The sequence below is a fragment of the Helianthus annuus genome, chromosome 10 (genome assembly GCF_002127325.2).
Source record: "Helianthus annuus cultivar XRQ/B chromosome 10, HanXRQr2.0-SUNRISE, whole genome shotgun sequence".
Lineage (NCBI taxonomy): Eukaryota > Viridiplantae > Streptophyta > Magnoliopsida > Asterales > Asteraceae > Helianthus > Helianthus annuus.
Window position 1 is genome coordinate 106,223,339 of NC_035442.2, and position 58,313 is coordinate 106,281,651.

The 58,313-nt window shown below is 37.7% G+C and overlaps 2 protein-coding genes, 1 long non-coding RNA gene and 1 pseudogene across 20 annotated transcripts; 2 read left to right on the forward strand and 2 right to left on the reverse strand.

The window, feature by feature from the left end:
• Positions 1 to 27,795: 27,795 nt before the first annotated feature.
• Positions 27,796 to 33,214, reverse strand: LOC110882212 (annotated as a pseudogene).
• A 4,602-nt stretch (positions 33,215 to 37,816) lies between these two features.
• LOC110885452 lies at positions 37,817 to 41,086 on the forward strand. Its single transcript, XM_035978259.1, has 8 exons — positions 37,817 to 37,936; positions 38,753 to 38,909; positions 39,003 to 39,080; positions 39,285 to 39,429; positions 39,514 to 39,685; positions 39,938 to 40,028; positions 40,627 to 40,807; positions 40,954 to 41,086. Exons 1-6 carry the CDS (start codon positions 37,817 to 37,819, stop codon positions 40,022 to 40,024), a joined length of 759 nt encoding a protein of 252 aa, XP_035834152.1. The 3' UTR covers positions 40,025 to 40,028; positions 40,627 to 40,807; positions 40,954 to 41,086.
• LOC118482670 (probable LRR receptor-like serine/threonine-protein kinase At1g63430) lies at positions 40,718 to 41,415 on the forward strand. The gene is made up of 3 exons (XM_035978260.1): positions 40,718 to 40,807; positions 40,954 to 41,086; positions 41,282 to 41,415. Exons 1-3 carry the CDS (start codon positions 40,718 to 40,720, stop codon positions 41,413 to 41,415), a joined length of 357 nt encoding a protein of 118 aa, XP_035834153.1.
• Positions 41,416 to 48,304: 6,889 nt separating this feature from the next.
• LOC110885454 lies at positions 48,305 to 53,647 on the reverse strand. Of its 18 annotated transcripts, XR_004868935.1 has the most exons (13): positions 53,455 to 53,647; positions 52,907 to 53,359; positions 52,749 to 52,823; positions 52,224 to 52,664; positions 52,026 to 52,150; positions 51,718 to 51,804; positions 51,382 to 51,590; positions 51,233 to 51,293; positions 50,949 to 51,065; positions 50,279 to 50,327; positions 50,098 to 50,187; positions 49,814 to 50,011; positions 48,815 to 49,261 (listed from the first exon to the last, which is right to left on the reverse strand). It is a non-coding gene; the product is annotated as an uncharacterized LOC110885454 (long non-coding RNA). The 18 variants fall into 18 exon arrangements; XR_004868938.1 differs by lacking the exons at positions 48,815 to 49,261; positions 50,949 to 51,065 and adding an exon at positions 48,305 to 48,392; XR_004868939.1 differs by lacking the exon at positions 50,949 to 51,065 and having other exon boundaries at positions 48,816 to 49,261; positions 49,814 to 49,970.
• Positions 53,648 to 58,313: the final 4,666 nt, after the last annotated feature.

Below are 58,313 nucleotides of genomic sequence, written 5' to 3' on the forward strand. Positions count from 1 at the left end.
TGATTAGCATGGTTAATCGTGATTAGTGATCTTAATTGTGATTAACAACCTTAATCGTGATTAGACAAACCCTAATGACAAGGGTTAAGACTTAACCATTCAAGAGTTATTTAAAACACTAAAGGTTGTTTTATTAAATAAAATGGGTAAAACTAAAAGCATAAAAATCAATATAATTTTTGGAGAAAAATTATATATATTTCCAATACCTTATTTGATGTATAATACATGTATAAGTATGTGTATGTACTAGTACTAGGAAAATGTACTAAAATAACACATAAAATTTTTACAATAAATATATACTTACAAATAACCGAAACTTCCCAAACATTCGCAAGCATGACAATGGTCGCGAACCTTCGCAAACACTTGAAACACACTTGTGTAATACCGTAACTTCGGACACGAACTTCGGACGACGAATCTCGAATGACGGACATCGGGCGACACTTTATGCCACGTCGTCAAAACGAACGACTTCGGCAACAAAAGTTCTATAAACCGAGCATTATGACAAGTCTAAAAATAAAGTATGTTAGACACTTAACATATATTTTACAGACAACGAAAAACCGGAAAGCTTAATGCGAAAATAACACTAAGTATAGTTATAAAAGTTACTAGTATAATTAGTAAAACTTTACCAAAAGTGCATAAACATAAATATTGGGCTTAAGATAACATAAATTTTGGGCTAGGCCCAAATTCTTAAATACACGGGCCAAGGCCCATTCCATAAACACTAAATAAGCCCACTCTAACAAATAAAATGGGCTAAGCCCAAATACAATATTAAAATGGGCTAAGCCCACTAACTTAAAGTCATGGACTAAGGCCCAATGGCAAAAGGTATAAACCAAGTCCAAAACACTAAATGGTGGGCTAAGCCCAAAGTAAAATACATGTATATTTTTATAAAAATATATTGTTCAAATACGTTATAAATACAGTATACCTACACGTATAATACGGTATACCTACATGTATAAATACGGTATACCTACACGTATAAAACGGTATACCTACGCGTATAAATACGGCATACCTACCCATATAAATACGGTATACGTACACAATTAAAGCACACAAATACAATATACATATGGTATATGTATATGTATAAAAGACTCTAGTACATGATGATATACACACATATACTTGTTGAAGTGTACTCTCTCATTAATGTTGTATACATACGACAACGTATTTCGACATTGAAAATAAATATTTTCAACACTTTTTTTACACTTATATTTGAGTAGCAAATATAAAGTCTCGAATCAAAGTACACCTGAAACAAATGCCAACATATTACTAAAAATACACAAGCGTTCCAAAAATGAAATGAAAATAGTAAACGTTCAAGATGAGCAACGAGTACAAGGTCTAGGAAGGACCGATGTGTCTAATGAGTTAGAACCCTTGTAGGTTGACTCGCGTTACGGAAAAATTTGGTTGAATATCTCTCTCTCTCTCTCAGGAACGCAAAGCAGTGAGTTCATGTCCCCATTTTCTCTTAAATGTTTTCGGATTTATAACTCTCGGGGTGGAATACATGTCTCAATGGTATGGTTTAGCTAGGGAATGAACTGTTAGATCATGTGAGCGAATAGTAATCTCTCTTAAGTGCCATTAATCTTGAAAAAGACCGAGGGCAAAAGTGGTAGATCTATCGGGTGTAGCGAGCCCCACTCTTGGGTCCTTGTGTGGCCCATGTAGTGCTTTTGTTGTTCTGACCGGGTGGACCGGAGGAAATTCGCTAGGGTTGAGTGCTTCCTATGTCGCCACACATATTAATGTCCTTGCAAAACATTAATGATCTGTTCATAGACGCTATACATACCTGTTTGTATAAAAGATCTCTCATATGTTTAAAGGTTTCATTAGAGCTCACTCAAAACACATGAACTCGCTCAACTTTTGTTGATGTTTTCAAACTCACATGTATTTCAGGAAACTAATGGAACTTGGGTGCTGGTGTTTACTATGAAGCTTTTGGATTACAAGTCATCGATGTCATCCCTTTTGGAGGGTTTGGTCGATATATCTCATCTTCAATGAGATATAGGATGCAAAGCCTTATGTTTTAAACTTATGTTGAACTCATCTTTTGTAAAACTTATAACTTATATCGTTTTCATATTTAAAACAACTTATGATGTGTAATATTTTTATTATGTCAATGGATGAACATCGTATGTTTTTAATCATGTAGTTGTTTACTTATATCGTACGCAATGAAAACTAATCAAGTTCACACCGCGCGCTTTCGCTAATGAACGGGTGTGACAGATTGGTATTAGAGCTTCGATTGTAGTGAACTAGGATTCCTTCTCAAGTCTAGTCTACAATCACTAGGATCCTCTCACGAAAACATTTTGTTTTTGTAAAATGTTTTTCATTGCATATACAAAGGCACCAAGGTCCGATAATAAAACTCTTTTCAAGGAAACAATGCGAGGAAAATAATTAGGGCATAGTCTATATGGGATAGACTTGCCGAACTAGAACTGAAACGCACAAGGACAATGTGATTACATGTGATATGCTACATTTACTTTCCCCATACATATATAATAAGTAATGTTATTATTTATTGATATATATATATATATGCATGTTGTACGGAATATTTTGCCGAAAATGAAATACCTTCGACTTCAAATTCTATTGTTGTTCTTGACTCGCGCGGTGAGAATATCGACCTCGCATCTATTGCGGAGCTTATGGTGGATGTTTTTACTAAGTGAGACCTTAAGCTTGATGCCGTAGAAGATGGTTGTTCTTCCCTTGAATGTGGAAGATGCCTGACTTCGGTAGTGACAACGACGAGGCGGAGGAGGCAACCTCGGACAACAACTCTATTTGTGGGGCGAGGTCCCTGTGGCTTTTACGAACCATGATTGACGACACTCTTGTCCAGACCAGGAAGATGAAGTACTCATCTTGAAGGTGCCCCTCCAGCTACTATTGCTACAAATTCTCTTTATTTCTACTTCGTCTAACGTTGTGCCATTTCACGAGTAATGACAACGGATGTTAGCACGTGGACCATCATGAAGGTCCCTTCTATGTTGAAGGTATGAAGACAGTAGTGTCCCCGCCTCGAACTGATCATCTGCTCTGAACGAGAGAACATTAGGGTGACCGTGCAAGGCAATTTATTATTTCGGGGGCCCACGGAATAACAACTCATAGTGCATGGAAATCCTGATGGGCTCTGTAGGTCAAGCTAATGATCACTATCTATTCAAAAATCTTAAGTTCTATCTGGTAGAACACTAGCCAGGGTGGTACTATAACACCCTACGACACCGGAAGATCACACGTATTTGTTCACACCTAGCATTTGATTTATATTACGAGTCGGTTGAGACTAGCCAACTAAACATACAAAATTTGTTAGCCACCACCACCAGCCTACCCTCCACCACCATACCATACTGCACCTGTCGACCGTGACATTTCTGTTCGAGCGCTCGACTTAGTGCCCCAACAGTAAGTCAGTGCCCTCTCTCGCAGTGTCTACGAGCAGGAGGATGAGTGTGCCCATCTTCTCAGCTTGATCCATCCTTCACCACACCCCACCCCTCTTACTCCTTAGGTGATTATTGCAGATACTTTTGTTTGGGAGTTGCAGACTCACTTTCAGTGTATATATGAAGACCTAGTATGAGCTGAAGACACTTGAAGATTTTGAAGACCAATGTGGAAGAAACAGACTTTACTATTTTTGTGTATTGTGAACTTGAACGACCGGGGGGATGTAGCTTCGAGTCCTTTTGTTTTCTTCTACGAAACAATGTATCAAGTTGTCTAATTCATGAAAGCGAAGTAGTTTAATTTCTTACTACACATTGTTGTTGATATGTATGCCTGTGTTGCTTTTGTGATTGCATGTTTGGATGACGTGATGATTACCTATACATTATATATATATATATATATATATATATATATATACACCTTCGTAGACAATATTTATTATTAAATATGTGTCTAACCTCCTTTGATGTCTTTTATTAGAAGACAATGCCACCAAGGCGAAGGACCAACACAAACCCACTACCGAGAATAGAAGCCGAACTGGATGAGCGCATTTCTCAGGCGATTGCGCAGTACGAAGCTAACGCACCGAGCTGAGCGGTGGTACTGGAGGTACATCTAGGAAACAATCCCCCTACCTAGGGGTGTGCATGGGTCGGTTTGGGTCGGTTTTGGGTCATAACCATAACCATAACCGAGATGTCGGTTATGGAAAAGTCATAACCATAACCGCTCGGTTATGGCGGTTTCGGTTATGGCGGTTTTGATGGTTATGGTGGTCGGTTATGGGTCGGTTAACCATGAACTTTGGTCTAGCTAAATTTAGCTCAAAACAATATTATCTATAAATATTAATACTTTTAATCCCCGAATAAAACGATATATAATAAATTCAAACAAATGTTCAACCAAAATTAAACTACTTTTTTAAAACTTTACTATATTGTAATTGACAAAAAAGGTTAAATAATGAATGATAAACAACAACCAGTTCCAGTTAATACAAACAAAAACAGAAAAATACATAACAGCAGTCTATGGTAATCATAACAGAAAAATACATAACAGCAGATAAACAATAAACACATAACCGGAAGAACCAAGTTCGTAATCAGTAAAGTTCGTAAACATCAGTTTATTATGCAGCCGATAAACACAGAAACGCTAATCGTAATAGTAATCAGTAAAGATCGTAATCAGTAAAGTTCATAAAGATCAGTTTATTATGCAACCGATAAACCAAGTTCGTAAAGATCAGTAATCACCATCAAACGTAAAACTGAACGTGCAACTGGAAGAAGAAACAATACCTGGAGCTGGAAGCTGGAACTCTAAACTGGAAGAAGAACTTTGAACTCTCGTTTCTTAAGTTCAAATCCTAATAGTAATAAGAACTTTGAACTCTGAACTGGAAGAAGAAGAAACGACCATACACTTTGCCACTTTGGAACCCTAATAATAATAAAGTAACCGTAGGCGGGGGTTTTGAAACAAGCGATCTTTTTTATTGGGTTTAATTCGATGGACCTTTGGTATTCCCAGGCTCCAGTAATTTGATTAATTCATTAATATATAATTATATATTATACAATAGCGGATCGGTTATGCTATGGGTCGGTTATATGGGTCGGTTAACCATCACTTTACTAACTAGCGGGTCGGTTCGGTTATGGCGGTTATGGAAACGTAGAAAATCATAACCGACCCATAATTTTCGGTTTTCAAAAAATTAAAAACCGACCCATCGGTTTTCAATTCGGTTCGGTTTTTTCGGTTATTTCGGTTATGGGTCGGTTAATTCGGTTTTATGCACACCCCTACCCCTACCGGTAAGGCTAAGTCGTCTATGACACATTACAATACTCCCGTATATTCTATTCGTACTATGACAATGCTCATTCATGGTTTGTGGTTGTAAATGTTTCAGGTTGCAGGTACAAGCAGTTTTTGGACTGCAAACCCCTGAACTTCGATGACACAGGCGGTGCCGTAGCGTTTGTGCGCTGGACCGAGAAGACAGACTCAGTCCTAAGAATGAGCAAATGCCTTCCTGAACAAAGGGTCACCTATATCTCCGGGCTATTCTTGGATGGGGCGCTTTCATGGTGGAACCTACAGGTTCAGACTAAAGGAGAAACAGCTGCGTATGCTATGAGCTGGGATGAGCTCAAGGAACTAATGAGAAAGAAGGATTGTTCTAGGGCGGAGATTCAGAAACTTGAGAACGAGTTTTGGAACTTAAAGATGATCGGATTTGATATCGCTGGATACATACAACGCTTCCACGATTTGTCTAGGGTCGTTCCCTACTTGGTGGATCCTAAGTTTAAGTGGATTGAGAGGTTTATCTGGGGACTTGCTCCTGAAATTCTAAGCATGGTTACTTCCTCCAAGCCCCCTACAATCAGTGAGGCGATCGACTTGGCTGTCGCCCTCACTGAGGAGGCTCTTCGTTTAAATAAGTTTTCAAAGTTGGACTCTAACAAAAAGGAGACTCATGTGGAGTCTACAAGTGATAACAAGCGGAAATTTTCGAATTTCAAGAAAGGCACCCGGGCTAACAACAACAATTCTAACAAACGAAGGGAAGTTAACCCGCCGGCCGAGCCCAAGACTGGCACAACAACCAATGCAACCGGTGGTAAAGGTTATGCGGGCTTTTTGCCCAAATGTGATAAGTGTAGATATCACCATGCGGGTCCGTGCAAAACAAATAGGTGCGAAAATTGTGGCAGGATCGGGTATAACAAGGAGGCATGTTGGTCTGGTACGGGGCGTGGGAATAGAACCAGGGAGGTAAAGGAAACCAGTGAGGTAACGGAAATCAGGGTGGCAATGGAAATCAAGGTGGTAATAATAATAATAGTCGAGGTGGAAATGGAAATGGCAGGGGCCAAGGTTGTTATGGATGTGGCGACAAGGGGCACTATCGGAAGGACTGTCCGAAGGAAAATCAAGCTCGTGGGAGAGTTTTTACAATAGGAGCACGCGAGGCACGCCAGGACCCGAACATAGTTACGGGTAAGTTCCCTATAAACCAACACTTTGCATCCATTCTATTTGATACTGGCGCCGACTTTAGTTTTATATCTATAGAATTTAAGAACCTACTTGGTCTAGAGTCGAGTAAATTAGACGTCTCGTATTCTATAGAATTGGCGAACGGAAAGTTAGTCGAAGCGAATGAAGTTATCAAGGGTTGTACACTTGAGCTTGGGGAGCGAAAATTTTCTATCGACCTCTTACCCGTTGATCTAGGCAGCTTTGACGCGGTTGTTGGAATGGATTGGTTATCTGACAACCGGGCAGAAGTGGTTTGTCATGAGAAGACCATCCGCATCCCACTGTCGAATGAAGAAACGCTTATAATTCATGGGGAGAAACGCGAGACGCCCCTACGGATCATAAATTGCATGAAGGCGCAAAAGTGTCTTCGAAAAGGCTGTATAGCCTTCCTCGCCCACGTAGTCGACAAGGAACCAAAGAGCCGAAGCTAGAAGACATCCCTGTCGTGAAAGAATTTCCAGAAGTCTTTCCAGAAGACTTGCTTGGATTACCTCCACAACGTCAAGTGGAGTTTCGAATTGATTTGGTGCCAGGAGCGGCACCAGTGGCGAAATCACCATATCGGTTAGCTCCGTCTGAAATGCAGGAGTTATCTACTGAGCCGCAGGAGCTGTTAGATAAAGGATTTATTAGACCGAGTTTCTCACCTTGGGGAGCTCCGGTATTATTTGTTAAAAAGAAAGACGGCAGCTTTCGCATGTGCATTGACTATAGGGAGTTAAACAAGCTGACCATCAAGAACCGATATCCCTTACCGAGAATCGATGACTTGTTCGATCAACTACAAGGTTCCAGCTACTACTCCAAGATCGATCTGAGGTCGGGTTACCATCAGTTGAGAATACATGAGGAAAGTATCCCCAAAACGGCTTTTAGGACTCGTTATGGACATTACGAGTTTCTTGTTATGCCGTACGGCTTAACCAACGCACCGGCGGTATTCATGGACCTCAAGAACCGCGTGTGTAAGCCGTATTTGGACAAGTTCGTGATTGTGTTTATTGATGATATTCTAATATACTCGCGAACTAAAGAGGAACACGAGCAACATTTGCGAGCTATTTTGGAATTCTTGAGAAAGGAACAACTGTATGCCAAGTTTTCAAAGTGTGAATTTTGGATTCGCGAGGTACAATTCTTAGGTCATGTGGTAAATGAGAAGGGAATTCATGTTGACCCAGCAAAGATTGAGGCAATTAAGAATTGGGAAGCGCCTAGAACCCCTACTGAGATACGACAGTTTCTGGGATTAGCGGGCTATTATAGACGATTCATAGAGAACTTTTCGAAAATTGCCCAACCGCTAACGTCCCTAACACAGAAGGACAAGAAATTTGATTGGGGAGAGAAACAAGAGGCGGCCTTTCAACTGCTGAAGGATAAGCTTTGTGACGCGCCTATTTTATCCTTACCCGACGGTACCGATGACTTCATGGTTTATTGTGATGCATCGCATCAAGGTCTTGGTTGTGTGTTGATGCAACAGGACAAAGTCATTGCGTACGCGTCTCGTCAGTTAAAGGTGCATGAGAAAAACTATACCACGCACGATCTGTAGCTAGGTGCGGTGGTATTCGCTTAAAGATCTGGCGTCACTACTTATATGGTACTCGTTGCACAATCTTTACAGATCACAAGAGTTTGCAACATATATTCGATCAGAAGGATTTAAATATGCGGCAACGACGATGGGTCGAGTTATTGAAAGATTATGATTGTGAGATAAAGTATCATCCAGGCAAGGCGAACGTTGTGGCGGACGCCTTGAGCCGCAAAGAACGTGTAAAACCCCTAAGGGTGCGAGCATTAGAATTGACTATACAAAACGATCTCACTTCTCGGATTCACGATGCTCAACAAGAGGCGCTTAAACCAGATAATATACAAGCTGAATCCTTACGAGGAATGGAGGCACAATTAGTGCCAAAGGAGGATGGAACACTGTACTTTATGGGACGAATTTGGGTCCTGTTCTTTGGCGAACTGTGAACAATTATCTTGGACGAAGCACACAAGTCAAGGTACTCTATACATCCGGGTTCGGATACGATGTACCAAGATTTAAAAGAATTTATTGGTGGCCTAAGCTTAAAATCGACATTGCTGCTTATGTTGGGAAATGCCTTACATGCGCCAAGGTTAAGGCGGAATATCAAAAGCCTTCAGGTTTGCTACAACAACCTGAAATTCCCGTATGGAAATGGGAACAAATCTCGATGGACTTCATTACTAAGTTACCCCGAACCTCAAGAGGCCATGATATGATTTGGGTAATTGTAGATAGACTTACAAAGTCCGCACGTTTTCTACCGATCAGTGAGAAGGATAGCACCAAGAAACTGGCCGAAATGTATCTCAAGGAGATTGTGGCACGACATGGAGTGCCTGTTTCTATTATATCAGACTGAGATGGTCGATTTGTGTCTAGGATATAGCAATCATTCCAAAAGGCCTTTGGATCCCAACTGAATCTTAGTACGGCCTTTCACCCGCAAACGGACGGCCAAAGTGAGCGAACGATACAAACCTTGGAGGATGTGTTACGTGCTTGTGTGATGGATTTGGGTGGAAACTGGGATACTCACTTGCCCTTAGTGGAGTTCTCGTACAAAAATAGTTATCACACTAGCATCCAGGCCGCCCCGTTTGAAGCATTATATGGACGAAAGTGTCGGTCCCCGCTATGTTGGGCGGAGACCGGGGATAAACAACTCATTGGTCTGGATTTGGTCCAGGAAACCACAAACAAGATCATTCAGATACGAGACCGTATCAATACGGCTCGCGATAGACAAAAGAGTTACGCTGACAAACGACGCAAACCATTAGCTTTCGAGGTCGGAGACATGGTATTGTTGAAAGTCTCGCCTTGGAAGGGCGTAGCAAGGTTTGGTTAACGTGGAAAGTTGAACCCACGTTACATTGGGCCATTCAAAATCCTGGAAAAGATCGGAACTGTTGCATACAAGTTAGAACTACCAGAGGAACTGAGCAGTGTGCACGACACGTTTCACGTGTTAAATCTCAAGAAAAGTCCTACACAAGAAACCGCAGTCATCCCAGCAGATGAGATACATGTCAACGAAAAACTCCATTTACTGAAGAACCTGTTGAGGTTACGGATTGGAAGGTTCACAAGACACGGAGGAGTCGTAGGAAGCTAGTTAAAGATCGTTGGAACTCGCGTCACGGTCCCGAGTATACGTGGGAACGTGAAGATCAAATGAAATCCAAGTACCCTCACCTGTTTCTAGACTCCCCTGCAACTGGTAGCACGACTTGAATTTCGGGACGAAATTCTTTTAACGGGGGGAGAATGTGACAACTGGCAAAAATTAATGGTAATTTCGTACAACTTAATTACTTGATTTAACGCTTAAATTCTCTCATTACGATTTAATTATTGTGTAATTAGGTCGTGTGAAGTCTAGCAATCATAGGACGTGGTTAAATATGTTAAACAATATTAACACAATCGCCATGTCGCGAGAAAACCGCAAACTATGTCCTAATATGTTGGCAAAAATGTTGAAAACACTATTCACCGGATCACACTAATCATGCCAGCAAAGCAAGTTCTGAAAACTATCGGAACGAGCAACGAAGGGCACGAACGCACTTGGTAGATGGAATACATATAAAAATCCCGAATTAGGGGCACTAAATCTTTAAAACACTTTAACTTTCCGGAAAACATGTGTCGTTAAAATTCGTTCAAATTCGTTCGAACCGCGCCAAATTATAACAAAAAATAAAATGTCCGCGACACTAAAATTCATCATTTTTAAGGTCCGTAGAACTTGTAAATAATATTTCACATCATAAATAAGCCTAGGGATATCAATGGGATACCTGAAATATAAACTCCCGGTGCTACGCCGCAACTTTCACACACTGTCCAAATTCGAGCCGATAGGCAAATAAATTAAATTTCTACCACCCAATTGCCTAAACTAAAATGCTAGCGAACTAGTAAGTGATATTTTGGGTCATAAACAAATAAATGACATAACATCGATGGTAAATTAAAACCATAGCTCCCAGTACTACACTACACCTTTCGTATATCACCCGATATCAAATCGGTGAGCGAACTAGTAGTATTTTTACCATCCAAAATTAACACCCACTAAACTAATGAACTAGTTAAGCTTGATTAACATCTTAAACCACCATTAGTGGGCTAATGGTGCAAGAAATTATTTAATCACCAAAAATATCTAATGTTTATTTTATCATAACATGTTAAATGTTTTTTTTTAAATATAAAAATCCTACGGTCACACATAACACCCCACAAACTCACCATTTTCTTTTAGAAATCACTCCATTTTCACCATAGTCACACCTTTTTATAACCATCTAAGTATCAAGAACACATGGAGCACACTTAAGGCTTTGGTTAGAGCTTAATCTAATTCTAAATCATCATCTTAAGACACTTGAAAAGTTGTAAGCCTTTTACTTATATTTTTAAGCTTGTTATCATGTGTAGATTACTAAAGTACTTGTTGATCATCTTGAAATCAAAGAAAAATTCCACTTAAAACCCTAACCTCACCATAAAAGCCTACTAAATAAGAAGTATCATGTGATTATTATGTGTATTAGTGTTGAATGAGTTGTATGATCTTGTTGATTTTGTTAAAGTAGGTTGATTAGTCATGAGATTTATGATGATCATGTTGTTTATTTAGTGTAGTAAACTAGATTAGTGATGATCTTGATGGGTTAGTCTTAAAAATGTGATTTAAACACCTAGATGTTTAAATCAAGGAAGATCATCACCCTTGTATTCATGAGCTTTATATATATATATATATATATATATATATATATATATATATATATATATGTTTTCATACTTGAAAGATGAAAGATTTAAAGGACTAAATTTGATGATTAAAGAGTAATAAGTGTGAATTTTTGTTAAAAGCAAGTTAGTAAATAAACGATTTCAAAAACCACACTTAAAAAGTCTTAAATTTCAAGAGATAAAAGTCTTGAAATTTTAGGAAATTAATATATATAGGAGCTCATGAATTAGAAAATAAATGGTATTATTATTACTTGAAAAGTTGTATTTTGAGGAGATTGATACATGGATGTTGATTTGGAAATTGAAAAATTATTTTTAAACATGTTTTGACTACATGGGAAAAACGCCTTAGTTTAGGGAAACTATGGCGAAAATTTATAAAAATCTAATCGCGTTTAAAAAGAGATTAACGGGGTGATTAGCATGGTTTATCGTGATTAGTGATCTTAATTGTGATTAACAACCTTAATCGTGATTAGACAAACCCTAATGACAAGGGTTAAGACTTAACCATTCAAGAGTTATTTAAAACACTAAAGGTTGTTTTATTAAATAAAATGGGTAAAACTAAAAGCATAAAAATCAATATAATTTTTGGAGAAAAATTATATATATTTCCAATACCTTATTTGGTGTATAGTACATGTATAAGTATGTATATGTACTAGTACTAGGAAAATGTACTAAAATAATACATACAATTTTTACAATAAATATATACTTACAAATAACCGAAACTTCCCAAACATTCGCAAGCATGACAATGGTCGTGAACCTTCGCAAACACTTGAAACACACTTGTGTAATACCGTAACTTCGGACGCGAACTTCGGACAACGAATCTCGAATGACGGACATCGGGCGACACTTTATGCCACGTCGGCAAAACGAACGACTTCGGCAACAAAAGTTCTATAAACCGAGCATTATGACAAGTCTAAAAATAAAGTATGTTAGACACTTAACATATATTTTACAGACAACGAAAAACCGGAAAGCTTAATGCGAAAATAACACTAAGTATAGTTATAAATGTTACTAGTATAACTAGTAAAAGTTTACCAAAAGTGCATAAACATAAATATTGGGCTTAAGATAACATAAATTTTGGGCTAGGCCCAAATTCTTAAATACATGGGCCAAGGCCCATTCCATAAACACTAAATAAGCCCACTCTAACAAATAAAATAGGCTAAGCCCAAATACAATATTAAAATGGGCTAAGCCCACTAACTTAAAGTCATGGACTAAGGCCCAATGGCAAAAGGTATAAACCAAGCCCAAAACACTAAATGGTGGGCTAAGCCCAAAGTAAAATACATGTATATTTTTATAGAAATATATTGTTCAAATACGTTATAAATACAGTATACGTATAATACGGTATACCTACATGTATAAATACGGTATACCTACACGTATAAAACGGTATACCTACGCGTATAAATACGGCATACCTACCCGTATAAATACGGTATACGTACACAATTAAAGCACACAAATACAATATACATATGGTATATGTATATGTATAAAAGACTCTAGTACATGATGATATACACACATATACTTGTTGAAGTGTACTCTCTCCCTAATGTTGTATACATACGACAACGTATTTCGACATTGAAAATAAATATTTTCAACACTTTTTTTTACACTTATATTTGAGTAGCAAATAGAAAGTCTCGAATCAAAGTACACCTGAAACAAATGCCAACATATTACTAAAAATACACAAGCGTTCCAAAAATGAAATGAAAATAGTAAACGTTCAAGATGAGCAACGAGTACAAGGTCTAGGAAGGACCGATGTGTCTACTGAGTTAGAACCCTTGTAGGTTAACTCGCGTTACGGAAAAAATTGGTTGAATATATATCTCTCTCTCTCTCTCTCTCTCTCTCTCTCTCTCTCTCAGGAACGCAAAGCAGTGAGTTCATGTCCCCATTTTCTCTTAAATGTTTTCGGATTTATAACTCTCGGGGTGGAATACATGTCTCAATGGTATGGTTTAGCTAGGGAATGAACTGTTAGATCATGTGAGCGAATAGTAATCTCTCTTAAGTGCCATTAATATTGTATAAGACCGAGGGCAAAAGTGGTAGATCTATCGGGTGTAGCGAGCCCCACTCTTGGGTCCTTGTGTGGCCCATGTAGTGCTTTTGTTGTTCTGACCGGGTGGACCGGAGGAAATTCGCTAGGGTTGAGTGCTTCCTATGTCGCCACACATATTAATGTCATTGCAAAACATTAATGATCTGTTCATAGACGCTATACATACCTGTTTGTATAAAAGATCTCTCATATGTTTAAAGGTTTCATTGGAGCTCACTCAAAACACATGAACTCGCTCAACTTTTGTTGATATTTTCAAACTCACATGTATTTCAGGAAACTAATGGAACTTGGGTGCTGGTGTTTACTATGAAGCTTTTAGATTACAAGTCATCGATGTTATCCCTTTTGGAGGGTTTGGTCCATATATCTCATCTTCAATGAGATATAGGATGCAAAGCCTTATGTTTTAAACTTATGGTGAACTCATCTTTTGTAAAACTTATAACTTATGTCGTTCTCGTATTTAAAACAACTTATGATGTGTAATATTTTTATTATGTCAATGGATGAACATCGTATGTTTTTAATCATGTAGTTGTTTACTTATATCGTACGCAATGAAAACTAATCAAGTTCACACCGCGCGCTTCCGCTAATGAACGGGTGTGACAGTAGTGATGAGTCATAGTTTCGGTCAAAATGCGCATTTATGCGTTTTTTGCAACCAAACTATTTTTGTGTATCAAAACCCTTTGTTTTGATATCAAACTTGTTTTCAAACTTCGTTAAACATGTTTTAACATGTTTAACTCATCACTTTTAGATTAGTGCTTATATAGGGTCGTGAGGTAAGCGGTCTAAACAACCGCTTAGACTTTCAAACCCAACTCGTTTGGTCGATCTTTAGGATCCGACCAAGCATGTTTAGTGACCATAGTTGTATAGGGAATAACCTTCCGAGGTTATACCTTATGGTCACTTTGTTTAAGTAGTTGTATGATAGGTAGTTTATATGCCTTAGGAAAATGACCAAAATGCCCTTTTTACGCATAAATTCATTTTAAGCATATGTAACCTAAATTTTGACATCTAAACTGATTAGGCAACATTATTAGACATGTTAAGTAATATAATACTTGTCATAGGACTAGTTAGACGGTCCGAACGCGTTTTACCCGAATGATGCGTTAAAGTAGCGTAAGCTACCTAAACGAGTCGTAATGGGTCGTAAGCACTTAGGTTAGGTTTCAATTTAGTATGTAGGCTTTGTTAAACCATATCATATGAGTTCCAATACTCATTTGGTTTACGAAACCTCATCCTATCCGATGTTCCGATTTAGGTCCGGTTTATTAATGTAGTTACCTATATTAGGTGTCGATTGATTTCCGTGATCCCTCTAGCATTGCTTGGTAGTTATTCAAGACTTCTAAGCATTCTCAAGTGAGTACATAGTCCCCTCTTTTACTGTTTTTAAACTGTTTTGGGGTGATACACATGTGCCTACTTGTTACTTTCGTACTTTTCATGCTTTTATATCATATACTTGCTATGTTCATTAGTACGTAGATAGTACATGATTTCCCTATGTTTTGCTATGTATGCTCACTTAGCATGCTAGCACATTGATTTTCATAATTACATTTTGTTGCGTATGTTCATCCAGCATATGGACACATTGTTTTACATTTTGAACCGTTTGTAACTGTTTGATTTATGTGAACCGTTTGTAACTGTTTGATTTATTTGAACCGTTTGTAACTGTTTGATTTATTTGAACCATTTGTAACTGTTTGATTTATGTGAACCATTTGTAACTGTTTGATTTATGTGAACCATTTGTAACTGTTTGATTTATGTAAACCGTTTGTAACTGTTTGATTTATGTGAACCATTTGGAACCGTTTGAACCGTTAGGTTAGGGAAGTGATTAGGTAACGGGGCGGGTGTAATGTGTTAAAAGCATGGTGGATACGCCGCTGGTACTTCCTATATATAAGTGCTATTAACACATTATATTTCGTTGCGTTATCTAGATCACTTGGGCAAGGTTATCAAAACAAAGTTATATTACAAGGTTTTTCTATCAATATAAACCATTCGAGTTTTATTACAAAAACGATTTTTGATCTGGGTCTACATAAAAAAATGTTTTGGAGTTAAGATTCATGGCAGCAAGGTTTTATAAAACTAATATGTTTTGACTTGGTTATTTCAATTTTACTTTACAAACATTTTACAAAACTAAGTTTTCTATTTATCAAGAGTAAACTGCCATTTTGTTCCCTGTGGTTTGGCCAGTTTTGCCATTTTAGTCCAAATCTCAAACTTTTTATATCTGGGTCCCTGTGGTTTGCATTTTGTTGCCATTTTAGTCCAAAATCCAAAAACCCTCTATTTTGACTGTTGAAAACTGATTATTTTGTCCTTTAGAGCAGGGGCATTTTGGTCATTTTTTAAATTTCATTTCCTTTTGTGCAACCAACAGATCAAAACCCAGATGTTCATCTTCATCATTGAAACTTCAGCGATTCATCATCATCCACCACCGCATCTCTGAACTAAAAACGCTGGTCTCTCTCTCTTCTCTGAACTACCACCACACCACCACCACCCCCCACCACCGCATCATCCCCACCACCACCATCCCACTGCCGCCAACACCACCATCCCCGTGAACTCTCTCTCTAAAACCTGCACACACACACTCTCTCTTTCTCTCTCCAAACACCCATCTCTCTCTTCTCTCTCTCTCTCTCTCTCTCTCTTCTCTCTCTCTCTCTCTCTCTCGCCTCTCTGTCGAACACCACCACCACCACCGTGAACTCCACCACCGCCACCACCACCACCACAAACTGCCAGAGGCCACCCCAGCCTGACTCAGTTCATTTATATACGTAAATTGACTTGTATACACCGAATTCAACAAGTATGGAGTCTAATTCCTATTTTATCCAACAAAAATTCAATCAAAACACATCATATTAACCATAAACATTACCGGAAGAGCAGAATCAGTCGTCTGAAACTTCCCAAGCCGTCGCTTAAAAGGTTGGGAGTGGTGGCCAGAGAGAGGAGATGAAGGTGGGGTCGGATTTGGTGGTTATTCGGCGGCGATGGTGGTCACAAATAGCGGTGGTAGCCATGGTTGTGGTGGTGTTTGTTACAGAGTGAGAGAGAGAGATGATGTTGGGTTGCGGTGATGGTAGTCACAGTCTGCTCTCTATGTCAAACCCTAGCTTCATCACCGCCATCCGTACAGCAAAATACCTCTCCAACAATGGCGGCAACTAACTCCGATCACAATCAAACAGATGCCGCCGTTAAAGAGTATTGAACTTTTAACTGATCGATTTAGGTCTCAGTTGCTGCTGATTTATTTGGGGTTTTATGTTGTTTATAGAGAGAGAAGAGAGAGAGAGAGAAGAGAGAGAGTCAGTTAGGGTTTTATTTGGGGATGATGATGATTTATTTGGGGAAGAAAATGTTAATTGAGAAAATGTTAAATGAAAAGCAAAATGACCAAAATGCCCCTGAACTAAAAGACAAAATAGAAGGTTGCAACAGTCAAAAAAATGGGGGTTTTGAATTTTGGACTAAAATGGCAACAAAATGCAAACCATAGGGATCCAGATGTAAAAAGTTTGAGATTTGGACTAAAATGGCAAAACTGGCCAAACCACAGGGACCAAAATGGCAGGTTACTCATTTATCAATTAACAAAGTTGTTCAAGTTATTTCAAAATGTAAACGAGCCAAGAATCTGACACTCACATAAAACCTATGTACTCGTCGGCATTTTTATGCTGACGTATTTTCACATGTGTTTTAGGTACCATGGTTGATGATGTTTGATGATGATATTGATACATGCTCACATAGGAATGGACGAGGCCTTAGTGACTTAATAACAATGGAAGTCTATTTGTTCATGTTTTGTTTCTAATTTCAAGGCAATGTAATACATTAAATTCAATAGAACATAACTTTTATCCATGTGTTGTGAAACAATGATTCTGTTACGACACTCCCCGACGTTTCCGCCGCGGTTTGTTGTTTTAACGCGGTCGGGGTGTGACAATCGGATCTCTCATGTATCTCACAGCCTCGAGGCCCGACATCATGCATTCGACGTGCCTGCTCGCAAGATATCAAGCCAACCCGAAGGCCTCACATATGTCAGCTGTTAAAAGGATTTTCCGCTACTTGAAGGATTGCCTGGACACCGGTCTCTGGTATCCTAGGGATGATAGCTTTGACTTGATCGCGTTCAGTGATTCTGATTTTGGTGGCTACAAAATCGACGGCAAATCAACAACAGCTGGATGTCAATTCTTAGGAAATCGCCTGGTCACATGGCAGTGCAAGAAGCAAACCTGTGTTGCTACATCAACTTGTGAAGCTGAATACATTGCTGCCTCTAGTTGTTGCTCCCAAGTCTTTTGGATCCAACAACAAATGTGTGACTACGGTTTTGAATTCCTATCTACTCCTATCTTTGTTGATAACAATGCTGCCTTACAGATCACTAGAAATCCTGTGCAGCATTGCAAGACCAAACACATCAAAATTAAATATCACTTCATACGTGATTGTTTTGACAAAAGACTCATCGATGTTGTTAAAGTCCACACCGATCACCAACGTGCCGACCTGTTCACTAAAGCTTTTGATAAATCACGTTTTGATTATCTTCTTTTGGTCAATGGCATTAAGGTGATACCCGAGTAAAACTTCTTTGGCTAATCATTTTTGTAAATATTTTCTTTAAAAAACTCTAAAAATCCAAAAAGATTCTCGTTTTCGTAACCTTTTAGCATTTTGGGGGGAGAAAATTTCAAGAAAATAAAAAAACATTTGAAAAAGTCAAAAATCCAAAAATATATCTTTACTTTCTGTCTTTACGTTTGAAAAATTAAAAAATTGGAACATTCAAAAATTCAAAAATAAAATTAGAAAACCAAAAATGAGTTTCTTGGATAAAGGAAAATGATGATATTCACCGGTGTGGTCGGTCAACATGCTCAAAAATTTAAAACAAAAAAAATTGAGGAATGATAAGTATCTCTACTAATGATGTATCGGTAGGCTCACAATCAGATTGAAATGTGCAGGATGATACAAACTTAACAGACTTCAAGTCATGTGGGAACCATTCATTGGCATATGGTCTTGGTACCGAAATTTCGTTAGATTGATTGCCGAGGTTCTGAGATATTCGGTCTTTATATTGTCTTATCATATGGGTATCATGGTTGTATCTTTTACCGTAAAATAACAACGACGATGTCTAGATCTTCCATGATACCATACATACGTGTACATACTGCATTCGACCTCAATGAGTGATCAACAATCACATGTCCAATCAAAATAAGTGATAAAATATCACATTTATCCGGGAGTCAAGTTCGTCTCTTTGCTGTACGATGTACTGACCTATTCACGGACTTGCTCCTGTGCCCTCATGCATATGAAAATCAAGTTCCTCATCAATAAGTGATTCTATCACATAGGGCTTGTTTTCAATCAAAAATAAGTGAGTTTCTCACATCTTTTATACGGTCAAACAGGTGATAAGCGGTATACTCACCGGTAAGATGAACTCTCGTGCATACCTTGATACGGGAATGTGTCGTGAGTGGATGAACACCGACTTGTAAGTATAACTCTTATCGTAAATTGTATCTCCTAATTATGATTACATCTGATCAGTTGAGCTTATGTGGACAACAATACCGATAATCGTGGTAGTATACTTATCCAAAGCTTTAAACCGAACAAAAACCATGTTGACATCGACCGTAAGCTGGTATGATTCCTTTTCCTTGAAACTCGCAAAAAGTTTGACATTGTACAGTCGTTGACTGCTTTTTATTGCTTTTCGTTAGTTTACCGCACTTTAAATTCTAGTTTAGTGTAATTTGTAAAGTTCATTTTTGATTAGCCGAAGTTGAAACTTGGAGTTTTCTGCTGAAAGCCTAAAACCTACTTCATAAAATGACCTTTGAATTTGGTAAACTCAATCACAACGAAAATCTGTTCAAATAAACAAAATCTGTTCAAGTGTGCAAAATTTCAAGACTTGGTAATTTTTGGAAAAAGGTTTGACGAAAAACCCTAAGGTCCACGAAAGACCTTAAAAGTCAACAAAAAACCCGGTCAGGAAAACTGTTTTCAAAATTTGTCAAAATTGAATTTGTTCGCGACGAAACTCATGATTTTCGTCGAGGTCACGGCGAAATACTCCTGGGTCTTTTAAATTTTCGTCATGGGCTTACTGTTCAAGCCCAACCAAGTGTTTCGTCGAGCCCAACACGAGTTTCGTCGAGGATGAAGTTTCGTCGGGGTCAGGGTATTTAAAGGGGTCCCAGTTCAATCAGAGGTATCACTTTTTAAAACCCACTACCCTGTTCACCTTCTTCCACACTCAACCCACCATACCCCCTTTCACCGACTCAAAACCTTTCTTTTTTTCTCTAACATTTTCATCAAAAACAAAAGGTATACAAATGCTTGTTCAAATGTTTTGAACCTTAGGAACCCTGTGACTTTACTCGACTGTTCGAAAAACCCTCGGACACCCCGTATTGTTTTATTCCTGCATATTGTCCCTTGTTTATTGTTTTTGTTTTTGATAAAATCTGATAATCATAGTGTATTTATGTGTAGATTTGAACGTTGATTTGGGTTGGGTTTCGTATAACAAAAACAGGGGATGTTTGTTTGTATGTTGTTTAAACCGATTTAGGAACATTTTCGGTCAAAATCATGTCAGTTTAACTTCTGGGTTGTTTTCTTCAGGTTTGGGTGAACCAAAGTGTCATAATGTTGGTTTGTTTGTGAATCGGTCATCAGTTAACCGCCTGTCGGCGAAAAACCCTTTGAATTTGAAAACCCCCAATTCGACGAAACCCTAACTGCCGACGAAACATGTCTTTCTCCTAACTGCCTGCGACGAAACTCCCTACGATGAAATACCCTTTTTGCAATGGAGCATCTTTCGTCGAAAGACTGTCGACGAAAAACCAGTGGTCAAAAGTCAATGTTGACTTGATTTGACCAAGGGGGTTTCGCCATGAAGAAGAGTTTTTCGTCGAAGTGCTAGTGTTTCGTCGTCCAACACTTAGAAAATTTTCAAGATTGGTGCCCTTTCACAGAATATGTATTTTTGCATGTTAACTGTCCACTTCATACTTGAACTTGCATAGACATATGTCTACTGCACATTTTGACTTTGTGACTTAATGTGGATGTTTGCAAATACAGATGGCACCAAAAGAGAAGAAACCTAAGGCCGCGACCAAGATAACTGATAAACCTGAAGAACTAGTGATGTCCGAAAAGCGTCACAACATGATTGCCTATCTTGATCCTGAAGGAAATTTCACAGAACTGAAGGAGATCATGCAATGGATAAGGGAGTCGCGGATAAACAAAGCTGTCACTTTCTCAACACCGGTTTACAAGTCGCTCATCAAAGCTTTCTGGAATTCAGCGAGCGTTGTCGTAGTTGATGGAATTGAGTTTATACAAGGGCAAGTGAATGAAGTGAATGTGAATGTCTCACCTGATATCTTGAACACCGTTCTAGAACTGCAAGATGATCCTAATGCACCGTACTCTATTCCAATAATGTGCACACGTGGTTGTCTACTAAGGATGAAGTGTACTGGTGATATCTTCAGCGGTCAAATCAACAAGGGAGATCTGCCAATGCGGTACAAGTTTTTATTACACGTACTCATTTAATGTCTTAGCAACAGGCGAGCTGGCTATGACATGGCAGGCAATGATCTCGTGGGACTCATGGTGGCATTAGTGCTGAGCAAACCGTTTAGCATTTCAAAGTACATCTTTGCCAACATGAAGGAAAACATGACAAGAACTGGTTGTCGAACAACTGGGAATAAGTTCTGGATGTATCCTCGTTTTCTACAAATGATCATGAATGTCCAGCATCCCAATCTTCCAAAAGCCGATGATGACATCTTGAAGATAGATACGATGATAGAGCATTCACTGAAGATCTTCAAGGGCCTTGCAACGAAAAGATACAAAGAAAGCAATCCGCCAAGAAGATTGATTTGTGCTCTTGGAAAAACAGACTACATCGCTCCAGAAGACGACAAATGGCGTCAAAATGACAGCCAATCTGATGATGAGGAGCCGGAGTTAAAGAAAAAGATGGAAGAAAAGTTTGGGAGAAAGGATTCAGATTCTTCCGACAGTGACAGTGATGGTGATGATGAAGGTGGTGATGGTGGTGATGCAGGTGCCATTGGTGCATCTACTGCTGGTGCATCGACTGCTGGTACAGCGGGTGATACTTCAGCTGGTGATGATGAGGAGGATACGGAATCGGTTGATAATCCACCTGAGCCTGGGTACGAAGTTTATTTTGATGAACGTGGTGTGAAAAGGGTCAAGAGGATTAGACAAGAGGATGACGCTGAATACGTTCCTTCGGATACCAAAGCGGAACGTTTGAAGAAAAAGAAAACGGTTGTCCGACGAAAGAAGAAAGCAAGAAAGTACATTGGTTCTTCGTCTGCGCAATAATCCGTTCCACAACAAGAACCTACACAAGAAGCGGAAATGGATCCAAACCTTGGATTCACGGCCACTGAAGCTTCTGCTATGGTGTCTTCTCCTCCAAGATCTTCAGAACCAACTCCTGTAGTGACTTCAACTCCTGAAACTCCTACAGTGACACCTCAAGAACCAACTCGCTCTAATGCCTCGACCATTCGTGCAACGACTTCGCAGCGGACATCAGAGCGAAGACAAAGTATATTCTCTCAGATGCAACAAGATGAAAGGTAGATTTCCTGTTCTCTCAACTGCAAGCTGCAACAGGTCAAATCAATAGGCATTCGGAAGTGATAAACGTTACAAGAGGCGACTTGATCAAACAACAGTTGGAAATAAATACGTTGAACTCCACTGTTGGTCGACAACAAGCAGAGATCACTCGCCAACAAGCAGAAATAGAGCAACTGAATGTAGAAAATGCTAACTTGAAAGCTGCAGATGAAGAGAGAGAGACAGTTGCAACAGATGTGAGCGGCGGATAACACTCGCGGTATTGACATGAACCGCATGAAAGAAAGAAGCTCTGAGCTTTAGAGGTTGGCCGAGGCTCTCAAAGAAAAGCATGACTATATGAAGGAGTGGTACAATTCTTGAAACACCACGATAGTTGATGGGGTCAAGCGAATAACTGAAGGCTTTGAGTTTGTTAGAAGGCGTGTCAATATTCTGTGGGGCGATTAATGTAAACAGCAGGAAGTATTACAGAAAAGGGATCATGATTCTGAGGATCAAGGGAACCCTGACCCTTCTGCCACATCAGAGCATCGCCAGCAACTACCTCTACTCAACTCGTTGTCTTCAAGCCCTCATAGCTTGGATCTACACAAGGAACCTCTAGTGGAACCGTAGAAAAATTACAACAACTGGAGAGCAGCTCGTACATTGAAAGCTCTATGCCTGGTACATCTTCTATTCCTAGCACTGCTGATCTTACTTTGTAGGCTGTGCATCCTATTACTGGAGAAATTCTTGAAGAGGGAGAGATTATTGCGGATCTTTCGCACGAACAGTTGCTTGCTCTGAATGAGATGAAAGAAGTTGATGATGCTGAAATTGATAAAATACTGAGTGAACCGGAAACAGCGGATTTAGAAAATGTGGAAGAGATAGTCTTTGAAGGAGATGATAAGAAGTCCTCATATGTGCGAGAAGATGGGACTGAGTTCGATCCTTTTAATGAAGAATGGTTGAAAGAGAATGTGGACTTCATCGATGAACAATTGAAGAATCGTGATACTTCTGAAAATGCCATGGATGCGTTCACAGAATGGCGAAAGCAGTTCTTGTCTAAAGTTTTCAAGCCTTTGCCAGCGAAAGTCCAAGTTGACTACCTGTAGTACGAGAAAGAGAACTTGCATGGAAGGATTCTTTGCTGGATGTTCCTGAAGGAAATCCACTGCATTGCCATCAAGCGTGAATACGATATTCAATACTTCAGTTCGCTACTGAGCATTTTGTCCTTACCATTTTACGACGTTGTAGCTTTGACGAAGCTTGAGCTCATTAATCGCTCAAACTTCAAAGGAGCTACGTTGTTTGCACGCAAGATAAAGATGAACAAAAGGACAGGATGGAAAGACGAGTTGTACAAGCCTCCATTTCCTATCTATCAGCAAATCAAGTTCACTTTGGACCCATCGATCAACACGGCTCGTTAGAAGCTCGTATATCAGCCGGCGAAGGTCATGGACAAGATTCCTTTAATGCCGATGAAACAGAACTTTCTTGATGATATGAGGTTATGGTGCTACGATTCGGATACTCAAGAAGCGGTGATTGTGTTTAAGGATGATCGTGAGAACTTTCGGATGCTAGATCCGATGTGGATTGTGAATAGGTCGGCGAACAACATCAACAAGCTTTTTCGGCATGATATCTTTTACGAAGACAAGGACGCACATCTAGCGCTACAATTTTAACGCGTCGCTTATTACTGTTTTTACCGAGGAATTCACGCCGGGAGCACCTGGTCACTGAAGCACTGAAGATTGAAGACCGAAGACCAAGTAACAGACAGGGGGGAGTTTGTTGGTGCATATCTTGTGTCTGTAACTTGTTCTTGTTTAGCGTCGTAATTTTACGGTCTTTTATATTATCGAGTATGTATGTCTGTTAGTCGACCAAGTTGGATATCCTCCTATCTTACTTGGATCCGACAGTTGTCTCTTTTGGTATGTAATGTTATATGAACGATGCATGTTGCATTTAGATGGAAGTTTTATGTTTGTGTGTTTATTCAAGATCTGCTGTAAACTGTCTGTTTGCAGCATATCAGTTTGTGCAGCCCACGACGAAAGACCCTGTCTTTCGTCATTCACTTGTGTGACGAAAGACCTTCATGGTCAACACTCTATGTTTTGTCATGATGGGTGACGAAAGACCTTGTCTTTCGTCGTCCATGGTATTTCGTCAGGCCCATTCTGTGTTTCGTCAACTCTTGGGCTGGGCTGCCTATATAAACCACACTTGGTTTCTGTGTGAAACCATGAGAGCATACCTACTGTGAAGTTTTACTGTCAAACGTTGTGTGTATTTGTTTGATCCTTGTTCTCATCTGTTTTAATCAATTGACTGTGATTCATTGGTTACTTCGTGTTGTTATTATCTGTGTTTGGTTTGGCATCATCACGAGGATTCTGCACTCGTGACCGTGTTTGATATAAACAAGTGATTTGGTTTGTGATCGATCCTCCGAAAACGGACCTACAATTTGGACTCAAATGGTTATGAAAAGTGGCTATAGGGACTCAGGGCGTTAAACATTTTGATTTTGGACTCAAGTTGTTAAAACCCCTAAAACACAGGGACTCAAAAAGTAATTTACCCTAAAATTAAAGATATTTTTCTATACGATTCTCATAAAACATATATATTTTAAGAATATAAAGTTGGTGATTTTTTTAATTGTGCAAACACAATTTTCCGGAAAATTATACATAAATTAAGTAGAGAATACTTAATAAATACAAGAAAATATGTATTCCTATACGTAAAAATACATACCGACATACACTACCAACACTCGGTAAAATACGCAAATACAAGTATACCTATACTTGAAAATATACATGTGAGAACCGTGTGACAAAACAAGTTAAACATATATTATTTTTAACGATATTCTGAATAATTGTATGGAAATAAATTAAGTTAAAATATCCTTATTTTAACTAATATACATATATAATTTGGGATTATACAATTACGTATACAACATACACCAAGCGTGTAACTCAAAGTATACCAAAATTCCAAAATAAGTCTTAATAAATAACTAAGGCTAAGAGTCGTTACACGACCTAAGTGTCTAATAAAACATAGCACGTGTGTAGGTAGTGATACAACCCGTGGATAGAGACTTTGAGTACACGAGGCTGCAGACGCAAATTAGTGAGTTCATGTACCTCTTTTCTCTTAACTATTTTCGGATTTATAACTCTCGGGGGTGAAATACACGTTTCAACGGTATGGTTTAGCTAAGAAATGAACTGTTAGATCATGTGGATGGGTAGTATCTCTCCTAAGTGCCATTAATCTAGTTAAGACCGAGGGGCAGGAGTGGTAGATCTATCGGGTGTAGCGAGCCCCACTCATGGGTCCTTGTGTGGCCGCATGTAGTGACTATGTCGTTCCAGCCGGATGGACCGGAGGAAATTCGCTAGGTTTGAGCACTTCCTACACCACCGCAAATATTAATGTCCTTGCAAAATATTAATGATCTGTTCATAGACGCTTTACATACTGGTTATCAAAAGAATTCTCTCAAATGTTTACAAGTTTATTGGAGCACATAAAACACATGAACTCGCTCAACTTATGTTGATTGTTTTCAAATTACATATATTTCAGGAAACTAGATGGATCATCGGTGTTGGAAATGTTTTCAAGAAGTGAACTACAAGATTAGATGTCATCCACTTTTAAAGGGTTTGATTTGTATATCTTATCTTGGATAAGATATATGAAGCAAAGCCTTGGTTTAATTAGTCTTTTGTCAAAAGTCCATGTATGGAACTTAATCTCTTTTGATGGTTTGTAACTTAACATGAAGTTATGTTGGTTGAAACTTAACAACTTATGTTTGTAATATTTTTAAAACTTATGAATGGATGAATATCATATTTTAGTCATAGAGTTGTTTATTATAGTTGAATGCAATGAGAACTGATCAAGTCACACGCACACACTTCTGTAAAAGACAGGGTGTGACAGTAAACAAGAGAATTTTTAATTTATATATACCAAAATTTGGGGTTCAATTTATATAAGCCTAACGAGCTAGCGAACGAGCCCAGCTATCTTGGCTTGGGCACGGCTCGTATACAAACAAGCCAATTACAAATGAGTTTTTTTCAATCAAGTTGTGGGCTATTTGAATAACCCTTGTCTAACCTAGGAAGTTACACATAAAATTTCAGGATACATATATTTACACGTGTATCATAAATGTGCTTATTTGTTTTCAAATTCTTAACGTACCCCCATATGTGATGTGAGAGTAAAACTATTTTTTAATGATGAGACATTGAGGCCTCCTCATGTTTTATTAGAGAGTAGTACGTTTAGCATCACATGTTTTCAAATTATCACCTTATAAATGCACTTGAATTAAGTCGGAATTGGGAACAAAATTCTAAATGGATGAAACTCTGGTTGTAGCGAGTGTTGAACAACAACAGCGATGGCAGAAAGTACAATATATTAGGACTTTAGAATTTCCAAGATCTACAGCATGGATCGGGGAACAGTTACAACAAAAATGGACACAGTCACAAGAAATCAACTCAGGGAAGGAGATTAATGCGATAAACAACTTTGATCCCCCTACACAGATCTAGTTAGATGAGGCTGTAACAATTTCCTTATTTCTCTTTCTTTTTCCTTCAATTTTATATAAGAGTCGATTCAATTACCATTATTGACACACTCGTGTGCAATTAAGCAAATAGAACGTACACTTGGTTACTTAAAAGTTGGGTTATATTATAAAGAAACTAATACAACCATGTTTTATCTATGAAATTGAGATTTATTATGTAAAGATTGACGAGAATACTTCAAACGCGAAAATGTTACAGGACCCTCTTTTTGAAAACGAATTAATTACATTATGTTAGCATTTTCAAAGTAGTGATCAACAAACAAACAATGCATATCTTATTTAGGCTGGCATTCGTAATTAAAAAAAATCACTTACTTTATTAATACTGCTTCAAGTATGAGAGTTCTTATTATTTCACACAACTTTTCGCATGTAGGTTCAATATGCAACCTTAAACGCAAATTCAAATATATTTCATAAAAGCAAACAACAAATGTAACCGCGCTCACAACACTTATCTAGGAGTGATATCAGATATTGTCAAATCATTTGCTGACATTTGAGATGCTTTTAGCCTTTCTCTTGATATATTAGGGTTTCTGAAACCACTACTTCCCGAGGAAGAACTATACTCTTGTAAGAGTGGCTCTTCAGGTTTAGTGTTAGTTCGCATGAAAAATGCAGGTTTTGATGGCATCGAAAGCGTCATAGAAAGGCTATTAAGCATTAGAACTACCGAAGCCATGGTTGGCCTATCAATAGCATTTTCTTGAACACATAATAATCCAATGTGAATACTTCTAATGATGTTGCGCAATGAACCCAATCCAGACTTTAATGTGGAATCTATCATATCCGACCCCCCGTCCCATTTTACCAGCTTTTCCATGCCTAAAATATTGGAATAATAAATTATTTTCAAGATGTATACCGTAGAATGAAAACCAACTTTTACAAGGGAACTATTTTCTAAAGTATGTCATAATTTAACATTGCCGGAAAGAATGAATATACTTACAAAGCTAAGAAAATCATGGATGTTCTCTCCATTCTGGAAAAATTGATTTTTTTTGACCTGTTATCATCTCTAATACCAACACTCCAAAGCTAAACACGTCGGACTTTACTGAGAATTGGCCATGCATGGCATATTCTGGTGCCATATAACCACTATAAACAAGAAGGCATGGAGGGGAAAAAGATTAGCCTTTGAATGAATGTCTTGAGTAACATGATGGTGAAATAGTATTGAAATCTTAGTTAATCACAAAGAAAAATTCCATAATGACAAGAGTTAGCATGGCATCATGTCGTCTAAAAGCCTTCAACGGTGATTAACGGTGATTGAAGGGCACATGAGGTAAAAGTACAAGCGTTCAGAGCCCACGCCATGCTTTTCACATAAATAGAAAATCGCAAGATTTTTTCAAATATCTTATTGTAAATATACGGTGATAACAAAAACTACATACAAATTTAAGATAACAACGTACACTCTGACATTCACAGAAAGAGTAACAACCAATGTGGTAGTAATCACTGGCGGCTAATGGTGTGCGGGATGGACCTCCGCATAAGGACCGTGGTTTAGAATTTAGCCCACTTGCCATTAGGTTTTTGAGCCCAATACTAATTTAATTTGTTTTAAATAATAATAAAATATTACGGAATGACACATTTTTCGAGCTCGAATAGGGTACGTGAACTCTTAGAGACGCCTCTGGTAGTAATTATTAAACCACTGTTTATGAATGATTTTACTTCCTAGATGCATTTGAATTTGTTATAACTAAAACAATTCTAGTAATACAGTTAACTAAATCTAAAGAAAGAGCTTACTAGGTTCCAACGATTCGACTTGTGTCGCCTTGAGTTTCCTCTGCTTTAAACAACTTTGCCATGCCAAAATCTGCAATTTTAGCATTCATTTCTGCATCTAATAGCACATTACTGGCTTTCAAATCGCGATGAATTATCATTAGACGAGAATCTTCATGAAGGTATAAAAGTCCCTTTGCAACACCATTGATAATATTGTATCGTTTTTCCCAATCAAGAAATGTACGTTTAATCGGATCTACAAGCATCACAATGAATTAATGTTGTATTAGTCACAATAAATTGAAACTACAAGCCATTAGTTCTTTCTTTATGAAAGTTGCTAAAAATTTTAATGATATTAAAAGAACTTACATATATAGCAAATGTAAACCAACCAAGGATTTTATTGCTTGGTAAACGGACCAAAGTTTTTGCGAAAAACAAATTATGCAGGCCTAAAAATATTGAAATGTATAGTTGCAATGTGTTTGTGCAATGCAACCTATGGAATAAATAAAGGAATGCTCTTAAGAATTTACCAAATAAAAAGTTATCAAGACTTGCATTAGGCATGTACTCGTATATGAGTAGCCGTTCACTTCCTTCTATGCTAAAACCAATCAGCCTAACCAAATTACGATGTTGAAGCTTTGCAACTAGCAAAACTTCATTCTTAAATTCAACATCGCCTTGTCCAGAATTTTGAGCTAGTCTCTTTACTGCTACTTCACGACCATCTCCAAGCTTGCCCTGTATATCATATGATATATTATGAAGATGCTTAAATTCAGGCAAATTTGTAGCAATATTAAGTAGTTTACCCTGTAAACAGGTCCAAATCCACCTGCCCCAAGCTTATTTTCTTGAGAAAAATCATCTGTTGCATCTTTAATTGTACTAAAGTTGTATTGCAAAGATTCAACATTCTCAATATCAATAGTTTCAGCTAATAAGAAAACAGAAAGAGAATTAGAAAATGCTTCGGAAACTAAGTGTAATAGTCGATGATACAACAGCATAAACAAGTGGTGTTTGTATCATGTTAATTATTTATAGTGGTCAACACATGTAGTTAGGTTTTAGTTAGGAATGTAGAACTTACACTCAACCCTCTCTAATGGAGGTGAAGATCGCCCGTGCTTCTTCCGTAGTCTCATGAAGATGCAAAGTGAAGTGATCATAACCACAATGCCGATTGACACAACAACAATTACTACCGTCGCAGTCTGTGTTTCCTTATTTCCTACAAAAATAACAAGACAAAAGTGACAAGTCATGTAATAAAAATAGTAAATATTGGAGGACATTTATTCTGAAATTTTAGTGTTGATATATTAACATTATTAGTTCACTATTTGCACTTTTAACATCAATTCTAAAATTTTTGTATTGGAAATTAACACCATTAGGTCCCGTCGATGGCTTTATAGCCTAGTAGCATCTTGGGGTGGGATAAGACTTTGTGATCAATAGGTCCTGGGTTCGATTCTCACAAGGGGGGTTTTCCCATATTTATTGGGTTTCCTCCTGAATTGGTGTATAGGCATTATGCCTAGTGGAGATGGATATGATCGGGTGGTTCCGCTTGTAGCACGATGATACTCGAGTGATCCAAATTTGCCATTAAAAAAACACTATTAGGTCCCTATTTGCACTTTTTAACACATAATAGTGACATGTCACTGTACTTCGTTGTTAGTTTTTTCAACCAACGCAACATATTGGGCACCTTAGCTTTGTTTGTCATCTTCCCTGTACCTGGTTCCTTGTCTGATCCTCGCTTGTTCAGTTGTTCTTCTTCTTTTCTTTGACGTAAATCTTGGTAGTTCTGCTCAACTCTGGCAGCAGGGCGCTGAACATTGGGCTCTCGTCTCCTCCTCGCCATTTTGGCGTTGTGGAATAACGATGGCATCCAGGTAGGCCAATTTGGGCACGAAACACGAGGCCGCGTCGTTATTTGGGGGTGCCAAGGGCACTCGTGCCAGCCTAATAACGGGCATTAAGGCACATGGGTTCACCATATCCACTTCTCCACCAATCACACCCACACACATATTTATGAGTAACGATCCACTAAAAAGTGGATTTTGCCTAAATAGCATAAGAATATTGTGATGATAATATGTGACACTCCTGATAAGTAGGAATGAATGGCATTTTGGTCCTTATAAATAGGAGTGAATATGACATATGACACACCTTTTGTTTTTTAAAAAATACAACAAAAAAACCTAGTACAAGAAAAATATATCACAAAAGATCTAGTACAAAAAAATATAGCACAAAAAATGTAGTACAAAAAAATATAGCACAAAAAAATTCAATAAAAAATGTAGTATAAAAAATCCACCACAAAAAATTGAGAAAAAAAATTAAGACAAAAAAATTCAACACAAAAAATTTAGCACAAAAATATAGTACAAAAAATCCAGCACAAAAAGTGTTATACAACATATAAATATAACATATTTTAGTAGATTTTTTTAGTCTTCATATTTTATATAGCAATATGGTACTCAAATTAAAGAAAAAAAAACGCTCAATTTTACGGTGAGTTTTTTATGAAAAAATAATGTCGTATAAAAATAAGGTGTCTTGCATATGGAGAGAAAAAGTCCAAAAATAGGATTTTCCCAATGTATCCTTGCACTTCTCATTTCTTCTACACTTTCATCTTAACCATTGATTTGAAAAATGAATGGTTAAAATTTATTCTCAGCCTAGTTAAGTAAAATAAAGTTTTTACCCCATGTATATTTATTTATTTTCTCTTATATTATCTCGATATAAATTTAAAGAATTTGTATAGTTATTATTATTATTCTCTTTTTACTTTTATTGCATTTTAAATGTTCTCCAAAATGTTTTAAGTATTTTACTTTCTTTTGCTTTTAATTTTATAATATCTTATTTTGATTTTTCTATTTTTACTTTTGATTTTTCTTTATAATATAATTATTATAAAATATTTTATTTGTTATTTTGTTAATATAATATTTTATTGCTATATTTATTTTGTTTTTTTGCGTAATTTTATTTGAACATGTCAAATATATTTGATTTTTTTCTTTATCAGGAAGAGCAAAACCGATACGCTTTGAACATCGATAACAGTACCATATTCTTTTTTATGTTTTCTTAACATGGAAGCAAAAAGTTCGTCGAAAATTAAGTTGTGTTCGCAATATAGTATTCTTTTTACCAGTACAATAACTTTTTCTTTTCCATGAGGAATGAAACCGATACCCTTTGAAGATCGCTAGGGTACAATATTTGTTTTTATGTTTTCTTAACATGGAGGCAAAATGTTCGTTGAAAATTATGTTATATTCGCAATATAGTATTTTTTTAGGATGCTCGGTAAAGTAACGGAACCATAAGAAACCGTCGCATCGCGCGGAAAGTTGCTGCCCAACACATCGTGCGGATTTGTTTTTAACTCTAGTTTAATTTATTAGTTAAACTTTAACACAGTTAGTTAATGGTTCAGTAATTATCTCTATGTCTACGTGAGATGATACCATTTTTGCCTGTCATTGGGGATGCTAGTTATTGTCTTTTTGAATCAAAGGTTCATTAAATCACGCGTCATTAGTTGGTATTATTCAGACGGGTTGTTGCTATTCTTACGTACGGCTATAACTTATATGAACTAACTATAAAGCATACCTGGTGGCGGCGGAGGAGTCGTTGGTGGAGTCGTCTGCGGAAATGGTGGTGGGGGAGTGGCGACTCGGATACTCTTGTTAAAAAACGGATACATCTGGAACCTAAAATAACAAGTGGGTAGAACAATTTTCCCTCCAATTTTCCCATTATCATTAATCCCTATCAAAGACACTTCTTCCTCGAGACATTCACTACACTGCTGCTCCGTTAAGTATGGAGAACACTGCACTAGACCATAAATCCTAGTCAAACCCGGCCCGGTCCTGTTCCCAGAGGCAAACTTTAGTAATGGTCCTAATGGACCTCCAGCGGCCGCAGCACCTCTCAGCTCGTCCATTAACGCTCCCAGAGCACCATTGAACCGATCAATATCCGTGGTATTCTGTGGATTAAACTGAAAAAAGTAATCCCTTTTTTGTGGGTATACTAATAAATTAGTGTTGGAGTGTTGCAACAAACAGTAGTCGTAGTATGCTAATGCTTCTTTTTGATTTGGGCAAAGTTTTCGCAAGTTAACAATGGAGTCATTCAGACAACTGCTACACGCATCTGGATTGACATCGCCTCGACAAAGCGCGATAGAGTTGACTGTATTGTTGCCTTCTCCAGTGGAAAAGTTGAAGAAACCTAAGCCGGAGTTGGTGGTGGGGAGGGCAGAGAGGGTCGCGTCGAGATTCCTTTCGTAGGTACTATTTCTGGTATAGTTTTCCGTATTGTCACACCGGTTGAAGACGAAATTGGCTTGAGCTAGGATAATGGTATTGACTACATAGATGTAAGTCAAAAGGAACCAGAAGAGGGCGAGTATGGACATTGTTTGTTATGGATGATGATAGTAGAATGTAGGGAAAATATATAGAAGAATTGGAAAGATTATGAAAAGAAACTTGAACCATTTGAAGGAGTAGTCTATATTGACCAAGTCAGGATAAGACCATAGGGTGTGGTTTGGGTAGTTCTTTTGGGGACTATTCGCCACGTAGGCGTCACGTCACATTCAATGAAGGACCATCCAAAGAGGACTACCCAAGGGTGTGGGGGACTACCCAATAATAAAAAAAACTAATATATAAATAAAGGAGAGAGAGAAGAACTAAGGGGGCCCACCATCAGCTAATCATTGGGCTCGTCTCCAACATCCTGGAGAAGACGCCAAGGACGCGACGACCCTCTAAGGGCCGGTGTGCGACGTGACCGACGATCCGAGACGAGGAGGGGACGACCCCCACACCCGCTGGTCTAAGGTATGCAAGGAAAATTCATGGTGATAGATCGACCGCAGAAACCTCTTGGTCCACCTAATAGTAGTACGAACAAACCATTTGAAAGAATAGTGTGTTGACTTACAAGCTTATAATAGAACTTCTTCCACTCTAATACATGAACATGAACATGGAATGTAAGACTACGGGGTGTGGGGGTTTGGGTTGACATGTGGCGAAGATGGGCTTCATATGGTGTGTCTTGGCAGGGCGTGACTTTTTTGGTATGGGGTGGCGTGGCTTTTGTTTGGGTCAAATATGCCCAGTCAGTCCCAACCATCCACGTCATCTCTCCCCGCCCCACGCCAGGCTTCATAGTCACACCAGCAGGCAACGCCGCAACCCACGCTGGCCGGGTGTGGCTGAACCGGTGTTGCTTGGCTTCCCCCGCCCCAACCCACACCCCACACCCCACGTTCTAAGAGTCAATTTTTTATTTTTTACTTTTTAAAGTAAAACAAGGCTTGTTCTATTTCCGCACCCTTTATTCTATTTTCACACCTAATACGCTGCTCTTTAGCCTAAGAGCAACGCATTGGTACCAGGTCAACGACCAGCGACTGACACCCGACAGTATTTGTCTGTCGGTAGGACCTATATGTTGTTTTTAGGCCAAAGAGCATCGCATGGACATATGATGTTTTGTTTGTTTTCAGGTATACTTTGACATTTAATCATAAACAACTAAAACTTATTTACCCAAACAGAGGTAACAACAATTTGTGAAACTAAATCAATACTATCAATTTGTTTTAAAGGTATGTTATAACTTTAAAGAAAATGCACAGAAATTAGGAAACAAACTAAAAAGGGAAAGCATTGGTACATCGAATAAAAGTTTACCATTACAGATAGAAAAACCCCAGTAAGTCATGGGATTCACCAATACCATGCTAACAAACCAATATGATTAGATAACATAGTCCGTAAATGGATGATTATGAGTTTAAGACTTAATATTATGTGTTTTTTGTTCATTAGTATCTTCTTTGATCATCTCATTATGTTGAAAACTAATCTTGTGATATCATTGCAATATGTTTTGCCATTAAAAATTGGGTGTATTTTTTTTTTTTTTTGAAAAGTTGTAACTGTAGTTATTTTTTAAATATATATTTAAAAAGTTGTACATTTTTGTTTAAAAAGTTGTAGATTTGACTTAGCATGTTATTGTTTTATAAATTTTAACCGATTTTATTGTTACATTGCTTCTACATTATTTATTATTTTAACAATTTTTAAAGACTTAAATTTTTATTAAATTACACAAACATGTTTAATTAAAATACCCTATAATATGTTGCGAAAGAAACATTAAAAAAGATTACAAGCATTCCAAAAAACCATAGTATATATAAAGAAAGTTCTTAACTTTTACAGTAGAAACAAATTATATAAATTAACTCATATATTATAGTAATGAAAGTTCGTAACTTTTTAGTACACATTAGGCTATAGGGTGTGGGGGTCATTATTGGGACATTATTTGCCACCTAAGACCATGAATGGAAAGCTACACTACCATCTTAATTGATCCACCATGGTTTGCATGGATTAAACCATAACAACCATGGTCCTCCTTTCCATTTTTCAACAAATCATTTCCTTTTTTCTTTAGTCAAAGATAAATTAAAATAAATAAGGGGCTAGTGGTTTAGGTCATGACCACACCCTTAGAGTAGTGGTTTTGGATGGTGGATTAGATATGGGTTACATGACACTAAGACCATGGGGTATGGTGGGGCGGGGGTTGGGGCTTGGGTTGGGCATTGGTTGACATGTGGAACGGGGTGACAGACATGGGAAACCCACAAGAACACACGGTATGGTGGGCGGGGGTTTGGGGGGCGTGGGTTTGGTGGGCTTGTGGGCTGACCGGCTGGGCTGACCCGCTGGGCAGACCCAATAACACAAATTTAATTTTTTTAATAATTTTAAATAAAGAAAATTACAAAAAAGGAAGATTACAAAAAAAATCCTAACTTTTATATTTGTTTTTTTATCTCTTCTCTCAACGCCAAGACTATTTCTAACTCGTCACCCTGTAGGTGATCAATCGGCTGGGATAGAATTTTCAAATCATCCCGTCTTTGTTTCAGGGCATCTCTAGCTTCTTTGCTCCTTCGTATTTCGGCCCTTTGTTGTTGGAATACGTTGAATGTATCCAACTTGCATGAAATGTCATCCAATTGGTCGCTGTATATTCCCCTACGCGAGCCAGAACTCCCAGCCAACGGCTCTTTTCTTTGGGCCATTCACAAACCGCCATGTCACCTTGCTCCCCCGCCCCACGCCCGGCTTGAAACCCAAGCCCCAAGGGGCCACGCCAAAACTCCCGCCCACCCGGGGTGGTGACTTGGGCGTTTTACACTAACCCACGCCCAAACTTCCGCCCCATATCCCACGACCTAAGATGGAGGGTCATGGTGGTCATGACCACACCCTATAGCCTTATAGTAAAGAAAGTTATTAACTTTTTAGTACAGATAGTATAAATTAATTAAGACAAAGAATTTTTAAATTAAAAGAAAGTAAAAAAAAAAGAATTAAGATTGCTATAGAACAGTTTAAATTTAGTAGAAAGATTTTTAAAAATCATGCTAAATAAACCCAACAATTATTGAGGGTTTAAAGCACTGAATGAATCAGTTTGAGTTGAATCAAATCAAACCCCATAAAAGTACCAATCTAATATATATTTAATAAATTAAAAAGCGATAGAGAGGTGAGTTGTGTTCCAAGTCCCAATTATATCTATCTATTATACTAAAGCAAAATAATGTTGACCATTTGACCATGTGATGTGGCATATGTGATTAGGCAGATAATTGTAATTTGGGCGCCAATGACCTATTCTCTCAGTTCTCCTTCAACTTCATTTGGGAAAACCGCTCATTTGTTCTTCATATAGAAACCCCAATCAATTATGTCAATTAGTTCAAAATCTTCTGCAATATGTTTCCCTTATTATCGCTTAAGTTCTTCAAGGATTTCTGATTCAGTCCAATGGAATGATGGATTTTGACAAACACATATTGTTTGATACATCGTCTTTTCGATTTCAATAACATTCCAAACCCTAGATCTCTGCCATTCTCATCTGTGGCGATCTCATCTATGGCTTTTAATCGTGTAATCCGGTACGTTAGTAGTCTTTTCGATCTGTAACCTCAAACTTAATATGGATGTCTATCATGTCTTTTCCTGAATCGTTAATCTGGTATGTTAGACGATCTTTATTTAGGGTTCTATGCAAACCAGATGTGTGTTTACATGTTTTTAATCCAATTTGCTTTTTCTCTCAAGGAGGATGTTATGATATTTGTTAAAAATTGAAGTAATGTTTTGGTATTTTGATGCAGATTTGTTATATCATCAATTGTTGCAGTAACTGTCAACAACAGGCAAAGATTAAGTACCCGGAATTAGGTTTTTTTTGTTTTTATTATCTTCAGTTCATACTTCGCCTTTCAGCTACAACCTGTTACATCCATTTAATCTTATGTGAATCGTTTTCTTGTGTACTACCTGTTTTTAGGTTAGTAAGAAGATTAGAGTTTTCTTGATTGAAGTTTAGCTTCGGATAGATGGGTTCTATTTCACAATATAAATATTTTCTTTGTTGGGTAAAAAGAAAAAAATTGAAATCTTTATCTTTTGTTACTATAATCATGTTTAATTAAATATTTATATTGTGATGTGTGTTTCTTAGTCCAGTGATGTGTTTGAAATTGGTACTATAATCATGTTTGATTAAATAAAGTGACATTTAGATGTCCTTTCTTGGATTTTATCTATGTTGGTTCAGTTTGTTAGTTTTGTTAATCATCTTATATTTGTTAACCCCCTGTCATTTGCAACTTTTTTACTCCTATGGGCATATTGATTTCTTATCCAACTAGCTTCCCGTAGTGCAATGTTTTGAGTTGATGAAACTGATAATTTTGCACCATATACATATACATATTAAATTTTTGTTTGATACCTAATTTAAATTTTTGTTAAAGTTTGTTACATTTCTGGTTTCCCTTTCGTTAGCACATAAAACTGTTTTAGAGTAACTTTCCACTGAAGGGACGAAGGTGTTGTAGTGCTCTGGCAGTGGAGGCGGTGCTGGCGCGGAGGTTTACAGGGTCCGGTACTCCGGAGTGGCCATGGATGAAGCAGTTAATGGATGGTCGAAGACTGACATGGTAGATATGGTTCAACGAAGGCACGCAGCAGGCCGTCACGCGACCTGCATAACGGGCGAAGCATCAACCGCGAGTGACAATGTGATTTGAGTTAAAACTTTTCAGAATTCGTGTCTGGAGTAAATTCGTTGATTTTCAAAGGTATATGCTTCATCTGTATATCATACATTTTGAATGTTAACAACTTTATTTTTATTTTACTAAAAATATCGGTTTTGGTTCGGTTGGGGTTTAAAATTGAAACTAGGTTTACACTTTTTTATCCGAATTAACCGGAACCAATTGGTTTACAACATTTTTATATTGTATATAAAGAGATCTTCAATGACTTGTGAGATATTCACATAGGGCTGAACTCACATGTTAAATTATATCATAAATTAGGATGGCAAACCAATTGGTATGCATCGACGGGTGGCTCAAGTTAATTTTGTGGAGATACGATCATATTGGCATGTTTTTAGAAGTTTTGACAGGATGTGGAGTTTCTTTATATTGTGCTTACAGGTAACATATCTTATATTTGATAGTTGATACTGCTATAATTTATGTTCATACTAAAAATTATCATAACTGGTCGGTTTCTTTTTTATATTTATTTTTAGGCTATGATTATTGTTGCTTGGAATGGTGATGGAAACCCTACCTCAATCTACATCTTATTATCACTTACTTCAACTCAGGAAAAGAATATTAAATTATTTGTTTTGTAGCTGTTTTGGATGTGGTGCTAAATTGGAAAGTAAGACAATGCATGCCATTTTATGCCAAGCTAAGATACCTTTTGAAGGTCGTATCAGCTGCAGCTTGGGTTGTAATCTTACCAGTTACTTATGCTTATACATCAAAAGATCCTGGATATTAAACTATATGTAGGTAAATAGATAACGTATTTAGTTGAATTGCATAGGAGATTTTGGGAGATTGTGGTTGTGCTGGTATCCAAACACAAGACGCTGTAAGGAATCCGTTTGGCTCAACTTTTGTCTACGCTGCAAGCTTCCATTGGCTGGATGGTTTATGCTTCTGGTTTTTCGAGTTATGCTGCATTTTGGTATGTTGTTTATTTAAAGACTTATGACATTAGGATTCAAGATTTTGTGTAATTTGTTTACGGATGTTGAGAAAATTAGATTGATTTTTTTAGGTTGTTGCAGTGAGACAGCTTTGCGACAGCCATTGGAGATCTCTGCAGTAGCCAAAGCATTCTGTGAGTGTGGTGAAGGTTGGTCTTGTGTTTATCTTATCTTCTTTTGGATTTGGGAAAGGGGTAATAGTTAAATTTTTTAATCTTGATGATGAATTGTTGAAGAAAAATCTTATTTTGGATTATTATTATTATTATTTTGATTCATGGGATTTTTGGATTTGAGAAAGGGTTAATAGTTAAATTTGCATTCTCTTTTTTGTGTGGGACTTTGGTGTCTAGATGAGAACTGGTATTATAGCCTGTTCACCCTCTTTATGCTATTTATGTTTGAGTCAACAATGGCCAAAAGTCGGTTAAAAACTTTATCAGAGCTAAGACGTGTTAGAGTAGATAACCAGATGCTAATGGTCTATCGTTGTGGCAAGTAAGTAATTTATACTATTCTTTGTTGTCAATATTGCGTTCATGTTCGTAAATCGTTGACTTATTTTGACCTTTTCCATTACAGGTGGACGGAGATAGCAGGAACTGATCTTTTGCCTGGTGATGTTTTGTCAGTCGGTCGCGCTGCTGGTCAAGATGGAGAGGAAAAATCCGTCCCCGCAGATATGCTTATTCTCGCAGGAACTGCTATTGTAAACAAGGCTATCCTTACCGGCGAGTCAACGCCCCAATGGAAGGTGACATAATTTCCAGATGTTATTTCTCTCAAATCTGCCATAATTCCTTATCTTTATCAATAATCGCACAATATTATACTCATTAATGGTCAGTATAAAAGTGAATATATGATTCCATATCTACTGACTTTTTGATTTTGGGTTTGTGAGTTGAAGTGGATCCCCATTCTTGATGGATGGATTTTTGGGTTTGTTTAGGTCAAACTAGACTTTTTTTTACTCTATTTATAATATCAAAGTCTTGTATGGCAGGAAAATTCCAAGAGATTTGACAGAGGCGTCACTGTCAGGTGCCGGCTTGTCTATCGTAGCTGCTCTTGCCATGATGTTTTTATTTAGAATGGTAGGGACCAGGAAAATCATCTTTTAACCTACTTTCTGTAGATTAATTCAATACACAGATAATTTTTTTTATTAATCTATTCTTGATGCATGCATATTGAGTTTTCAAGATATTTTCTTGGTAAAGAAAGAACAGCTTTTCTATCTTCTCATATATGCTGATATGGTGCAGTTTTTTGGATTATCTTTTATTTCTTGTGGTGTACTTTTTTTTTAAGTTTTTGGCCACGTGTAATTGCTAGGATCGTTTATTGACTTGTTTTCTGCTATTGCTTACCGTGCGTTAATTGCAGGAGCTACATAATTATTTGAGTATTAGTACCTCGAATTCTGTCATAGTCGACAGAAGTCCTGATGAGGATTACTTACGAATTGACTTTAATCTTAGGTATTCTGTTTGATTACTTTTGTAGATTGTAGTCGCTATTAAACTAAAAATTTCTTTGCTGATATAAATGGGGCGAGTATGGGTAAAATTCCAATATTAAGATGAATAAATAAATTGTTTGCTGTCTCCTAGGGCACGTCATCCTGGACTGGTGGCGATAATATGAAAAAAGTTGTGTTTTTACTTGCTTATACAACTGCATATGTTGCAGGTGCTTCGGAGAGAGACATTGGTGATGGAGATGGACAAGCTTATTATCTGTGTTTTGACGAATCTTAAGGGAAGACACCAATTGTATGCATATGAAAGACGGGCCCGAAATTACGGTCATATCTGTTTGCGTTGGAGAAGAGCACTGGACCGGCTATCTTGAGCTCTATTATCAGAAAGAGGTAATTTTTAACCTATAAAATAAAAAAGAGTAAAATGCCATTTTCGTCCGTGAGGTTTGACCAGTTTTGCGACTTTCGTTCAAAGGTTTGTTTTTTTATGAACCCTGTTGTATCATTCTTTTTGTTTAATTGTTCTGTTATTTCAGGTTGCTGATTTGGCAAGGCTAAATCATGAAAATACAAGGAAATTGCTTGGGTATTGTATAGATAGTAGCCTGTTTACACGAATGTTAGTTTTTGAATATGTGTCGAACGGAACATTGTATGAGCATCTCCATTGTAAGTCTATTTTCATTCTGTTTATGTCAAAATACATGCCTTTTGACGCGGTTCGAAAACAGGCCAGGCCGGGTGGGTGGGTTGGCCCGAAATGCGTTTTGTTCGTTTTTTTAATAAAGCGCAGTGCTTTCATTTTTACGGTAGATAAAGAGGGGTGCCACTTAAGTTGGTCAAGGAGAATGAATATTATTGTAGGCGTAGCTAAAAGTCTGAGGTATCTTCACACGGAAATCGAGCCACCATTTACTATATCCGAGCTAAACTCAAGTGCAGTGTATCTTACTGAAGATTTTTCACCAAGTGTATACTTTAGTGACACAATTGTTTGAATTTTGATGCTATGGTTATATTATATGTAAATATTTAATAAAAGTAAGATAACATTTGTTTTTCTTTCTTGAAGCTTTTTGACTTTGAAAGTTGGAAAATGATTGTGACGCGATTAGAAAGTAGCGCACATTCGATTAACCTCTGAATGGTAAATCATCACATGTCACATTCTTCTACCTTTTCATTGATAAAATTCTTAATGGTTTCATTAAGAGGTAGCCTCTTAATGACCATTCAGAGGCTACCAAACAGCCCCTTAGTTTTCCTGTTTAGCCACCCGTGTAACACACGGGAACTTAGACTAGTGTATGTATATATAGAAAGAGATAGAGAGAAGAGTTGTGTGAATACTAAGGCTACACGGTATGGAGCATCGTCCCCCATCGTTCCCCTTCGTCGCCGATCCTCCAAGCATTTCGCCCCCCTCGTCGCCGAACCTCTAGTGTCCTCCTCGTCGACTTGTGGACGTTGAGGACGATCCACTACAAGACAAAACACACTCAATAAACCCTAAATCCAAAATCAAACCCTTCTCCTTCTCCGATCTGGTTCCTTCTCCGATCGTGTCGGTTGAGACCAGCGTCATTGTTTAAATCGAACTGTTGAAAGATCCTCTTCACCTTCTCCGATCTGGTTCCTCTGGTAGCTATTTGGTTGTAGTTCTGTGATTTTGGGTTTGTGGGTGTTGATAAAGAGCTCCGGCGACATTACGCCCACTATTGATTATTCCGGTGACATTTCTTCTTATCCGCTGTTTTTAGCTCAGGTATATTGGTTTTAAGTTTAGTTACTTTTTGAATGTTTATGGTTAAAGTATTATGATCATATCTGCCACTTTAAAGCTAAAAATAGATGTTGAATTGGGTGGTTTGATTTATCGGTTGATGTGTGATTTAAGTATGTTTGTGTTTGTGTTAATGTTTGATGTTGGTTTTAGAGGTTAATTTATGTTGTTGTTTGGTAGTTGAAAGTGAATGTGTGATCGGATGAACCGCATTTTGTGGGTGTTGATTAAGAACCAAAATTGGGGCTTTTTGTGATGGTTGATCAGATGCAAAGCATCAATCTTGTTGTTGATTTGTGGGGTAGGATAAATTAAAAGGTAGATAAATTAAAAGTGGAGGTGATTTGGAAGCTAAACTGGCTTCCAAACTAACAATTGAAAGTGGTAAGGTTGGTGTTAGTTTGGATGAGGAAAAAAAAAGATCGGTGAGAAGAACAGCTCGGTTTCGGATAAAGCGAGTGATGGGAACAGCAGCCTCGGGAAGACAAGCGGGAGCGCGCGTGTCGATTTTGTGGAGAGTGGGAAGAGTAGTATGTGTAGAGGAAGCACAAGCAGCAATGTGAGTGATGAAAGCAGCTGTAGTAGTTTCAGTCGTAGTATCAACAGGCCGCATAAGTCGAATGATATGCGATGGGAAGCTATTCAAGTGGTTTGAGCGCGAGACCGGGCTTTGGGTTTGACCCATTTCAGATTGTTGAAGAGATTAGGGTGTGGTGATATTGGTAGTGTTTACTTGGCTGAGTTGACCGGGACGAAAGCGTATTTTGCTATGAAAGTTATGGATAAAGCGTCTTTAGCTAGCCATAAGAAACTTCTTCGAGCTCAAACCGAGAGAGAGATTTTGCAATCGTTGGACCACCCGTTTCTTCCAACGTTATACAGTCATTTTGAGACCGATAAGTTTCTTCCAATCGTTGGACCACCAGTTAATGTCACCAACTTCGTTTCAGTGAGGCTTGCAGGTCGCAGCAACTATCGTATCTGGAAGGCTCAGATGTTTTGCCTCATAAAAAGTCAGCAAACTATGTTATGGGACCTATGGAAGTTCCTTCTCAATCTGCTGAAACAATTAAAATTCCTACAGCAAACTATGAGTTTGGTGCTAACTTTATAGACCCAAAGGTTTGTTATCTTATGTTTACTATCTTGTAAAGCTATCAATCTCACTTTAATAGTGATACTTTATAATTTTTATATATTTATTAATTCGTTATAAAAAAAGTAGAAGATTAAAAAAACAAAAAACATAAAAGTGGTGGGGTAGGATCATCTAGGACCATCCTCCATACCCTCTACTTTTGTGTGATGGACCATCCTTGGGAGGACTATGACGTGGCGCCTACGTGGCGGATCATCCTCCCTTGGAGGACCATCACCATACCCTATAGCCTAAGGGGGCGGGTAGGGGTGGTTGTCACTCACCACCAATTTATCACTTACAACATCTAATCAAGTTCCGCCATATTATCAACCATTATTCCGTCACTCACAACTTTTTTTAGTGGAAATACCCATCACTCACAACAGCAATAATAAACCCTCACATCCCCTCACATACTTCCATTTTTCACACGTCATATTCTTAACGCGTTATTAAGTTTACGCGTGATGTCAACACAATGGCGGTGGTGTTTTATATATTTCCACGCGTGAAACTTAATTATCACGGGGATATTATACCCCAGCCCGGGTCCCCTAAGTCACAATTATAGTGGTGGACACCTATTGTTAGGAATACACTCAATCCTCGCTAGTGGAGGTGGATATTTCCCATTCTTCCTTCGTTGTCTCATGAATATGCAGAGTGAAGCAATTATAAAATTGGCACAGCAACAGCTACTATTATGACAGTCCTTTCCTTATTTCCTACCAAAGCAAGTCATGTAGTAAAATTAGTAATAATGGAGGGCGTTGATTCATAAATTTTAGTGTTGATGTTTAACGTTATTAGTTCTCTATTTTTACGTTTGACAGATATTACATCAACGCTACAATTGGTCTTTATACTTACTTTGACCTTGACGATTAATATTTACCCCATTTACCTTCAAAGAAACTGTAAAATCTCGGCAAAGTTGTAGATGTTTGGTTCCATAGTTTCATGTTGAAACTTAGGAGTGGCATCCACTTGACGACTAAACAATTGGATATGACCAATTTGAGGGCCAGCCCGAAAAGTGTGCGGGATGGGCGACGGTTCAGGGCTCAAACCCATTGAGAGCCCAATTTTTTTTGTTTTTATATTACTTTTACACTGTAAAGCTAGAATATATATATATATATATATATATATATAGGGAGGGGCTCATGCGAGAACCACCCTTATTGTGAGAACCTTGAGAACCAATGTGAACACAACCTAAAAGAGCTAAAAAAACTTAACCCCAACCCCCCTCCCCCACCCCCCAAAAACCTAAACCCCCCCCCCCCCACCCACCCACCGCCCCCCCCCCCCCCCCCAAGCTAAAATGCAAAAAACTAAACCTCCAAAAAACCTAAAAAAATCTAAAAAAAATTAAAAAAAAAATCTAAACATTTTTTTTTAAATATTTTTATGCTCAAATCGCTACTTTTAGTTGGCAAAAAAAAAAATTTTTAAGTAGCGATTTTTATATAAAAAATATTTTAAAAAAAAATTGTGTGATTTTTAGCTATTTTTAGGCATTTTTGGTGTGTTCACATTGGTTCTCGTGGTTCTCACAATAAGAGGTGGTTCTCGCATGATCTTCACCCTATATATATATATATATATATATATATATATATATATATATATATATATATATATATATATATATATATATATATATATAGGGGCTGGTTAACGTACAAATGCGCTTATCGTACATTACGTACGCTACAATCTTAGCCGTCAGATCATCTTCCCCCATTGAAAATCGCATGTTGTTTTTTTGTAACAATTTCGCATGTTGGTTTTTTTAACATGCGATTTCATCAAAATTACCACATGCGAAATTGTTACAAAAACCATCATGCTATTTCATCAAAATTATCACATGCGAAATTGAATTACATTGTTACAAAAAAACAACTTGCTATTTATCAAAATTATTTCGCAATTTATCAAAATTATCACATGCGAAATTGAATTACCACATGCGAAATTGTTACAAAAAAAACAACCTTCTATTTCACCAAAATTATCACATGCGAAATTGAATTACCACATGCGAAATTGTTACAAAAAAACACCTGCTATTTCATCAAAATTATCACATGCGAAATTATAAAAAAAAAAAAAAAAAAAAACATGCGATTTTCATTGCGGGAAGATGATCTGACGGCTGAGATTGTAGCGTACGTAATGTACGATAAGGGAATTTGTACAGTACCCTTTACCTATATATATATATATATATATATATATATATATATATATATATAGGGGACCGCTAAAATGAAAACCACCTCCAGTTGTAAGAACCATGAGAACTACACCGTACGGGGCGAGTTGGACCAAAAAAATTTTTCATAAACGTAGATGCGTGTATTATAAACACATTTGTAAAAAAAAATCAAAAAACAAAATGTCGTGTGTGTAGTTTTGAGCACCACAAGTTTGTGTTTACGGGTACAGTAAATTTTAAATTTACTGTACCCGTAAACACAAACTTGTGGTGCTCAAAACTAAACACACTACTTTTTTTTTTGAATTTTTTTTTTTTACAAATTTGTTTATTATACACGCATCTACGTTTATGAAAAAAAATTTTGGTCCAACTCGCCCCGGATCAAAAAGTTCTCATGGTTCTTACAACTGGAGGTGGTTTTCATTTTAGCGGTCCCCTATATATATATATAGGTAAAGAGTACTGTACAATATTGTTTATCGTACATTACGTACGCTTCAATCTCAGCCGTCAGATCATCTTCCCGCATTTTAAAATCGCATGTTGTTTTTTATAACAATTTCGCATGTGATAATTTTTGATGAATTCGCATGTTGTTTTTGTACCAATTTCGCATGTGATAATTTTGATGAAATAACATGTTGTTTTTTTATAACAATTTCGCATGTGATAATTTTTGATGAATTCGCATGTTGTTTTTTGTACCAATTTCGCATGTGATAATTTTGATGAAATAGCATGTTCTTTTTTTGTAACAATTTCGCATGTGGTAATTTTGATGAAATCGCATGTTAAAAAACCAACATGCGAAATTGTTACAAAAAAACAACATGCGAATTCAATGCGGGAAGATAATCGGACGGCTGAGATTGTAGCGTACGTAATGTACGATAAGGGCTGAGATATATATATATATATATATATATATATATATATAGGGTAAGGTTCATGCGAGAACCACCTTATTGCGAAAACCGCGAGAACCAATGTGAACACAACCTAAAATAGCTAAAAAAAACCCTAAAAAAAACCTAACCCCCACCCCCCACCCCCCAAAAACCTAAATTTTTTACATTATAGAATTGCGTTTCTTACAACTAGATGTGTGTATTATAGAATGTTGTTTATGAGGATGTGTTGAGCCATATTGCTCCTCCTTCGGTTCATAGTACCATTGCTGAGATGGATGATGACATGATGTTGTCTCGTATGATTTTAAGTACTTGCAACCTTGCTGCCATGCTTCCTTAAGGAGTTGCTCGTTTTCGTAAGAGGATGCATGAGTATGAAGAATTTTCTAAAAAGAAGGAGAAAATGAAATCTTCGATGGCTGCAATGAAGAAAGAGATTAGTGGGTTTACTGAGAAGGAAGAAGCCTGGGTCAAAAAGGTTGGTGAATTGACTAGAAGGCATGAAATTGACTTGGGTGATCTTAAGAAAAGTTTCGAGGTCGATCGGTTGAAGCTAAAGGCTGATAGGGAGGCTTTGTCCATTCAACAGAAAGCTTTTGATGAAGAGAAGGAAGGCCTGAAGGCTTTAGTCGCTCAAGCCACCAGTGATAACCAATGGCTAATTGAGCAAGGTTTCCAGCAAGTTGTTACTTACCTTCTTCATTCCAAGTTTTTAGCATTTAGCTTGGGGGGGGGGGGTTTAGGTTTTTGGGGGGTGGGGGGTGGGGGTTAGGTTTTTTTAGGGTTTTTTTTAGCTATTTTAGGTTGTGTTCACATTGGTTCTCGCGGTTTTCGCAATAAGGTGGTTCTCGCATGAACCTTACCCTATATATATATATATATATATATATATATATATATATATATATATCTCAGCCCTTATCGTACATTACGTACGCTACAATCTCAGTCGTCCGATTATCTTCCCGCATTGAATTCGCATGTTGTTTTTTTGTGACCCGGATGGTGTGGTTCTCGCGGTTCTTACAACTCGAGGTGGTTCTTATTTTAGCGCAATTCTATATATATATATATACTAGCTTTCTACCCGCGCGATGCGGCGGCGGAAGCGATTTACAATCGGATACTCGTTTACCGTTAATTTATCGGTCGTATCGTGATATATTGTAGGGGTGTCACAGTTAGGTTTTAAATCGTAAAACTGCCCAAATTGGTCTTTAGTTTTGTTTCGCGGTCACTTTCTTTCTTTAACTTTTGGCTTGCCGGTTTCAAAATCTTCAAAACGTAGCAACTGCTTTAATTTTCGATTTTATACCAAAACCGACCATATAAAATCAGACCAGACCATTAATGCAGTGGTGACAATTTACAATGTTGAAAAGCATGTTGCTGCGAGCCTTTCGTATGTACCAAAAGGCTGTGTACATAACCCCAACACGAAAAAAGAGTATGGCTTTAATCCCATCCAACCCCACCAACAGATCCACTACTTCCTGTAAAGAGTTAGCCAACAATGTTTTCAGAACCGGACCGGACATCGAACCGGTTTGGTCACTGGTCCACTGGTCCGACCGGTTCAACCGGTCCGACCGGATGTAAGAACCAGCAGGTGTCTTAAAATTAATAGGCTGAAATTTGAAAAAAAAAATTCCAAAATCCGGTTCAATCCATTAATAACCCGGTTCAACCGACCGGTTTTCCGGTTCGACCCCGGTTCGATGTAAATCCGGTTCAATATACTGAACCGGACCGGTCAGACCTCCGGTTCCCGGTCCAACCGGTCCGATCCGGTTTTCAAAACATTGTTAGCCAGGTACAAATCGTAGTTGCTCCACCAAGACAACCTAGCCCAAATCTCCTTAGCGAACCCACAATTGATGAAGACATGGTCTTTGTGGTCTGCTTCAGTTCTACAAAGCAACATATATCAAAACCAACTGTAACTCCCCTACTCAACAAATTAGAGCAAAGGAAAGATCAGATTAAAAACTTACAAATAACAAATCTAAAGTGAGAAGCTAAATGTATCTACACATGTACAAAAAAAACCGGTTTTAGGATCGAAACTCCAAAAAAAACTGAAATCAATTTTTTGAAAACTGGTTCGGGCTCAACCAGACCCGACAGTTATAGCGCGGTTCCTAAGCTTTATCCTAATGGTTCGATTCCTAATTAAACAATGACTCATTAAATTTTAAGGCATAAAAGAATGATTCCCTATTTGCAAGTACTTGTTTACGATAATTTTTATTTATTTATGATATTAAGATAATATATTCATATCTCATGCACCAAGTATCAGTAAAGCCATATAAGAAACAAATGAGAAAATAGCATTTAAAGATGGTCCAAAATCAATCTACAATATAATTACAGCAACATCAACTAAATGTTGACTCCGAGATTGCTTGAGAGTCCAATTACTAAAAAAATTAACCTTAAATTTATTGACCCTCAATCAACCAATTCACCATTTTCTTGATCTTGATTCTTGCCATTAGGGACATCTCTTATTCTCGAACGGTCACGATCATTGCTCGAAGTGCTAGCTACAGATGTACGCAGACGAAGCTGTGAGTTGTAACTATCAGAAACGTATAAGCAGCCAGCTACAAAAGCACGCAGCGAAAGCTTCTCGAAAAAAGAGGACTTGGACTATGAACCGAAGCGGTAGTCTCTCGTTTTGGGCCGCGTAGGTGCTGGCTTCTAGCGACAGTTTCTAGCAGTTCAAGAGCCTAATGATTAGTTCTCGGTCTAAATCAGTTAGCCATAGATGTGTCTGCAAAGCACAAAAGGAATGCATCATTGAGTTGTATATTTGTATAGAATAACTACATACGACAATGCTTATCGAGTAAAAAACACAATGCAAAAGTTTCGATTGACTTTCGAGGTCAAACAAACTAAACTTCCACTACAAAAGTATGGAAATCTTGTATCCTTTTGAGGAAAAGATGATAAATCTCTTTCATTTTAGCAAATACTATGTATACGAACATTTCAGTTTTATATTTTTTAGTAAAAGCCACCTTTTACTTATCAATGCCGGGTTACATTTTATCTTCTAATGGTTCAAAAGGGTAACATAAAAAGTATTAACCGAAAAGTAAACATGTTAAAAGCTCAAACAAACCTCTCAAATTGCTTTATTAGAAAAATTATATTATTTTTAATTATATTTAACACTATACTCATAAAAAAGTCAAAAACTTTGGACACAAAGTGGCGGGTCAACGGTCAACCTAACATGACCTGTCCCAGAAATTACCCGATTTTGACTTGTTACCCTACCCGTCCATATTTCCACCTTTAGTTCTGAGCTACGTCTTACTTTGAGGTATATATCAACGGCGTGATAAATCCCGTCATCACTTGGTCTTGCATAATCAGGAACAGTAGCAGCCAAAGACTGAAACTTTTCCAGCTTTAAGTTAACATCAGACGCCACCTCAGCAAGGTAAGTGTCAACAAGATTAGCCACCATAGCTCTGCAGTCCTTTGATAAGCGAATCAAGATCAGCCCACTGTCCTATTTATATACGATTATGTTGATGACCAATTGTTTCCATAAGAACTTAAATGCATAAGATTTCTAGTTGAAATGACCGAAATAACCTCATTTTCAGGTTGATCTGCGTCTATTGTACCATCCAAGACAGCAATATGACCAACAACAGCTTCGAAAGTCTCGGTCAACGGATCTCGCTGCCACAAGATAACCATTACACTATAATTACCAATAATAAGAATCGTCTGCATAAAAGCTTGAAATTATTGAAGTTTGAAGATAAATTACCGTTATACACCTTAACCGCACCAACCGCCATTGTAGCTGGTTGACCAGCCTGCTGGTGAAAAACAATAATAGAAATTATTCAACTTCTTCCTTGTATAATCAAAAGCTCCTAAAATATAAGATTTATGAAACCATAATAATCCAAGAACATAAAACAATAAACGAAGCAGAGATAGAAAAGTGATGCGAGATTCGAGAAGTTACCGACATTAGTAAAAAAAGAATCAACCAACAGAAAAGAGATGCGTTTCAATTTTGAACATGTAAAATTAACTTTTAGCTGCTATTATCGGCTGAAAACTCTTGATCCAGCCAAAATCCTCTGCAGAACGAATTTGACAGAGACAGACGGGGAGGGGGGAGGAGGAAGAGTTGGGTTTGAATATTGAAATGGTACTGGGACATTTGAAAATTGAAATGGGATAGGGAGTGGTTTTGTCTAGGAATCTGATAGTTTAGATAGTATAGATTCAAACCATTAACAATTACTAAATTTAGTAATTATAAACTTTTTTGATAAAAAATGTTGCAGAATATTTTCGAGTCAACTTAACATGTAAAAAAATGAATAATGTTGACCTGAGACCAGCTGGACATGTTACCCAACCCAACGGACATGTACAAATATGAACCATTTTGACCTGAGACCAAAAAAAGGTAGTTAACCAACCCTTGTAATGGATTTAAAGGAAGGAGTGCCAAGCAAATCAATCATGCGATCCAGCTCATGCACCACATTCTTTTCGAAAAATTATGGTTTCCTCAAAAGCATTTCCGCATATGTATCCTAATGCTCCAAATAACAATATCAGGGGTATACTACAATAAAGTGATTTAGGAAACTGTATGCATTAAAATGCTTTGGTGGAAAATTTCAATATTTGCCTCATCTGAGACAAAAACATAGCCCAACTCAACCCATATATAAGTAAATGAGAAGAGACTGTCACATACTTTAGAGAAAAAAGGAGCCACAGAGTTCAAGAGCATGATACCATTGAGTTACAACATAATCCTGCATTAATCCGAGAAAACTAATGTAACTAATAACATTCCTTTGAAATAATTATAAATAGAGAGAGTAGAGAAAACAACACCCCTACCATCCAGTATGGTCGTTAGCAAGAGCGGAAGCCAACGCTGTAACAGGCATTTGTTGTGGGATGGGAGCCGCGGCATCGCGTGGAAGCATGCCGCCAACACCAGCCATCTCGTAAGGTACGGGAAGCATTCCGCTGCCGCCACCCGCCGCCATATTTGCATCAGCCTTGTTCCTAGCTGGTCCATGGTACATACGTCCTCTTGGAACCATCTGAGAAACATCAATCAGTCACCAAATTATTATCAAAACAGTTAATGTTCACTCAATAGTAAAACTTAATGTTTGTATTATACATTGTTAGAACCCGTAGATCAAAAAATAACCCAGATCAACTTACTTTTTTTCGCTTCAGGCTCCAAGTGAACCAATAATAGCTATGTAGAAGATGAATATCATCGACTCATCGTATACAAAACCCTAGAAGCTGAATTAAAGGGATTGAGGCATCAGCATCAGCAAAACAAAACCTAAACAAACACAAATATTGAACTACATCCTCAAGTGCCATATAATTGAGTCAAAACAGCAAATTGCAAGCATAGTAATCAATTCAAGTTTTCAAAATCAAATATAAAACTTCCACACAATCAAAAACATGATACTTTTAACATGAGAAATAAGTCACATGGGTGAAGGAGTACTTACCAAAGTCATGCCAGTAACTTTCACCTTCAATGCATCTGGTGATTCCAGCAAATGCAACACCTCCGTTTGGTCCATCTCCAAAAGCACCTTAGCTGGTCCAACGGATATAGATTCTTACCCAGCATCTGAAACATTTAAAAATTTTAATTAAAATAAACGTCAAAATAGTAAAGTGAAACTTGTAGCGGAGATATATACCGTCCTCTTTTGATCTAGTGACGCGTTAGCAAGAGCGGAAGCCAACGCTGTAATAGGCATTGGTTGTGGAATGGGAACCGCAGCATCGCGTGGAAGCATGCCTCAGCGTTAAGTCTTCTCCAATTGAACCTCAGCATTAAATTCAACGATTTTTCCCCGGTGACCTTCAACTGGAACTTTTTGTTATGCTATTCTATCTTGCTTGTCCTTTGTCACATATCCTCATTCGGTGCAAGCTTTTGCGAGCTATGCCATCTGCAACAGTTGGGATCATACATAAAAGTTGAATATTGAACACATATATAGAGACATCACCTTCAACCACATAAACCTTGGCATTCAATAAAAATAGTCAAGGTTGTACATCGAGGACGAATATATCCTTCCAACTCTACAAGCATAATTTTTCTCTTCAGTCAGATTAGAAATAAGGGTCACCACCTGAATACAAAATGATTTAGTTATAACGAAGCACTGATATTTTTATATGAAAGCAAAACGACAGTGTCTAATTCAGAAAATAACCTCATTCAGCAAATGATCTTGGAGAGACCCAATATTGTATGGGATTCACCGGTGATCTGATTGTAAGATATACCTCTGCAGATCAAACATATTTAGTCATCAGTGTTATCCATATATTACACATTTTTAGCTTAAAAATCAGTAAAAATGAGACTTACAATATCTTAAAGCTTACAAAGCTACTGCAAGAAACATATATTATCAATAAGTGGACACCAATACCCCAGATCCCATTCCATGTCTTTCAGGAAATCCAGATTATCGCAAGGCTCCATACAAAAAAGAAGAGCCACACTCTCTGTCTTCACCAACTGAAATAATCAACAACAATATCAATAAAAAGCCTGCAATAATTTATGTTTCGTAAATAAACAAATACTAAAACACATAATAGAAGATTCAGCAAAGCCCTAAAAAGACTCAGATCCAGATCCAGATAAACCCTAAATTAAATCGATTCAGATGCAGATCCAGATCCAGATCCAGATCCACATCCAGATAAACCTGCTACCACAAAGCAGACTGTAGAAGCAGTCAGATGAAACGTGAAACTGTAGAAGCAGTCAGATCTGAACGCAAACCCATAAGATTTGAATGTAAAAGACTCAGATCTGCAAAGTAATGTCAAAAAATGACCTTGAGCTGACGAAAGCAAGAACTGGAAGATAAACAGGGAAGAAAAGGAGAACCAACAAAAGAAAAGTACCTGGTTTTCTGAGATTTGTGTATACGGTTTGAGTCCTCTTTCCTGTTTGCGAGAGAGAGTGAGAAGGTGAACGAAAGAAGATGAGTGTTTGAATTTTGGTCTTGCGGGGTTTGGTTTTCACCAGGTTTGTGCTTTTGGGGGGTTGAAGATGAAGAAGATTAGGGTTTGAAGAATGCAAGAGCGGCCGAATGAAATGAATATGGTTTGGAGAGAGATACGAACATTATATTGGATCCGGAATATAAAATACGGGTCAAGAATATACGGTTCAAGCTTCGCGTGTGTTGAATGGGTTTTTCAACACTTTGTGCTTAATAGGTTTGTACAATGGGCTTCAAAGACTTGTAAAGTGGCAAATGACCATTCTATCCTTCCTGTATGCTTTATAAAGTAGTATAGACAGGGAGCCGCTAAAATGAAAACCATCCCAGTTGTGAGAACTATGAGAACAACTCTCCACCAATAAGATTATGCCATTTATACACTATTATTTTAAACCCAAAAGTTTATTTTGGTAATTTAACCAAATGTCAAATCTTCTCTGTCTCGGTCTAATTTAAAGTCTCACCAGACTTTTTCATTTCTCTCATCTATTCTCTCTCTCTCTCACATTGTTCAACACCATCCTCTGAAATCCCTCATATGAAGAAAATTATCTCACATCCTCACATCTCTCTCTTCATCTCTGATGAAGAAAAATCATCATCTTCATCATCTTTAGCTGAACAACCGGTGACCCCCTCGTTTTCTCCAGTGACCCCCAAACACCACCGTCAAACACTCCGGGCACCCACAAGGTTTTTCAACCAGTGAGTTTATCGGATCCACCACCGGAGCACCTTCTGGTAGCACGGCGGAAATGGAAGTCAAACTTCTTCTCCGGTGAGTTCTCGGATCCACCACCGTCATCCTCTGATTTGAACCGCTCACCGTTATTGGTCAGAGATATAAAACCACCGTCACCGGTCAGAGATATAAAACCACCGCGTTTCTCTCTCTTCATCGTCTGATTTGCTGGTGGTGCCGTCGATGACCGTGGTGCCAGTGATTGAAGGTGGCGTGCCGTCGATGTCGGTGGTGTCGGTGACTGGGTGGTGGGTAGAGGTGGTGGCGGTTTTGGGAGGTGGCTCGGCGGTGTTAGCGGCGGTGGTGTTGGAGGTGGTGGTTTTGTGAGTGGTGGTGTCGTCGATGTCGGAGGTTCTTTGATTATGTGGGTATTTGATTCTGTTGGTATTTTGGTCTGTTGAGGGTTGATTGGGGTTCTTTGATTCTGTTGGTATTTTGGTATGTTGGGGGTTGATTGGGTTTGGGGTTCTTTGATTCTGTTTGACGGTGATTATGTGGGTTTGGGGTTCGTTAATTCTATTGGTATTTTGGTATGTTGGGGGTTGACTGGGGTTCTTTGATTCTGTTGTTTTGTGTTATTGATTCTGTGGTATTTTTCTGATAACTGCAATTATGTGGGTTTTGATCTGTTGGATTGGGTGGTGATGATGCCAAAAAAACGTATATTTTGATGACGATGGCGCGGCAAGTATGGTGGAGGGTAGGTTTTTTGAACCTGCAACCCCACTTTGCAGCCTTGATTATTGGAAACTCTGAGCCAAACCCCGTTTTATTCAAGAATCCACACATTGTTTTTGATTTTTGTTGTTGATTTTTTATATATTTTTTTCAGTCGATGATGATAAGTTCAATCTATCTGAGACACCGCGATTTTTGGATGAGTTCATTTTGTGTAAAAAAGATTTTGTAAAAAAAAAAAGTAAATCGTAAAACTTTTTTTATGTAAATTGTAAATCGTAAAACTTTATGTAAAAATTTTAATGTAAAACATAAAACGCGAAACTTTAAAAATGTAACGTAAAACATTTTTATGTAAAACGAAAACGTAAAATTTTTAAAATATTAAAAGCATTATAAGACAAAAAGTATTTAATATTAATTTTAACTACTTTTAATCTCATCCAACCATCTTGAAGATCTAATGGTTGTAAAGTGGTTCTCTCGGTTCTCACAACTAGGAGTGGTTTTCATTTTAGCGACCCCCTATATATATATATATATATATATATATATATATATATATAGGTACGAAATCAAGAGAAAACGTCCCAAAGTGTGAGAACGCATCCTGGGCCAACACGTGGCGCGGGACATGATCAGGGTCTGAGGGGTTTTTTTATCTTTTAAATATTCTTCTTTTTTCCCGATTTTCGTGTGTGACATGCTGCTTCATTTTTGGCGTCTAAGATAATTTTGGCGTTAACTAGAATCATTAATTACTTGGCGTTTTACTGTTTTCCCCGATTTCGTCTCGTTTAATTAATTCTTTTTGTGTCACATAGTTAATTTTTTTTGGCGTTATGGCGTTTTCCATGTCATTTTTTTGGCGTTTGGGGTCTTTGTTAATAATTGATTACCATAGATTAATATTTTATAAGATTACAATAATGTGAAATCAAAATAAACTAATAGTCTTCTGTGGATGGGATTACATCAGAGATGTACCCATCGCTTTGTTCATCACTTTCTTTAGATTCATCATCATCAAATTTTAGATTGGCGTATAACGCCATTAGCTCATCTCTTCTTTGCTGCAGCCTATTATTGAATATCATTGCAATCCTGGATTTTGCATCGTTCGAAGGTGCTAAATCACAGAGTTGTTCAAGGAGAAATAGCCTCTCTGTCTTCAACATTTCCTCCATTGGCAATGAATATTGCACCCCGTGTTGATAAGTCACTTCAACTGTTCCTGCTTCTTCATGCATCACCCAGCTGCTAAGTGTTGGTAGAGGAGTATCGTCAATATCATCATCATCTTCTGCCAGAAATTTTCTCTCTAATCTTCTTATTACAATTCGAATTCTTTCACAATCGTTGGCCATTGGAACCCCAAGGGCCAGAATATCCCTCTGAACCCCTTCATCCATACCAAGTATGACTTTGATTGTGAGTAGTGGTGTTTAACTCTCTGTAGACCTTAGAAGATCTTAGAAGTGGCTGGGCCAAGTTTGGATCAAGAAGAGCTTGCGCAGACGTTTTTTAATGAAATGTCTTCGAAAAAACAAATAGTCTGTGCGTGGCAATGTCTTTGCATGGTCTACGCGGCGCAGACAGAAGAGCTTGCGCAGAGCTTTTCAGAAAAAAAAACAAACAACACCTAAATTTTGTTTGAATAACTTGGCTTTCGTATACAACTACATAACTTCTTCGTAACTTTCGAATATACGGCCGCGACGTAGTTTTTTATTGTCACATTTTCTTATGTTTAACTATATTTGGAACCATGGTGGTATCCCACTGGTTAAGCCTAAAAATATCTGTCCGGGTTAGTAGGGCTGACATATCGTGTCTTATTGGGTTTAAAAGGTCTCTAACGACGCGTGTAACACAAGTATTAAACTTGAATACAACTCATTTAACTACTTTATATCTCATGTTTATAACACAGTTTTATATCTTATATACCAAGAAGAAGAAATGATGGATCATAATCTCATAATTATATTTATTTAAAAAACGTAAAAAAAATCACATTATGTATTTTTTCAGTAAACAGGTCTAATGGTGTCTTATACAGATATTTATTGTCAGCCCCTACGGGTCTATTGTCAGCCATACGGGTTAGGGGACTGGGGGTGGTCCGTGATGGAGCCTCCATCACGCGTGGCCAAGACAAGCACACCACCGCCACCATATCCACCATGCGTGGAAGGAATAACGCGTGGAAGGAATCACGCGTGGAACATTTGGTAAATTTGAACGTTGGATGCTTTTTTGGCCGTTTTTCAACGGTAAACTTTAATAAAGAAAAACCTTTAAACCTTATATATATATATATATATATATATATATATATATATATCTCCATTTTTAACCATTTCACCCACACCAAAATACAAACACATTTCACACAATCTACATCTTTCTCAAATGGAGTTTCATACGAATTCGACGTTTCCGATGGACAGCGATAGCGATACTAGTTCTTCCGATAATGAGACGCTTAAATGTTTTGTGTCGGTGTATAACGAACTAGATACTAGTTCGTCCCGCCCAAAGAAGAAGATGGTAGATCGTGATGGTATACATGCCAATGAAGTGTTAATGAACGATTATTTTGTGGAAAATCCGCTCTACAATGCCGAAACGTTCAGAGATTGGTTTCGTTTACCAAAAGAATTATTTTTAAAGATTGTTGGAGACATCGAAGCAAGCGAGGAATGGTTTCAAAAACGTTACGATGCGAGGGGCAAACCAAGTTTCACGCCGATACAAAAATGCACGTCCGCCATTTGCCAACTAGCGACAGGTAACCCTCCCGATCAATATGATGAATACCTAGCTATGGCGTCCAGAACTTCCCGTGACCGACGAGCCACGACATATCACGTATTTATGCCGCACATGAGGCTAGATGGCATTTTCCAGGGATGCTCGGTAGCATCAATTGTACACATATCGAGTGGAAAAATTGTCCAAGAGAGTTGCGAGGGGCGTGTGTTAGGGGTGACTAGGCCTGTAAACGAACCGAACGTTCATGAACTGTTCATGAACTTGTTCGGCGGGAAGTTCGTTTATGTTCGTTTATTTAATAAACGAACGAACACGAACAAGAAATTTTGTTCGTTTAATTAAATGAACAAACATGAACACACCTCGTGTTCGTTCATTAATGTTCGTGAACGTTCGTTTATGTTCATTTAAATTTAAATACATCAATAGTTATATTTAAGTGAATATTAGCTTTTCTAACTACTTATATAAATATAACTAATTAGTAATTAAGTTTTCTAGTAAAAAAATGAATCTTAAACTTTTTCTTAGATCGTAACTGAACACTTACTTAATAA

Bases quoted from the DNA above. Each gene is read 5' to 3' on its own strand.
- LOC118482670 (XM_035978260.1), top strand. From the start codon at position 40,718: ATGAAAGACGGGCCCGAAATTACGGTCATATCTGTTTGCGTTGGAGAA. The intron at 40,808-40,953 runs GTAATTTTTAAC...CTGTTATTTCAG, and splicing joins AGCTCTATTATCAGAAAGAG to GTTGCTGATTTGGCAAGGCT. The intron at 41,087-41,281 runs GTAAGTCTATTT...ATATTATTGTAG, and splicing joins ATTGTATGAGCATCTCCATT to GCGTAGCTAAAAGTCTGAGG.
- LOC110885452 (XM_035978259.1), top strand. From the start codon at position 37,817: ATGGATGAAGCAGTTAATGGATGGTCGAAGACTGACATGGTAGATATG. The intron at 39,081-39,284 runs GTTGGTCTTGTG...TTTGGTGTCTAG, and splicing joins ATTCTGTGAGTGTGGTGAAG to ATGAGAACTGGTATTATAGC. The intron at 39,430-39,513 runs GTAAGTAATTTA...TTTCCATTACAG, and splicing joins ATGGTCTATCGTTGTGGCAA to GTGGACGGAGATAGCAGGAA.